Below are 71,664 nucleotides of genomic sequence, written 5' to 3'. Positions count from 1 at the left end.
CCTTTTGTTTTAGTGTAAGTAACTAGAAATCCATCTCGACCCAATCCAATCTGATTCAATTGAAACTAACATAACTTAAACCATCTTAGCTAGACTTTGCTACCTAATTTATGTTGAGCCAACTTCATTTCCATGTTGATGAAGCAAACAAAGAGAACATAGGAAATAAAGTTCAATTCTACTTTTTCCTTTTTTGAAAGAAATGCTGCGATTGATGTTTCAGTTCAATAAGTAATCCCAAAGTTGACTCAGGGATTGATTTGATAACAGGAATGATGCTAGGCCATTGTTTCATATTCATCTTCACCAGTAATATATGATTATCATAAATAGATCATAATGTCCATGCTTCACTGTGTTCTAATTTTCATTTTTTATTGAAGTATTGACTACATTAGGTGTCTTTGTAAAGAATTAAAATTATTTAACATTATGTATGAGTGCTAGGGAGGTTTTTTTGGAATGAAAATTGTATCCCCAGTTATTATTATTATAAAGAAAAAGAGAGGAGTGGAAAAGAAGGCTAACTAGTCTTAGGATATAAATATCTCAAAATATTAACATTTTTTGGATGCATTACATCCACAATTTCACATAATATGAATTTTATATGCATTATGGAGCAACCTTACCAGCTTGTCCCATCACCGTGTGGACATGTATAAAGCATAATTGTAAATGAGGTTCGACTGAAGTGAGGAAAAAAAAATTACATACAGTTGTCTACCCACATAAGAAATGTGCTGATGGGTCACTCTAAGTTGGCGGATGGTAGGCTACCTAATAGAACTACAGAAGTAAATAATCCAGTTGACTTTATATATCTTTGTGAAAGAAGAAATGATCAGAATGGTAATTAAGTTGAAGATGAACATCAATTATGAAAATAAAAATAACAACAATGTTAATAAAATATAGTCAGTCTACCATACTTTACTCCTATACTGCTGCTACTAAATATATATCATCCTTTATTGGTCTACTCCATTTCCAACACACTGAGAAATATAATATCCAAAATTTATAGCTATCTAGTGCATGGTCGTGGATCTTTCTCCGCCAAAAGTGTTTAGTCTAGCTTTTAAATAAAAGCTTCTTCAAGTTCTTTAGCCACATCCATTCAAGTAATCTTTTTCTTGCCTCTAGTATATGTATTTCTGTCCCTTTCCTTGCACAGAACATGTTTGATCTGCCTTTTTTATGACAGATCATGTCAATCCACTTTCGAAGCCTTTTGACTTTTGTTCTTTATCGGGATGTCTTTTAAACTTTATTGTAATTTAAGTACATTTTAATTGGTACTTTATCTTATAACCAGAATGCGTTTACAAAATAATAGACATAAACATAGACAAGAACTTGTATCAAGTCTATTTAAGGTTATCATGAGGCATTCTGACCATGAGAACTGACCTTTTAGTGCTATCTCTAACACGTAATTGATCTGCATGTACATGGATGCAACAATGGAAAGGTAACTTGATCAAACAATCCTTAAATAATACATTAATTCTTCGGTTATGGGCTTGTGTACCTTATTTTTTTACTGAATCTAGTATTCGGTTGATCAAACAGTTCAAATCACGCAATATGTGTAACTTGGCCTACCATATCTTTACCACTTGATTGGATGACTCACATACTGCAAATCAAAATCCTAGGTGATTAAAATTGGGGGTGCAAATTATTTCTCCTTATAAGGTTACCTGCTTCTTAACCTTGTATCTTTTTCAATATTTAAGGGAAAACATATAATTGCAGTTAAATTCAAAATCTATTGTTTGTTATAGGATAAGTTTCGATCCTTTTTACTTCTTAGGTTCTTTCTCCATGTTCTATGAGGTAAAATAGTTAAGTACATCTGATTACTGCAGGTTGTGCAATATTAAAGCTCTTCCAGGTGCTAATCGGCTAATTAAACATCTAAGGAATAAGGGGGTGCCAGTGGGTTTGGCTTCAAACTCTCCAAAATCAAACATAGAAGCCAAGATTTCTTATCATCATGGTATATTTCTTGTAGAAACTAAGAAAACATTGAATTATTAATCCTCCTTTGAAAAGTCAGTTCATTGTTTTTCTTTGAACATTCTTGTTAGATTATGCCATCTTTGAGCTTACCGGTTTGCTGTATTTTGACTTATAGGCTGGAAAGGCTCCTTTACTGCAATCGTTGGTGGTGACGAAGTGGTAATGGGGAAGCCATCTCCTGAAATGTGAGGCACTGCAAAAATTATTCGGTTAAATTTCATATATTTGTTATAATTCAGAAACTTAATATTTGTAAATGCAATTTTTTTTTTGGGGCCGATCTTGGAAGTTTCCTTGAGGCTGCTAGAAGAATGAATGCTGATCCTTCGAACTGCCTCGTGATTGAGGATTCATTGTAAGTTTTGCTAATCTTTATTATCATTCTCATTTTTGCTGTTATAGATCTTGTTTTTGGATATGAATTTTTGTAATTGTCATATATTGCATGGATGCTCCATGGCCAAAACATATTGGTCAGATGTGCATTTTGTTTTTTTTTTACAAAATAGCTTGATGAGTAGTTAAAGCAGTGCACTTAAATGGATAATGTTTTTACTAACATTGGTAACCAATGTTTCTCTTTCTATCAGCTATTAATTTGTTAATGCCATGCATCTAAATATTTATTGGTTTTGTCCTGATACGTAATTTTTTGGATACTTGCACTAGGCCTGGTGTTATGGCTGGCAAGGCTGCAGGAATGGTAGTGGTTGCTGTACCATCTTTACCAAAACAAGCTACTTCTTTCACTTCAGCTGATGAGGTGATCAATTCTTTGCTTGATCTGCGTCCTGAAAAGTGGGGTTTGCCACAATTTGAAGATTGTATGCTCCTCGACCTATCTGCTCATATATAACCATAATATTTCATGGCATTGTTCCAACTACCATTCATTTTTAATGAAGTTTCCATTATCAAATGACAGGGACAGAAGGTACTTTACCAATTGAACCATGGTATATTGGAGGACCTGTTATCAAAGGATTTGGCCGTGGCTCAAAGGTACTTGGAATACCAACAGGTGAGTCGCTATCTAATAAATTTATTGTTGCATTCTGCATCGGTGCTGATGGTGTTCAGAACATCATATGTCAATTATTACATTTCTTAAACATGCCTTGGGTCTTAACTTATGTATTTTTACAGGTAAATATTTTGAATTCACTGAAATCGTACTGTAATATTTAAAATCATTTTTAAAATATCAGCTAGGTGGTCTGCTTCATCTGCATAGTTTGACAATTCATCTGTCTCATTTTAGTCTGATTAGTTAGTATGGATGATATTAGCTAATATATTTTTAATTTTAGGAGTAAATTACTGAGAATGCCATTTGGGTTAATCCTATCATGTGAATCCAAGGTCATCCCACTATGCTTGCATGTGAGAGCACATTAATTTCATGGCATCATGTAAAGTTTAAATCATTGACATAATCAAAAAGCCTAAGTTTTACAACCAGCAAAATATTAAATTTGGGGCTTCTAATCTCAATCATCATCATAACCAAAAAGCTAAGTTCTATCCATTTTATCTTGACATCATCAATCTAAAATATCTTTTTGTTAAACAAAATAAAAGTACGACATTTTCAAAGAAACAATTAATCACATTTGTCAAATTCTCTAGATCTTTTTTGAAGTGTGTATTAGACAAGTTTGATTATTTATGAATTCTTGCATGTTTAATTCACATATTTTGTTTTTTATTATATTTACCATTATGCACATCCTATTTATCTCATTTGGATATACACAACCCACCATGAGAAACAAAAGTATCAGTTTTTGAGATGGATTTGGTATTTAACTCATAATTTATCAAATTACCAAGGGAAATTATAATTCAGTCAAATCTACTGAGGTAAATTTTACTTACATTCAAGACCTTTGTTCCTTTATTGAATGGAATTCATTTACCCTGTTCTTGTTTACTCCTATTTCCTTGCTTTCCTTTCTTCTAATAACTTTGAGGTGTATATATACATACTCCCAGTGATATAAACTTCCATCACTTGCTATCTCTTGAGAGCCTTTAGGCTTTTCTCTCCCTTCTTCTGACCACACTTTAGAAATTTGTTAAATCATATTTGGGGCACTTGAATTTGTATCCAGAATATCTGCATGCACTTGAGAAATTCTTGTTGCTACGCTTCTCTTATTCTTTTTCATATTCTTCGCTTCTTTTCCCCTCGTCCTTATTATTATTCTTCTCTCTTACCTCTCTTTTCGTCTCATATTTTTTCCATCTTCCCCTTATTCAGCTCTCTTACTGCCATACGTCATATCTGCATAATACCACTGCAGATATCCTTTCTCTTGATCTGAACATCAGATCCAAGTAATACCATGCAGATATCTTCTCTTTTTCAGTTTGGAGCTTCAAGTTGACTTTGTTTTAAATATTTGCTGAGTTAAAAGGGACAATTTTTGCCATAAATTTTAGATTGATCCATATCTGAAGCAATCAGCAGTTATTTATCACGTAACTGAGGCTACGTCAATGGTGGATGTTAAAATTTGTTTTCTGCCCTGAATTATACTGGTCATGCATATATCAAAACTTTCAGTGAGTTTAGTGGATCAGTGTTTGCTAACTTTATTTGATTATATTTATAAGGATTTCAATTTCGACTTATGCAGAACTTATTGCCACACTTGAAAACATGTTTCACCTTTCTTGCAGCTAATTTACCTGCAGAAAACTTTTCTGCATTGCTTTCGGAACATACTTCAGGAGTGTATTTTGGCTGGGCTGCACTAGCAACACGAGGTATCTATAAGATGGTCATGAGTATTGGTTGGAACCCCTACTTCGACAACACTGAAAAGACTATAGTGAGTGTACTTTGCTCATAAGTCCTGCGCAGTTGGTTATTTTTTCACCAAGTATCATTGCTTGCAGGAACCATGGCTGCTTCATGAATTCAATGAGGACTTTTATGGAGAGGAGCTACGCCTTGCTATAGTGGGCTATATAAGACCAGAGGTATTTGGGGAAAACACTACAAAATCCAGATATTGTTTCTCGAATATTTCTCGTTTGCAGTATCTTTATTGCTCAAATACACAGGCCAATTTTCCATCACTGGAGAGCTTGATAGCGAGGATTCACGAGGATGGGAGAATCGCGGAGAAAGCTCTAGATCTTCCTATATATGCCTGCTACAAGGATTCACCATACTTAAGAAACTCCTAGCAAGTGCCATTCATGAGGCAAGATGGTACTTACTTTTAAAAAAGTAGACACCCCTGTTGTGGGGCTCAGAAAAAAAAAAGAAATCTAGCATGTGAGATCTCCCGGTTTATCCATAGGAAACCTAAAATTCCTTATGGGAGTTTGGAACACCCCGTTCTTTGATCTCAATTGATTTGCAGAGAAAACCTTCTTAATAGGTAAGCTTTTCTTTGGCATTGCTCCACACTTGATGAACTAGTTATTCTTCTTGCGATCCATGTGCGCATGCTAGAAACATCATAAAATCTTAAACCATGCATATTTTATTCTTGAATTCCATTCGATGCAACGAAAGGGTTCTACATATTATCAACATAAGCAAGTTAGTAAAAACCCTTATATTTTTTTATATAAATTACGGATATTTGTACTTGATTAAATGTGAAGTTCCATGCTGTGATGCCATGATTCAAAATGGAGGGACAAAAGGAACAAAATTTATTAATGTTGGTTGTTGTTTTAAGTTGGGTGATCTTCCATCCCTAGGGTTTCTCTGGTAGCATTCTGTCACCATTGGAGATACAGGTTCATTTCAACCAGCTGGAAGTTGTAAAACGGTACCAGGTTTGCATGGGTCATAGTGATCAGAGGTAGATCTATTTCCCTGTTCCCTTTGCAGGCTTCTTGAAAAAAAACAAAACAATAATAACAGTAGGTAGAGACATGACTGGGATAAATTAGAATCAGCTTACATTCAGAATGAAACATGATCAAATGATTTCCAATTAGATACCAACTTTAGTTGTCACTGAAAACTTCTTGGATATGAGCCATTCCCATGTGGTGGTGACCACAGGCAAAGATCTGTCTCAATATTAGGGGGGGATACTTATATATTTCATTCACCGATGGCCTTTCAGCCAAAACTTCTGTACAGCCAAAGGCTTCCATATGCCACTGCAATGAATTCAAAGCTCAAATTGTTCTAACATCTCCAGTATTCCAGCTGCTGCTCCCTCCTCTACACCAATGTAGAGGTATGGGTTGTTCTCGACCGGCCGGAAGTTATCGAATGCAAACAGGTAGAAAGCTAGGCTTGCACCCTCCGCTGCCATGATCCCCCATTGATACTTATAACCGAGCAGGGAGCCAAATGCGGAGACCACCATCCTGGTGAAGTATAGGTAGGAGACTACCACCATATAGAACTGCTTGAAGAGGGTCAGCTTCTGTAGGTTCCGTGCCGCCTTTCGGTCAATCTTCGAAGCCTCCCGGAGGCTTCGAATGGACCATAAAATGGGGAAGAACACAGCACAGCAGCAGGCTGCATCCACCAGCAGAAAGATTTGGTTCCATGTAAACCACTCGACATTGGCAGGCATTGTCTCTCCGATCACCACTGATGTGATGTTCTCGATCACTTGCAATGGTATCACGATCATCACGACATTCTTCTCATGCTCCTGCAACAAGAAAAGGAGAAGATGATTCCTTCTACCTCAGAAGAAAAGAGAAAAGGGGGTAAAAAAAAGGAAAAGGTGTGTGAGAGAGAGGGAGAGAGACCAGGCCATTTTTATTTGTAAGTTGTTTTCGTTTCCACTTTTCCATGCATTTGATTTTGGTACTCTTGGGTAGATTGGTAATGCTCCTCTTACGGTCAATTTTCATAAGAAAAAATGGAAGCTAGAAAGTGTGTGAACAATGATCTCAATAATATGGTATAGATTTAGTGATCTACAAAATTGAACAATCAAAATCAGCCATATCCAGTTGGAGTAAACAAAATTTTTGAAAGGCAAAACTTTTCGAACAGATATTAGACGTTTACATAACTTTTCGGACAAATCTATCATATTTCAGGGGGTTTAATTAGTTTCCTAGAAAGGCTTGTTTGAGATCTGTAATTAATATTTCATGTCCCTCAACCAAAATCTAACGTGTTTGGATCGCAAAGTGGCAAAATGTTCATCTATAATCTAGCAATAATGTTTTCTGATATTTAGAAATTTAGTCATGTTCTCAACCTTTACTTAAATATAGAGTGTGAACTAAGTGTTGCCTTGTTGACCCTAGTGTGATTTTGATGTTTACAAAGCCATTGAGGTCATATTGTAGTACTAATGCATTTATCCTAAGTATGTCAAATGATCTAGTACATAAATATTCAAGGAAGAAAGAATTGATGCATTCTTGATACGCTTTGCTGATACAATTAAAACAACTTTCAAGAACTCATCTAAAGATAAATTTAATGAAAGAACTTGTGGAAAAACCTAAAATTCAGTTTGATAGACTTAACAGTCAAGTTTCCTTTATTGAAGTGTAATTCTATTCTTTTCATATTTAAAGAGATGAAACTTTCATGTGCCAAGCATCCTAAATGAAAATAAATGACTTGCAATATCTTTTATAAGTTATATATATGTGCAAATCTAATCTAAAGATGTGGAAAATCAGGGTTAGAGTCGATCCTAGAAAATTTGGAGCCGACCTCGGCACAATTGGCATATTTGGTACAGGTTTCGGGCCGACCTCGGCACGCCCAGAAAATTTGGCACAGAACTCGGATTGACCCCAACAGTCAAGACAGAAGCCTGTATTTTTTTGCACCCAAAACTCGAGTCGACCCAATCAAAATGCGGGTCGATCCCAACCAGCATCAACAGAAATGTGCTCTCTGAAACTTCTGTTAGAGCTGACTCCACCAAAATTTGAGTCGACCCCAGACCAACTTGAGTCGACCCCAACCAGCATCAACAGAAATTTGCTTTATGGAACTTCTGTCAGAGCCGACTCCATCAAAGTTCGAGTTGACCACTCGAGTCGACCCCAGATCTGCTTGGATCGATTCCAGCTCGACTGACAGTCTCATAGCTAGTTCTGCAGAAGTATTTTTTAAGGCTCCAACAGCTATAAACGGCTAGTTTCTTCAATCCAACGGCTAGAAACTAATATTTGGAGGTTGGAGAAGTATTTAAGAGCCACTATTCATTAGAAAAAACATCTTTGTGGGAATTTAAGTGAGCATTCAAAAAAAAGAGCATATTCAAAAGAGTTCAATTTATTGCTTCAGTTAAAATCCAAAAGAAATGTGTTGAGCAGAATTCAAGTGCCTTTAAGAGCTCAACCAACCCATTAAAGAGTGAAGCAATCTTAGCAAAGAAAAAAAAAAGCATCTTCAAAACGATAACAATTCTCTCTTTAGTGCATATTTGTTTTATTTGCTCATTAAAGAGCTTTAAATTTTGATTTACCTATTTTTCTTGTAAGGTTCTTGTTGGTGAGCTCGTAAGACCAACTATGTAGGTTTTTGTTAGTGAGCCCGTAAAACCAACTGTGTAGATTCATCTTAGTGAGGCTATAAAACCAACTGTGTAGGTTCTTGTTGATGAGCCCGTAAAACCAACTGTAAAGGTTTTTATTGGTGATCAGCCCGTAAAACCAACTGTGAGGATTTTTGGATTGTGAGCCCAGTAAAACAATCCAACTGTAATCCGAGGGATTATAATGAATTCCCAAAAGGATGCTTGGGGGGTAGACGTAGGTGCCTTGGAGTGCATCAAACCACTATACGTGCCTGTATTTGCATTGTGTTTCTTTGTACTTCTTGCTTTAGTTTTCTCATTACATTGTGTAGTTGCTCTAGCTTAATTTCTTAACTGACTTACTTGTAATTGCCTAGAGCTTAATTACTTTTGCTTCCACTGCATTTATACCTTTCACATAGGTTAAATTGTGCACTCATTTATAAATTAATTTGGGGTAATAATTCTTAGAAAACTCAATTCACCCCTCTTTTGGGTTGTCACCTCGGGCAACATGCCTAATGTTGTATTCTTGAGAATACTTATACAGCTTGAAAATGTTTAGAAAGACGGTTTTTGGTATTTAAGACCTATGAGAGTTTTCTTTTGGGGCGATGGATTAATTCTACAATTTTGCTTATTTTTTCTCCTCTTAAATCTCTCTTGCAACCTTTAATTTCTTCAATCTCTTTATTTTCTCTTCCCGAAAAATCTTTCGATTTCTACATTCGCTGTCACCACGTTACATAGTTGAAATTAATATTCGTATATTTTACTTTTATTCATCGATCGAAGCTCGAGAAATGGTCCGAAATGTAATAAAACGACACATAATTAATTGATCTCGATAATAGCTTTCACCATTAGAATAACATGCGGACTGCAACAAACGTACGGCAAAGCTGCACCATTTTTGATAGAAGATTTTATCTACCAAGTTCCAAATACAATCTTGAAAATTCTCAAAGGAAAAAAAAATCACGTAAATTACTGGAATACCTGCATCTATAGCTAGTTTTTGCATCATCTCTTCCAACATACATAAAATGCCATGGGTTAGGATGAAAAACCTGTAGATATGGCTTCAAGAAGGACCAACCAGGAGTCCCTATGAGGACGATCACAGCAAACCCTTAAAGAACCCGGACACGTAGAAGGCCACGTCCCACCCATGCGGCGTCCTGCTCTTCTTCACGCACCAACGCATCTTCCGCAGCGCACACCAGCTTGAGCTCCTCGAACAGCAGCAACGCCCCCATGACCTTGTGAATCTTGTCGACCGTCGCCCGGTGCTCGCTCGACGCAAGTGATCATCAAGACCCACACCATGAAGAACACCAATTAGTAGAGCGGGAGGAAGGTGAAGTATATTTTGTTAGCCTAGATGCACAAATATAATTGATAAATTAAATATCTTTAATATCCAAAAACAGTAAATAAGAAGAATAAACTAGCAAATAATTAATTTGACAATATAATAATAAAATGAAGAAAGAGAGAGAAGATGGCATGTGGATCGAAGCACGCTGATGCGCTGTCCCAGGAAAGTTTATGCTCCCCAAAGATTTTCTGGTGCTCCTGAACTAATTAACATAGAGTTAACCATATCCATTAAGATTCTATTCTTTCTCTCAGCTACTCCATTATATTGGGGTGAATAAGGAGCTGTCACTTCATGAATTATCCCATGTTCTTCACAAAACTAGGTCAGTTCAAATGAGGTATATTCACCTCCTCTATCAGACCTTAAGATTTTAATCTTTTTATCTAGTTGGTTTTCAGCCTCTGCTTTATAAACTTTGAATTTATTTAAGACCTCATTTTTAACTTTGATAAGATAGAGGTGACATATCTAGAAAGGTCATCTATGAAAATTACAAAATATTTGTTTCCACCCCTTGAGGTTCTCCCTGAGTCACATACATCACTATGTATGAGTTCAAGGAGATCAGAATCTCTACTTACAGAGTGAAAGGATCTTTTAGGTAATTTGGCCTCTACACATATATCACATTTATCATTACAGGTCCCAGCCTACTATGCCAAACAACAGGAGAGTCAATATGAAGAATAATAGAATTTTCATTCATAGATGGAATAATTACATTGAGTTTAAACAACCCATCACAAAGAAAACCTTTTCCGATTAAAGAGACACCATGGGTTACTACAACTTTATTTGATTCAAAAACAATTCAGTATCCTTGTTGGACAAGCAAGGATCTACTAACTAGATTTCTACGGATGTCTGGAACGTGGTGCACGTCTTGCAGAGTGAGGATCTTCCCAGAGGTAAGTGTCAGATCCACTCGTCCCACTCTAAGCACGCGCGCCACAGCATTATTACCCATGGTCACAGTTCCTCTACATGAGACCTGATAAGATGAAAACCAGGAGCGATCAGAACAAACATGTATACTAGCTCCGGTATCAATCCACCAGTCAAGTGCTAATTGCGTCATGTTAACTTCAGATATGAAGGAAACAGATCTGATAGCAGTCTCAGAGGAGTCAACCCAATAGGTTACCATGTTGGCCTGAGCGCCAGAAGTAGTAGGACCCTTACTTCTAGGTTGACGAGGAGTAGTGATCTTGTGGAAGCATTGGTTGGCCATATAGTTGGTCCGACCACAAACAAAACAGCAACGAACAGATTCTCCTTTCTCTTTCTTCTGGTTCTGAGAGAAGTTGGGTTTTCTGTTGTTGGGCTGAAAAGAGTTCCTATGGTTGAATGATTTCTTCTTGAAGGACTTGTTGTGGTTGGGACGGAAAGAACGATTCTGATTTTTGGATTTGGGCTTGGATACAACATTGTTGACTTTGGGCAAAGGATTGGAGGAGTGAGATTTTTCTCTAAAGCGATGCTGTTCTTCAATCCTAATAGAATTTAGGACTTGGGTTAGAGATAGATTACCTTGGGTGTGGCTCAAAGTCTTGGCAAAGTTTGACCACGTAGAGGGAAGTTTGTCTATAATACATGCAACTTGGAAAGACTTATCTAAGTGGGTTCCATTTGCCTGGAGTTGAAGAATCAAGGTTTCATATTCATGGATTTGATCATTCATAGGTTTGGAATCAACAAATTTAAACTTGCTAAAGTCAGAAGCTTTGAATCTCTTTACCCCGGTATCATCAAGTCCATATTTATTTTCTAGGGTATCCCAGAGATCCTTGGCACTCTTAGCTACATAATAAATATCATAAAGCCTATCAGAAAAGGCTCCTAAGATTCTATGAAGACAGTGGTAATTGGTTTCTTTTGGCGTCCTAGTGGAGGAGGCAGCATCAGTTTGAGAAGAGGAAGGAGCAGGGTTTGGGTTGTTGCGAGTAGCAGGTCGTGAAGCAGATGGGTTAGACCCACCAATGGCGGAGATCAAGCCTAGGGTGGTGAGCCAGAACCGCATTTGATTCTACCACATTTGAAAGTTTTGACCATCAAACTTTTCAGGTTTAGCACTAAGATTTTCAGATGTGTGGGAAGTCATTAATTTGTAGCTTAATACAGTTTTGACACCTGTGGAAATGAGAAGGTTTATATCAAATTATTGCACTAATATTTAATTTGAACTTTAGATGTCTAGTTGAAAAATCCAAAGAATAACAGCCAGATCAGCTCCAGATCGGTGGTGGAGCACTTGGCTCACTTAAGTACCATTTCTTAGGCACGTATGCCTTTTTGACAAGCTTTTCCTAAACACCATTATTCAATAGATAATTTTACTAGATATCATTCAATTTTATCCTAAGTGCAATATTAAGCTAGCTCCTATGAATTAACCAATTTCCGAATTTCCGTTTGAATGGAATCTGGAAATTACTCCAGGAGGAGTCCAAATGGAGGTATTAATAAACCTCTTGAAGGTTAGGCAATCTAATATTTTGTTTGAAAAATTAAGTACTAAAGTAAAGCTAGCATAAATGTGTAACAGTTAAAATATAACAATTTATAATTATGCAGCAAAATATATAATAAATGTTACAATTTAAAATCTAGTGCTAACAGTAAATAAACTTTTCTGGATTGTTAGCCTAGATGCACAAATATAATTGATAAATTAAATATTTCTAATATTCAAAAACAGTAAATAAGAAGAATAAACTAGCAAATAATTAACTTGACAATATAATAATAAAATGAAGAAAGAAAGAGAAGATGGCCTGTGGATCGAAGCACGCTGATGCGCTGTCCCAGGCAAGTTTATGCCCCCCATGCTTGGGTCTGCTGGTACAGATCTCATAGAGATACGACGATCCAATTCAGAACCACGTCTTTCCCGTCAGTGCGCCTCCAGGGAAGAAAGAAGAGCACGTTCACGTTTGCAGATAACTCAAAAGAAATTTAGAAAAATTATGAGGAGAAGAAAAATTTTCTTTATTTCTTTTCTCTCCAATGATCCCTAGAGCCCTTATCTAGACTCTTGGAATAGGGAGAAGAAAAATTTTTTTGATTGTCTTTGAAATGATCCCTAGAGCCCTTAATATAGGCTCAGGCACGTCAAAAGAAGAAGATTCCCCTCCCGCGGATTGATGACGTATCTTCTTGTGCTTCTTTGATTCTTCGGCTTATTGCATCTTGGCTGTTCATGCTTCCTTCCTTCTTCGAGGGGCCTTTCCATTCTTGCTCTTGCGCTGGATGCATGATACTTGTCATGGTTTGCTTTCTTTAGGAATTTTTCCATGTTTGCTCCCTTGCTTGTGCACGGATGCTTGCCACTTGGCCGTTGACTAATTTAGTTTTCAAAATTTTAAAATATTTAATTTAATTCAACAATTGGTGTGGCTGCTGGGATGATAAAACTCTCTCTGTAATCTCCAAATGAAAATCTTTAGAGGGAAGCACTAGTAACTGCATCTTATATCTTGAATAGAATTCTATTCAAACATAATGATAAAACTCCATATAAAATCTGGAAACATAGAAAACCTAACTTAAAATACTTAAAAGTGTGGGGGTGCTTAGCTAAAGTAAAAATTCCAAAAAATAAAAGAAAGAAAATTGGACCCAAAACAGTAGATGCAATATTTATAGGATATGCAATTGAGAGTAATGCTAATAGATTTTTAGTGTTTAATTCTCAAATAAATGAAATTAATAACAACACCATAATGGAAGCAAGAGATGCAATCTACTTTGAAAGTATATTTCTCTTTAAAACAAGGATAAATAATCAAATAAATACCAATAATAATTTAGAGACTAGTTCTAGCAAAACCAGATTTAGAGAAGAAGAAGAAGAAGAAACTAAACCTAGAAGAAGTAAAAAAAAAAACTAGAGTTGAAAAGAACTTTGGAGAAGACTACTACACATTCTTAATAGAAGACTCTTCTACTTCTTTAGAGGATGCCTTGAAATCTCTAGATGCCCCCTTCTGGAGAGAAGCAATAGATAATGAAATGCAATCCATAATCCAAAACCATACTTGGAAATTGGCAGACCTACCCTCCGGAAGTAAACTCATAGGGTGTAAATGGATCTTTAAGAAGAAACTTAGACCAGATGGAACTGTAGACAAATATAAGGCTAGGTTAGTAGCCAAAGGTTTTACTCAAAAATCTAGAATTGACTTCTTTGATGTTTATGCCGCTGTAGCTAGAATCACTACCATTAGGATTCTTGTTGCCTTGGCTTCCATTCATAAGCTGGTTATACATCAAATGGATGGTAAAACCGCTTTCTTGAATGGGGACCTAGATGAAGAGATCTACATGAAACAACCCGAACGTTTCATTGTCCCAGGTCAAGAGAAAAAGGTATGTAGGTTGATTAGATCTCTTTATGGTCTAAAACAAGCCCCCAAACAATGACACCTTAAATTTGATGAAATAATCCTAACTAATGCATTTAAAATTAATAACACAGATGAATGTGTATATTATAAAAAAAAGAATAACAAAATTATAATCTTATGTCTATATGTAAATGATATCCTAATTTTTGGAACAGACTTAGAAATTATTAATGAAGTAAAACAATTTTTATCACTAAAATTTGACATGAAAGATTTAGGAGAAGCAAACCTAATCCTTAATACTAAAATCATGAGGAATGAAGATGGAATAACTTTGTCCCAAAGCTACTATGTGGAGAAGATTCTTAAAAAGTTTCACTACTCTGATTGTCATCCTGTATCTACTCCCTATAATCCATCTCTTCATCTAAAGAAGAACTTAGGTGATCCAGTCAATCAAAGCTTGTATGCCCAGATCATTAGTTCTTTAGGATTTCTTGCAAATTATACTAGATCTGATATTGCATACTCTGTGAACCGACTGAGTAGATGTACTCATAATCCTAATAATGATCATTGGACTGCTCTAGAAAGAATTCTCAGATACCTTAAGGGTACCATATCTCTGGGATTAAACTATTGTGTTTATCCTGCTGTTCTAGAAGGCTATAGTGATGCCAACTGGATCAGTGATACAGTTAACACCAAATCCACCACTGGTTTTGTCTTCCTTTTAGGAGGTGCAGCTGCATCATGGAAGTCTATCAAACAAACTGTAGTGGCTAGGAGCATCATGAAATCTGAAATGATTGCCCTAGATACCACTAGCATTGAGGCCGAGTGGCTTGAAAATCTACTGATAGATTTGCCTCTTGAGACTTCACCATTACCTTTTATATCTATTCATTGTGACTGCAGATCTGCTATAGATAAATGCAATCAAGAAAATGCAAATGTGAAAATGAATAGGCACTTGAAAGTGCCCCATAAATTATTGAGATACAAATTAAAGAATAACTTGATTGTACTAAATTTCGTAAGATCCGAAAGGAATCTAGCTGATCAGCTTACCAAAGCATTGTCTAGAACAGTGGTTCTAGAGTTATCGAGGGTGATGGGGCTAAGCCCATAAGTAAAGTCACCACAGTGGTAACCCAACCTGAAAAGGTTCAATGGGTAGAAACAAGCTAGATAGGTGAACAATGAGGAGCACTATTTATTTTTCTCATCCCTAGGGCAACAATGCTCATAAAAAACAAGGGTTAGGTTGAGTTTTTACTCTTAATGAATCCGAGACCCATGAGGCAGAGTACCTACTTGCTCGTACCCTTTTTAGGATTCACCTATATGCGTGTAGTCGTGAGGCTGCGACTGTGGGAAGTGGGTTGTTTCCTAATAACACACATGAAGAGATACCTGCGCATGGCCATAAAGCGCAAACCCGCTTCGAGCATGTTCACGTTATATTATGTGTGATGTTGATGAAATCTGAGCCATGGACCAAGGTTCAAGGCATAGTCCACCTTGGCTCCACAGAGGTAATCAATTGTCACTAAGTGAAAGTTCAAACCGAAAGGTACCTACACCTATTACATAATATAAGATACTCAGCATTTTATTTTGATTTTTTTTTAATTTTATTTTGATTTTAAATTTTTTTAAATATTTAATTTATGTGGGGGATTGTTGAATTAAATTAAATATTTTAAAATTTTGAAAACTAAATTAGTCAACGGCGAAGTGGAAAGCATCCGTGCATAAGCAAGGGAGCAAACATATAAAAATTTCCAAAGAAAGCAAACCATGACAAGTGTCATGCATCCAGCGCAAGAGCAAGAATGGAAAGGCCCCTCGAAGAAGGAAGGAAGCATGAACGGCCATGATGCAATAAGCCGAAGAATCAAAGAAGCACAAGAAGACACGTCATCAATCCGCGGGAGGGGAATTTTCTTCTTTTGACATGCCTGAGCCTATATAAAGGGCTCTAGGGATCATTTCAAAGACAATAAAAAAAAATTTCTCTTCTCCCTATTCCAAGAGTCTAGATAAAAAGGGCTCTAGAGATCATTGGGGAGAAAAGAAATAAAGAAAATTTTTCTTCTCCTCATAATTTTTCTAAGTTTCTTTTGAGTTATCTACAAGCGTGAACGTGCTCTTCTTTCTTCTCTGGAGGCGCACTGATGGGGAAGACGCGGTTCTAAATTGGGTCGTCGTATCTCTAGGAGATTTGTGCCAGCAAACCCGTGCGTGGGGGCATAAACTTTTCTGGGACAGCGCATCATCGTGCTTCGATCCACAGGCCATCTTCTCTCTCTTTCTTCATTTTATTATTATATTGTCAAGTTAATTATTTCCTAGTTTATTCTTCTTATTTACTATTTTTGAACATTAGAAATATTTAATTTATCAATTATATTTGTGCATCTAGGCTAACATATTTTGGGCAGCTGCGTTGTCCCGCCGGCAGATAATCCTCGTCGCCACCTAGCTTCCATGGTTGTACATCTCGGTCCTCACGTCCATGGTCACCGCGACGTCGGGCTGGCAGTGGCAGAACAGCAGGCTGTACTCGTCTTGAATCATGGACCTCCACCGACCCGGTGCAGTTCGAGCCGGCGTCGAGGTCTTTGAATGCGAGGATCGGGACGATGAAGTGGGCAGAAGCGGTCGGCGTACAGCCATTCGTTCATGATGCCGGGGAAGAGCGTCTGGCGGATGAGGAAGAAGCCCATGAATGTGGGGTTGACGTCGGATTTTGGTTGTCAAGGTGGCGGCTTCCATGAGACGACTGCATGGCCGCCATGCAAGCAGCCAAATTGCTCGAAAAGGATTTGGTTCCTTCAGTCGACGACGATTTTGATGCTTTTGATCTCGGATTGGGCAAGGGGGAGGGTGGATAGGAGGAGGAGGAGGAGGTGGTGCAATGATGGTGCGTTGGGGTGGTGAGGTGATATCCATGAGATGGGGAGTATAAGATCAAGGGTGAATTTGAAGGAAAGAAAGGGTGAGAGATGATAGGGTGGTTATATTTCTTTTGAAATCAATTAGAGTGATATGGAGAAGGGATTTGAGTTTTGTTGGGGGCTGGGGCTGCCTTGTTTTGGTGAGGGAATGCCCAAAGGGAAGAGAGGAGGGGGGGTGGTAAAGCAGCAGAACCTCGCTTTGCATGGCGTGGTTTGGGGGAGGTCAGACCGAATGCCTCTGACTGTAAGTCGACATATCCATGTCATTTGATGGGTTATAAATTAAGAACTGCTGCTATGGAAATAAAACGGCCAGGATAACAGTTTTGTACCGTGTAAAGAAAGATGCTTAATATGTGCAACATATGTAATAAATGGTTATGATGATTTCGTTTTACGCAATATATATAGTTAGTACATATAGGAATATTTGATGGATGCCATATAAAGCCAAATGAATTTGTTTTAACTTGTAATATTCAGCTAGTATGCCTTAAAACCTTTAAACTACAAAAATAATAAAATAAACTAATGCTCGTAGAATATGTAGCATTTTTTAACATGTCATAACTGGTCTCCTTCAACCTTCGTACTTGTGGACCCAAGTTTAAGGAAGTGCTCAAGACCAACGCTAAATTGAGGAAGGTTTTTCAAATAAATAGGCCTTAACATGAAGAAAATTAGGAGAACTAATCAACATCAAAGTATTTAATTTTCACAGCAACGATCATTGTCCTTGTTTATTTTGCGATGCGTATATTTTTAATATGTATGCTATGATATGAAATCTTCATGCCAAGGTTTGCAGGTGTAATAAAGGGCAGAGCGAACTAAAAAACTCAAAAGAACAGGAATGTCAACAAACAATACGAAATCAACAAATGATTTTAATAGTTAATTTTGAAGATAATCATTAGCCGGACTGACAAATTTTAAAAGCAAATTCAGATTGCACTCCAACATATCGGCAGGCTTATTATGGCGTAGATATTCTAATCACATTTAACTATTGTTTATGTTAATGGAGTTGTTTTGTTGCCATCAATATTGCTAATTTTTTTTTCTATCCAGTACATATAAGATCAAAAGGTGCAGTTTCTTATACTGTATTAAGTAAGCTTTCAAATTTTAGTAGCACAATAATCATTCATCAATTGTTAAGGTCATGATATTTGTACATGTATATATATTCAAATCTAGAAACAAAAAAATAAAGTATAAGAATATAAATTAATTTCGTAAAAGAAAAATTACCACTATCTTAGTAGATTGGTCATCTTTAAGAATAGCATTTGCAAATATGCTAGAAAATTTTGTGTAGTGTAATCATTCCTACTCCCAAAAAACCTCCAAGGTAAATAGAAGTCCTAGCTCTGCTCTACCAAATATAAGATGGGTTCATATATGATGAAACCAGACTATGGGTGAGTCGACATAATTACCAAGAACTTTTTTCTTTTTTTTCAGAAAAAGTTTCACGCACACTATCGTTGTGAGAGTGATTCCTGTTGTCCCTCTTGGCACCACATAAAACATCAACAGATAATTCCATTATTGATTTATAAAAATGAATGCTTTTTTCCTTTTCAAAGCAACTAGACAAGAAGGAATGCTGCAGGAAAAAGATAAATAACAACTCAGATAAAAATCTATATTTATCCGGGGATTCATCTAAATTCAGTTCAGTTGGCAAGTGATCATGACTCAGCCTGACGGTTCCCTAAGTGAAATGGATTGATTCATTGTATTAGTTTAGAATCTTAGCAGCTAGCTGTTTTCTTCTAGAAGCAATGTCGCACTTGCCTTCCTATAGACCCCTCAAAAAGCACCTTTCCTCTTTGGCATTTGTTTAATATGGCGTATCCTACTGAACTATTGATTCAAAAAGAAGATGGTCCCCTCAGTTGTTCTTTAAGCAAACCATAAAAACTACACATGCAACTCATCTCAACTTGAAACCCTTGATAAAATCTCTAAAATTACTTTAAGAATAAGTGATGTAATGTTTATCCCTTAAAAGTAAGACATGATCAAATGCTACACTCTCTCGAGCTCCATAAAGAATCGGAGATTAGGCTCTTGACTTGGATGGTACATTGCCGAGCCACCGGGATAAGAGGCTCATGGCAATGGAATGTTACATTCACTTAATCCTTTCTATCATAATCAGAAACCTTCTCGTAGCGAACATCGATTATAATTTCATACCCTAATCCATACATCATCATGACCAGGTGTCGCCAAGGTGATGCGTCAAGGTCGTCTCGCCACACTTAAAGAATATAATAATGGTTATTTTATTTCATGCTTACTCAAAATGGAATCCAACAACCCACATTCTAGCCAATAAAATAAGATTATTAAAACCGAAAGCATGGCAAAAGGGTCCTTAGATGTAGCATGTGGTGAGATGCCATAGGTGAGCTCTATAAATCAAGGGAACAGCAGCCACCCACTACTGATCAATTTCTAGTGCATTCCTCTTCTTTTTTGCTCTTGCTGATTAGGTGGCTGTCCCCTGAAGGCTTACGCCTGTATAAAAGGTCCCAAGGTACGTGGATGTAGGGTAAGTGGTCCGTACTTATTTTTAAAATAAACAAGGATCCAAGACAATGTCATTAGGGCACGGCAAGGCCTTTTGATTTGATTCTTAGAATGGGTCATACTTATACTTCCAAAATTACCCTACTATGTGCTTGAAGCATTCAGCAATTGGTGCAGCACAACTAGGGTTTGTCTGGATGCTTCCATATGCTTCACAATTAGAATATGCACCATTAGGAACATCAATTTTTTTTCGATCAAGAATGCCCCACGTATATGGCATTTGGTGCGTAGATGCTTCCATCTGCAATGTGTCGGATCGTCAAATTTTTCGATTAAGAATGTACCGCTAGGTCGGTACTACGAAAAGTCTAGATGCTCCAATATGCTGCAAGTAGGACCATCAAAATTGCAACCAAGAAAGGTATGTTGATATTGGAAGTTAATAAGAGGAAAGGAGTTGGGCTATTTAACCCAAGCCAACTCATTATGAGTACTTAATAGGATGCAATGATGCACCAAAAAAACTTCCTTCGGATCCATATTTAAACATGAGTAACATAATATAAGATGCATCTTAAAGGATATAGGATGCATTCAGACCAACAATTTGCTGCTTCTATTAAATGTAGGTTTAGGTTTAGGCTTAGATTTATATAGGGTACTCTTCAAAATCCGAACTATGAGTTCTATATTGAGATCATGTTTTCATTATGCTTTTATCGATCTTTGCATCAATGAACCATTGCTATTTGTTTATTAGACATATATATACAATTTTCGCATTTCTTAACAAATATAATATACCATTTTCACCAATATATTTTGTATTGCTGTTAGATTAGTTATATTCTAGAAGATATGGCGCATGTTATGTAATAGGAACCAAGGGATAACGTCTGCATCGAGACCTACCTTACGGTCCGTAATTTGACCGAGACCTATCCCTAAAGCTTGCTTTTAATTAGGTCTAAGGGTATGGATCCGTTTTTTTTTCCCCACTAAATTCAACTGGATTGGCTGAGTTAATTATATCCTTCTAAGTGTCTATCTAAATATCCTATTTCGAATTTGCGAACATAGCCTAGCAAAAAGATGGCTTCTTAACTTTCCATTGATGTTACATGAGAAGCATGACTGGCTTTCCACTAACAAGATGAGTTCAAAACAGCTAATGTTGCATGCAAAATTCTCCCAGTCAAGATAAGACCACACGGAGCACCACAAAATTGACACCTAAATTCTTTATAAACGACTTGACCGTGATATGGCATCTTGGGTGCGCCAGAACCTGAGGGTCCGTGTGGGCCATGACGCTCTTGGTTTGAGATGGTTTGAATTGATATCTGCACTCTTGGGTTGACCCTTGGTCAACTAAGCCAACACGCTTTGGCGTGATTCAAATCTTGACCTGAAGGACCAACCCAAGGATAAGACGTTTAATGGCGATTAGTGTGCATAGCTGTGAAAAATTGACTCTTATGTTGATCCCGAGGATTCAAAAAAAAAAAAAAAAAGAAGATAAGTAGGACTAAACCACCAAGTATTCAACTAGATCTTTTCAGTTATGTAGTTAAAACACCAAACTGGGTACCGAAGACCAGCAATTATACATCCCTTTCATCTAGAATTTAGAGTATATATTAGTTTTAACAACCTCAACATTTTGATGATCTCAAGGTTTCTGTAATATTATTTTTGGCCAGGGACTGTTCACTGTGATTAAACATTGTACCTTGGTGCGAAACAGCTCATAACAGAGGGTGCTTGCTTGCTTTCCAGCTGCAACTGTTTAGCCAAGATAGTAGTTCAAGATCGTAGAGGACAAAGAGATCACACTATATGAATTAATAAGTCCTGGATAGTGGTAATTAACAGTAGTCGAAGCGCATGCATACACAGGCCGCGAGGTTAAAACGAAGAGGAGTTCGAGCACCAAAAGAGAATATTGTGAAAAGATCGTGACCATTTAAGTAAATTATCTCCTAATTACAAGTTAGTGGCAGTGAGATGCTTTTGATAGGGACATGGCACGGATGATTCAAAGTAGGGTATAAATAAGAAGCCACAAACCCCAACCATTGTCACACTAACAGGGCGACAGCCCATAAGAGTATAGTTCTTCTTAGCTAATTTGGTTGGGGCCATGGAGGGGCAATTCGGTTGGGGGACTCTAGTAGATGGATGGAGGAAAGGTCCATGGACTGCCCAGGAGGATGAGATCCTCATCGAGCACATCAACCAACATGGTGAAGGAAGATGGAACTCCATCTCCAAGCTAACAGGTACTCCACCAACTCCCTATGCCCCATGCAAACTAAAGCAACTAATAATTTTCTCGATGGACTTGGAACTCTATTATTCATATATATATATATAGCTTGTTGCATTATTGCTATGCCTTCATGATCTTAGCTTTAAATCAATTATATATATTCTTCTTGGTTTTGTGCTGTAGGGCTTAGACGAAGTGGCAAGAGCTGTAGGCTAAGGTGGGTGAACTACCTGAGGCCCGACCTCAAAAGAGGGAAGATTACTCCCCATGAGGAGAACATCATTCTCGAGCTTCATGCTATGTGGGGAAACAGGTGACGCTCCTCCAAGAAACTATTATTTCTTTCTTTTATTGCTTTCTTCAAAAAATGTTGGTCGAGTAGTGTTTCGTATACTACAGCCCCATGGTTAATTATCGCACTAGGTGGTCCACAATTGCTCGGAGCCTCCCCGGGAGGACCGACAACGAGATCAAGAACTACTGGAGGACCCATTTCAAGAAGAGCAAAAAGCCTTCGAAGAATGTCGAGAGGGCGAGAGCTCGGTTTTTGAGGCAGCAGCAGGAGCAGCACGAGCTAAAAGGAGAGCAGCACCAGGAGGAGGAGGAGGAGCAGCAGCAGCAAGGAGATATGAGAGGGATCATGACCCAAATAGAGGAAGCAGCGCTTGCGCAGGGCATGCAGGAGATGGAGGCCTGCATGTACCCCTTAACCTCTATGCTTCAATGGGGTGGTTGCGCGGGTGGCGGCGGCGTCAGCCGCTCTATGAGCGATGGCTCCAGCGAAGAAGAGGCGTGGGGAAGCCTGTGGAACCTCGATGACATACTTGATGTTGGAGAGGGGGCGTGTCGTGGCGGTTTCGCACTGCAAGACCAAGTACTTACTTTCTACTGAGGAAAATATCTAGTAGCTCTCATGAAAAGAGAGCGGCGTGTCGTGGCGGTTTAAAACAGCATGATCAAGTACTTACTTTCTACTAAGGAGAATATCTAGTAGCTCTCATGAAAGAGAGAGAGAGAGAGAGTGGAGGGTTAAATATGTTATGTTGGTGGATAAGGATGCAAGCAATCCACTTTGAGCACTCGTATATTATGATCTCTGATACTCCACTTTTGATGCCACGCTTTTCCTATCCTTCTTTTTGTGACTTTGTATGGTGAAAATATGAATATATTATATGTAAAAGAACCCATTTCCCTGAAGTCCTATTGGAACTTAAATGATTTGCATCTCCCTCTCTCTCTCTCTCTCTTATGCATGTTAATTCCACTAATAAGAATCTAATCATCTATGTTGCTTGGTTTTAAAGAAGGCTTACCAAAAGAAAATATTCTGTTGTGCATTATAGTAGTAGTAATCCCATGCCGGACAGGCATAGCATCTCAGAGCATAAAATCTCGAACTAGATAATAACTAGTACTAGTACAAAATACCTATATAGTTCTATAAAAGGAGGTAGGAAAAGATAATTATGTGATAGAAGTTAAAAATAGGAGGTGCTGACTCCTCTATGGGCAGCAAAGAGGTTGGCCGGTCTTAACTCTAATGTGTTTTATTCACTAAATTCGTTGATGAAACTATTCAAGTGAGAAAGCATAGTCTTGTGCAATCCAGGTAAGGTTAAAACTAGTGAAGTCAGGAACATTAGATTTTTGTTATTGCACTGCTATGAGAACTAGCGGTTCCAGAGGTGATACATCATAGTATACTCATGTTACTGCTGCTATGGTTATTAGGCTTTTTTTTTTTTTGACTCAAATAGTACTTTAGAGGCGATACATCATAGTATATTCGTGTTACTGCTGCGATGATCATTAGGCTTTTTTTTTTTTTGGACCCAAATAGTACTTCAAAAATATATGCCCTTAGTATATATGCTAGTTGGTACTAGTTAGTATAATCACAGTTCTATCTTTCGTGCGAAAGAAGGATTCATCTTCCTTCACCGCAGATCCACTATTTCATCCCTCACTACACAGGTCTCAAAGCATTTCAAACTCTGTTATTTATCTACTTGCATAAATTTCAAAGCGAGCAGTAGATGATCCAATGGTGAATTCGCATAAAAAAAAATAAATCATTTTTTTTGCATGAAAGATACAACTACAACCCAGTTGTTACATATATATTTTCATCCTCGCGGTTGTGCATAAAGCTGCTGCAAATGAACTAAGGTTTCATAATTAATAGGCCTACTTACTAAAAGCTTTACTGATCTCATTTAATCCAAAAACTAGCAAGATTTTGTCTATAACTTAGCTCAATGAGCCAAACCTAATAAGCTTTGGAATTCCACCAAAAAAAAAAGAAATTATACTTAGGTTGCATTTGATATTGTTTCTATGTTTCTTTTTAAAAAATTTGAAAACAGAAAATTTATTTTTATTTTTTTCAATTTTTTTACAATAGAAGATATGTTTGGTTCCCTCTCTCTCTTTTTTTAGTAATAAGGGCTCGTTCTTTGGTAATATTTGCTATATTATATATTATATAACTAGAAAAATCTACCTAAAATTATTACGACAATTATAAATTATAATTAGAATAGAGAAAAAATATTTCATTCATAATTTTTGGAATATTATTATAATTATTATAATATTATATAAAGGGATGCGACCTTAATTAGTGAATGATTGGTCCAATGGTGGCTCCGGTGGTCTTGGAGCATAACATAGAGATATGCCCAGTTGATCTTCGGCTTAAAAAGATCAAATTCTTTTTCATTTTTGGGGGCACCCCATCTTCTAAAATCTTCTCTCAAAATTGTTATTGTGGATGGCTTTTTCATCAGGTCAGCAGAGAAGCATTGCATGCTTGCTTGCAGTATCGTTGTTGTATTTTTTCTTCTTCTTTATCATACAATGGAAAACATTTTGTCCAGTGCTTAAGCTTCTTCTTCGAGGTTCGGTTCTACTTATGATATTTTTTTTACAAAAAAGGGAGGGAAGCTTTAATTATTATTATAATTGTTATAATTATATATTACATAATTATATTATATATATATATAATATTTTAAAATTAAAATTATAATATAATAATTATATTATTATAGTTATTATATTACAATATACTACACTACATATTATTATAATATTTATATAGCAATATATATGTAATTTTATTATAATAATATGCAGTATAGTATATTATAATATAATAACTTGCTATGATATTATATAATTATAACAATATAATATAATATATCAATTATAATAATATATCTTCTATAATTATGTAATAATTATTTATAATATTTATTATATTATAATATCTAAAAAGTATTATAAATTATTATATAATAATATATTATATATTATATATACTAAATAATATTATTATTATAATTAATGTTACATATAATATCATATATTTATTATGATTATATAATTATTAATATATCCAAACTATTATATATAATATATAATATATTATGATATTCTAGATAATATTATATATTATCATATGTGATAATATCTATTAAATAATTACCTTTTAAAATATATATTATATAATATTTTATAATATATTTATTTAAGAGATATTTTAATATATTATTAATATATTATATCCTATACAATATTATATATTATGATGTATTATAATATATATATTATATTATATACGGTGGAATGGAGTTGCTGAGATTGGGAGGTTGGGCAAGAAGGATGAGAGAGGGGTAAAACTCACTTTTGAAAAAAGTGAAAGTAAAAATTTTTTACTTCCAATTTTTTATTAATAATTAAAGTTATTTGAAAGAATAAGAAACTAGAACAGGATAACCAAACGAATTTTCTTACATTGGATTCCATATTTCTATTTTCTTTCAAAAAAATGATATCAAATGAGACCTTAGCTTGATAACTAAGCGCAAACAACGTCTTGTTCAATTTCGATTGTTAAGATCAGATATCCAATCGAGGCTAGGAAGTTTAGTGCTTGGTTTGGCTTAGCTCATCCGCATCCATAGCGTGGATAGAGGTCTCCATCACCTTTGGGGACAAAAATAAAATCAGAAAATATATGGCCACCTACCTTGAATTTTCTAGGCAAAATATCCTTATCATCATGAACATTAGACATGTCAGAGGTAAAAACAATATAATCAATCTCATGATCCTTTGTAACTTTAATGTACTTGATCTTAGACTAATAAATTTAACATGACTGTTCCCAAAAAAATCTGAGTTTTGATAAGGAGGAGAACCCATTGATGGATGAAGCAAAGCACTATAAATAAAATATTTCAGTTAGGTAATTCACCTAGAATAAGGACAGAATCAATTTTTTATTCCGATGGTCACACGCACGATCTAAGCCCCTAAAGCATAGTAGAAAGGGGTTGTAGAATCCTGGTCAACCTACTTTCTTATATCATTGGGCCAGTTGGTGAACGTTGGCATAGGTTAGCCAAGTTCAGGTCTAAAATGCGGCGTAGTTAGCCTTGTTAACATCGCAAAAAAAAAAAAAAAAAAAAAAAAAAAAAAAAAAAAAAAAAAAAAAAAAAAAACAGTTTCCCACAATTATTCGAGCTACATAATGATTCATGAATTTTTATTATTGATTCAAACAAGGTGAAAACGTTTCCATGTCCATGAAGGAGCCTTTGATGTTTAGTGGATTGAGCCTAGATGTTTCTCTGCATACAATTTCAACATTTGAATTTTGAATTTTTTTATACATGTCCACAGGCAAAAAAATTAAAAAAAAAAAAAATCATCTCCTGATCACAAAAAGAAGGGGTAAGAGAACCTCGTTTCTTTGTTTTTATTTTTTAATTTTTGAATAAGAATAAGAAGAAAATAGGTATGCTCATGGAAATTCATCGAGATCATAAATTGTGGTGAAGATGGGATTGAGTTGAATCTAGGTACCAGCCAACTAAATAAATTGGAACTCTCATAATAGAACCCAGTTTACATAGAGTTTTATTAATATACAAATGTTATAAACATCGCACATATAGATATATACAACTACATAAATATTTATTTCAAGATAGGTGATTTCTTTTTTCTTTTTCTTTTTTTTTGAGTGTTTGACATGAATAATTTTTTATATTATTTGTTTGAAATGATTCATGGTACCCTGGACACTATTTTCAATTCAAAAATTGCAAGATTGTGTAATAAATTTAAATAGCTAAATTTGCATGCTTCATGAGTAATATAATGATTCGCATCGAAGAATGAATAATGTATTAATTTCTTTTGAACATTCAAAGGGATAGGGTGTTGGCCTAAAATGAATAATGCATTAGATTGATCATATGTTGCGACAACTATTTTTCTGATTGATAAAGCAAGTTTAGCTCAAATCATCATCATTTTCATCATGCATCACACATCGAGGAAGTCACATAAGTTGTAGCAACTACAAATTAATTTCCTTTGTGACTGGAGGATGCATGAGTGCCTCATATTGAATGCTTCAGACTGATGTTGGAGATTAGGCTAAGTTTTACCCTTAGGTAAGTCCAATCGTCCCTAAAACTCTACCGTCCAAATTAGCCTGCCCTTTCTATATTCTTACTAATTACATAATGCCAGAAGTAAAATTTGCTCCTCCCTTGCCCCTTCCCTTCCATGTGTTCTTCTTGTTTTGAGCAAACGAGATGGCGATATGCTTTATTGATGATGAGAACAATATTAGGGTCAGATAGTGGAAGTGCAATTGGAGTGGATTGGCTTAGGAATTAGCCTAGACAAATACAAAAACAATTAAAATATCCAATTTGAATCCATCTAGCATTAGATGTGAACATCCATATCTTTAAAATTTTCAAGTTAAGCACATTGAGAACAGCTAGTTTGTATAGGTTGATTCAATCTAAAACTCTACTATAAAAATGTTGCCTAGCTAGGCATAAGGTGGTAGCCCTCTATTGAAAGTTCAATCACCTTTGATTCATGCTAAACTTGAGTTTAATTATATATTCAATACAAACCATCTATATAGGTGGATACTTCAAATCAATGGTAGGCAATGAAATATAATAAGACCAAATATATGTTGTACATCGGTCCATTATTTGTTAAATTACCCACCATCAAGCGATGGGATCCATTATATGAATGAATATTAGAGTGAAAAGCCGGTGCATTGAACTTTCCAATGTATCCAACTTTTACAAGAAATATAAAATCTAACTAAGGACAACAATATACAAAAACTGAACACATATATGATCCAACTCAACATTGGGTTAAGATCTCTAGACCCATACTTATCCACAGGTCATTTAAATCGGGTTACCCATTTAACTCTAACGTAGTCTCTCTTGTAAGACTCAATCTTTAGTAAACTTGACTAAACCTTATGAAATCTAATCTTTGCAGTCTTTGCCAAGTATTTTCTTTAAAATGATTTAAACAACTAGTGTTTTAGAAAATGAATTAGTCAACGTAAATTGAGTCAAGTCAAAACATTGACCCTTATCCCACCCAAAAGAAATAGATTAAAATGAATTTGAACCCAACTTTAATTAAGAAACCTTCAATCCAAACCCGATCCAAGTAACATTGGGTTGGGCTGAACTTTTGGATCAGGCTACATTTTGCTTTACTCTCCTTGCTTAGTTTCAACTTAGATACACAAGCACTTAGAAACTACCAAACCTCAAACCAAGTAAAAGCCCTACTCTATTGAGATCCTGCAAGAAAGTGTGATGACAGTGACTTGGGTATTTTTTAAAAGAACTAAAAAAATGCACGCATGAGTATCGAATTCTATTTAATTTATTCCATTACAATCAATCATATAAGATCGCTAGATGCTACAATATGGATCGTTGCTTTCGATTTGATCTCGATAGATTTGCCATGGTGTCCATCAGACCAAAAGATGGATAAGGACTTACCTTTATGCATTTAAGAAATAAATTCTCTAAAATCTCTTTACATGCACCAAAGAATATCTAGCCAGAGGAAGAGTGCAAATACATCTCCACAAGAAACAGACATATAATCTGCCACCAGAAAACACAACAACCATGAAAAGGGACCAAAAACCACCACAACTGCCGACGAGTACATGCATGCATGAAAGCCCATACTCGGCAGCCCAGTGTACAAGACTCACACCTCATGCTCATCTCAACGGATAACTTTCGCCGCCCCTTATAACCACGGTCCCAACACCACCTGGTGACCTAACCGCCGATGAAAACAAGAAACGCCACGAGGAGACCAGAAGCGGCGCGCTTCGGGAAAGTAATACCCCGACCGACACGTTTCCAACCACCTGTAAGCATGCCATGCAACCCAACAGCTTAAATGCTTGGAGCTCTAAACGGTCGTGCCCACACGTGTCGCCCTCATGCCAATCCTCCCTCCCTTTATATCCTCCCCTTGATGAAGAAAAGGTGATAGAGAAAGAAGGGATAGCTAAGGTCTCCCTTGAACACTTTATTTTGGAAGTCTCATCCATCTTCTTTCCCTTTATATTTGCAAGTTTTTGTAGCTTGTTCCAAGAGGAGTACATAGCTAGCTTGTTATATAGTTGTTGAGTTGGTTTTAGTGGTGTTGGGATGGCTCAAACAGTGGGGAGGAACATAGCAGCACCGCTGCTGTTTCTGAACCTCATAATGTATATAATAGTGGTGGGTTTTGCGAGCTGGAACCTGAACCACTTCATTAATGGCCAGACTAACTACCCTGGTATGTTTACTTTTCTTTGCTGTTCCCCTTTGTAGTTCGTTATTCCTTCTTCTACTTCTGCAGGGAGATATTAGACAAAAAAAAAAAAAGATGTAAAAAGGATCTTAGGTACGTTTTCTTGTACTAGGCTAGCTTTTATGAGCGAGAATAATTAAGGTTGATGGAAGGGAAATATTGTAAAGAACCAACTAAAGATTTCACCTGGCTAGATATTCTTTTGCTGTCATTATGACAGAAGAAATTAATGGGGAAAATTTTTCTAATTTGATAAGCACCTGGCTAGAAATACTATCTAATGAAGAGGGCCATCTTGCTTGAACTATCTGAGGCAGGAGTGGCGGGCAATGGCGCCACCTTCTACTTCCTGGTATTTGCGATACTTGCCGGCGTGCTCGGTGTTGCGTCGAAGCTAGCCGGTGCCAACCACGTTAGAGCTTGGAGGAATGATAGCCTCGCGGCGGCCGCCTCGTCCGCAGTCGTTGCATGGGCCATTACTGCCTTGGCCTTTGGGTATAATCCTCGATCGATCTCGATCTCGATCTCGATCTCGTTATGATCGAAGACGGGCTAAACATGATTGGATTTGTAAGTGAAGGTATTTTGATGCAGGTTGGCATGCAAGGAGATCAACGTTGGAGGTCACAGGGGATGGAGACTGAGGACTCTGGAGGCCTTCGTTATCATATTAACCTTCACGCAGCTTCTCTACGTGTTGATGCTGCATGCTGGGATGTTCAGTAGCAAGTATGGGCCCGGGTACAGAGATCCGGATTATGGGCTGGGTGGTGGGCCGGCAGCTGAACCGGCCCAGAAGGGAACCAGGGTTTAATTGGTGACTTGTATCTAGATACTCCAGAAGTGAGGAGTAGACAAAATGGCTTCTCTAACCCTTTTTTTTTTCTTTTTTGTTGCTGGTGTTGGAGCTTTAGTCTCCTCGTTTTAATTATTTAGAATTTACGCATGATGTTGTACATACTGGTGTAGTACTTGTACCTTATGTTATCGCTCTCTTGGATATCATATTAGTAGTGTAAATTAAAGGTGTCTACCTCCTCCTCTATCATTGTTCCTGTTACAGGCTTGATGGTATAAGTTTATTTATATGAAAAATTTGATGCTCAAATATATGTAAGTTAAACAAATAATATAATTAAAGTGTGTACATGGAATCAGAGGACAAATGATACTTAGATGATAGGCAAGCATTTTTGACTATGGAATTCGCAAAAGAAACAAGTTTCTTGTTTTTAATTATAGAAATTTGATGATCTTGATCAGTTACTAATTAGTAGGAAAACTATATATGATTCTATATTTAAAGCAGCTAAAATATTGAACTCAAATGCTATACGATTCCAACAGTAGAAAAACTGAAACGAATTAATTAGTTCTCTATCATAATATTCTGAAAAAGTTTTTCTAAGTTGAGTGGGAGAAATAAAAAGATCCTCATATCGCATCTACTTGTGACTGTCTATCTCGATCCCAGTGGATCAACCCCGACCCATCGATATCACACGCAGGTGAAGAATGTCGACATACACGTCGCAGCTTTCTTCTCAGCCTCACAATCCTATTGCCATAGTTTGGAGCATGTAAGCATTAGGTGGCTGCAAAGATTCTCCAAGCCTCACAGGATAGTGGAATACGACACCTCAACCTTCTAGGACTAGCAGTGAGTTCAGTATATCGTGGATGACTTGGAACCACGACGCCTGAAAATGATTGAGACAATGACTTATTTTTCTGTAGATCACTTATTTCAGTACTTACTTGGAGCAAAGTACACATCTCTCTTTTTTTTCTTATTTTGTTCGTGTAATTGGTTTGCAACCGGATCCTCTACATTTTGCTATGTAGCATATCTGAATCTATAATTGTTTTGTTCGATGAATATAGATATGAATATAGATATTGGCTAGATGTAAGAATTTTTATCCATATTTATTTTAAACGGTTATAGATACAAATCGGATAATTAAACTTTATGACCACAGAATCAAAAATATTACTAAGTATATGATAAATCAAATTAATAGCATGTTAATGTGATCATTTATTTGTCTTTAAAAGTTTATAAGTATCATATAAAATTAAATAGGATTATAAATGAAATCAGATATCCAAATGCAGATAGGATAGTTGTCTATCTATATCCAGAGCCATTTTTCTTTGATGAATATGAATACGAATACGAATACGGATATTAGTTGGATGCTTAAATTTCTATCTATATTTGGAAGGATTCAGATACGAAAATGGATTCGAACGGATATTATCCGATCTACTCACCCCAAAAGTTTCAGGATAGTATAGGACTCTGCGGTGCAAAAGTTTCACTGTTAAGGATCCAAGCTCGATTGGTTAACCGGTTATAGAGCTCTATTTCAATGAATTCATCTTCGATGTTCTATTTTATAAATGTAAAAGCTCAGTGTCTAACACAGAAGGCCAAAACAAAAACAGTAGTGCTAGAAGTCACCTATCTTCTTATCTATTGTCCTATTCGTGGTCTGATGTAGGCTTGAATTAGTGCAATGCACGGTGTTAGTCCAGGCCTTGGGTATATTCAGCCAATCCCTGACGAGATCTGTGAACAAGCAGTAATACTGGCAAGAAGTCCCTGGCATTTTTCAAGACTAGGGAACCAGTGATGCTAGATTTTATCTCCATAGGGTGCCCGCCATAACAAAGTTTACTCCTTTTTTTTTTGGAAAAAGCAGGGCAAAAGCCTGCCCCCAGTTTATTAAGTAGATAAAACTATTGCAGAACAAGGTGCGGGATGAAAATTTGGAAAGGAGAAGAAATGAGAAGAATAGCTACAAAAGCAGATTACATTTCATTAGAGTAAGGATGCAGGATAATATTATATATATATAGATGAAGCTTTATTCTTCCCATATCAAGGCTGGCCAAGTGGTTGAGCAATTATAGTCAAGTGATCATTTTCATAATATCATAACATTATAATATTGTATTGTATTGTATCATATAATGGATATCTAAAGTGGTCATTTTATGTAATAATAGAGGGGATGAGGGAGGGGTTTAAACCAAGTCATAAACATCATGCATCGATCGGATCATAGTCCCTTAGGTCCAAAATTTTACCACTTTAATGGTTTCAGAGCTACGTTGATCGAATAACTGAGCTAACCTATGTTGGTCGACAACTCTAACGGGTGTTATTCTTGGGATTAATGGGGATAAGCCCCACATATCCATGATCCCAAAGGTGGCTATATTCTTGGGATTTAGCATCCTTGAAGTATATTCAACATTATCATTTTTTTATCAAACGTACACAACCCTTCTTTATGTCAACAACCCATGTGAAGTCCCATATGTTCATGGTATTTTCAAACACAATCATTTTATTAGTTTAATGGTCAATATTCTTTATCTTAGTTTAATGAATGATGTGGCAATCCTGATAGCTCTCTTTTCTTTTTCTTTCTTTTCTTTTTTTTCACTATAACCAGGTGTAAGAGTGGAAAAATTATGACTGTTATAAGTATTAATTTTTATAGTGTTCTGTGGGTGCTCAGGTGTGTCTATATCTGGGGACCATATGTAAAGTATTATCTCTAACACTTTCATTTACTCGAATTATTACATCTTTTGAACCCAATTTTGTCATATTGATAAAATAAAATACCACCTCAAAGCTCTTACAATTTTGATATTTGCTATATTTGTTCTACTAGAGAACTCGTTCGATACATGGTCATTTATATTAAAACAATTCTCCGAATTGTGTTCTCCATACAATTTTAACATTTGATTAACACTGATGTAGTGATGTTCGATTTTTAGAAAATCTCAGGCTGTTTGGCTTGGTAAGACCCACCATAACTACTACAACAGTTTTGACTGATCTCATTAGGTTGGGGGGAAGGAAAGGCTCTGTTTTAAAAAGCTAACCTCTTCATGTTTTACTCTAATCAATAGAACTATATCTTTGTGCCTTTGCATGCACTAACCACAGTATTGGTATCAGCATTCATTTCCCTCGAAAGGTCTCTGCGAAGGCCTCCAATTTGCAACAGAGTTGAAATATAAAAATTATTGTACATAATAATATTATTGGGACCATGACTCAAGCACAGTGTTTTATGAACAAATTCTTGCATTTGTGCATACAAACTTGAAATATCCAAATGTTCTTATTAAAGCTTTTAACATCAAAGTTTCTAGGACTCCTAATTGGTATTTAGGAGTTTATTTTGTGCTTCATCAAGCACTTATGCCTGCAATAAACAACAAAGAGTAAATTATGAAATGTTTTTCTTGAAAAGATTTAGACTCAGATTTGTTATGGATTTGCACATAAATACTGATTACTGAAGTACAAGATCTGCTGACATATTAAAAGACTGTTTCAAAGTCATTAAAAGAAGACATCAACCAAGTTAAGACGAATGCATATATAGAACATTAATTATTACACATTCTACTTGGATGGAATTATTATTCTTTTTGTACAAGAATGTTTGATTTGTCGATGACTTGTAGGAAACAAGATTCATTAAGAAACTAGAGTGGTAAGAAGTCATTAAAAGAGAAGGGAAAAATCTTGATGCCAATAAACAGGTACAGCAACATTATTCTTGTTGAATTGTCTAAGATTCTCACATAAAATCCAAAAAAGGCATCTAACTATTCCTAATCCCCAAGTGCTTTGAAGATGGAGAAGGTCGGTGAACTTTGGCAGTGGATTTCGCTGTCCACAGCAACAGTTAATGGAGAAATGGTTCCTTTAACCTTTTGGAATGGAGCTATTCCACCTTCTTCCCTTCTTAGAAGAGTCTTCCTCACAGGATTCTCTTCCCATTTTGAAGGGACCAATGCCTTTGTACGTTATGGACACAATGCAAATTGGGCCTACGTAGCCTTTCAAGCATCAGAAGGTACCAAGAATGTCCAAATAGAAGATACAAGATCATGGTACGCACCGAAGCATCACTTCAGCAGTACAAGCATATCCAACTTCCATCATAAAACAATAATAATAATAAAAATCCAAATAGTATCTACCATTAGACATTCTCTTCTGCATAAGTTGCATAACAAAAGGATTATCCCTCACAAGCAAGTGAAAAAGAATAGAATCAAGTGTTGGATAAACTATACAGAAGGAATATGGTATCAGCAAAAGGACTGTTTATTCGGCATTTGGAATAGCCTCTGCATATGCTTCTAGGGGAACTTCATTTATTGGTCCCTTCACTGGATAAGGCTAAGCCGACTTTGGCCTCTTGCCCTTCGGGACCTAAAGAGAACAAGCTGAGACTGAGACTGCATCACCTTCTATGAAACTCGGCAAAATTTTGATGATCAAGTGTTGTCCATTTCAATTAATTGTCCTGGAAGTATGAGGCAAAAGGAATATCTGCATGCAATCATGCGCCCAAAAGCATATTGTTGTTGCATGCAATCTTTTCATTCTCTCATGAAATGTGTCGAGGGGCCTAGCCAAAAAAACAAGAAGAAAAACTTAAATTTTTTTACGTTATACTAAGGGATCACTGATTGGGCGTTCTATGCTAAAATCTTTTTCCTTTATTATTATGGAGGCTGAGGTTTTGGTGCAGTAGGGTTGCAGCATTGGGCAAAGGATAACAAGAAACCTGATATTTGAATTTTAATTATACGTTACTGGGAGGATACAAAGTACGGATGGACATACAATCCACCAATGCATTGTTTCCTCGAATCATCACCTCCATTCATAAGATAGCATTCTCCATGCTGACTTCTCTAAACTAATTAGAATTTGACTTGTAAAGCGACTATGTAAATTTAAATTGGCTTGTGAGCCAATAAAACCTTTCGCTTGGCACATTTTGTCTTGAACAGCATTCTTGCCCAAACCTCCCAAAATATTAGCTTATATTTATATTGGGAAAATTTTCCCCTCTTTCACGATTGCAGAATGCAAAAAAAATATCAATTCTCATAATTTATGTAATACTTGGTAAAGTCCAAGATACAATCTCACCTTCTTGAAAATTTTCTGTAATCCCTTTTTCATTCATTTGAATTTTAGGCTGGGTTATTAGGTGGTGGCAAGCAAAGGGTTAAAATCTAATCAAATGCAATCAGAAATCCAAGATCGGCTCATATTTAGCCCTAAGTGGGCCTATATTGTAATGTCTCTTGGTTCATATGATCTCTAGATCAGGTTTGGCTTGGTATCGTTGATAACCATTCAGAACCTTATCTAAAAAAATTACTCATAAGGTATTGTTTAGATCCTTAGTTCTGTATAGATATCCAAGATCTTACCGCCACGTAGCCGATATGGCGCTAAACATGTATACTTACACAAGTTCTCAAGTTAAGTGTATTTACTTTTAATGTTAAAAGTCTTAATAATGGTTGAAAAGTAAGCTATTTGGTTTACAGGTTTTAGTAGAAAAGGATTATAGAAAACCCAAAATGAATAGGTTTTATAAAAATATTATTTGATTATCTTTTAAATAAAAACCAAGTTTGCCCAAATTACCCAGCCATAAAACCTAAAATGTGAGTTTTATGGAAAAACAAATTTTTCGTATCCTTCATAAAACATGTTTCACAGAAATCATATTATTATATATAATTTATTTTAGTGAAGGCATTCGATATCAACACCTTTGTCTTAGTTATTTTTGCTTGCCATAATTCTAGAATCCATACAGCACTGTTTGAAATACATTAGGTTGGATCTTACTTAACCTATCCTAGCACGAATGATCCGATGAACCTAGAATATTTTTCATAAACCCGATCCGATTAGCTGATAGATTGGATTCACATTCAAAGTCATGATCTTAAAGTCAGGTAAAGACCATATCCAAGTCCCGGTCCGGACCCTACCCCCTCTTTTTTTTTGGTACAATGGCGGTTCACACACTGCAGGTGTGAATGCGACCAATAAAATCAGAAAATAAAACACTATCTAATGACCCTGAAACAGACCCACTCCCAACCCAAACAAAACCACCATAGTGGTAGGCTGTATAGGAGGCCACCCAGTCGGCCGCCCCGTTAGCCTTCCTGAACACGTGTGAAGCCTGGTGGGAGTCGCACTCCTCCATCAACCCACGAATGTCAAGAATTAGCGGCTGATCCTCAGCAGTGCGTCCCCGTCCTCGGATTCACTCAACCACTGTGACCGAGTCGTCCTCAAGAATAATACGGTCCCACCCAGTATCTGCCTTGCATAGAAGATGCTCTCATAGGCTGCTCTGAGCTCGGCACACACCACTGACGAGTCAAAAGTCTGCCGGCTTGCTGCTGCAACTAATCTGGCGTCGTGATCTCGGATAGCGAATCCCACACCACTACATCTTCCCTCATCATCCACACTGCCATCAAAGTTCACCTTGAGAAAACTAGAGGGTGGGGGCACCTAGGAGACGAGTACTATCCTGAACGCTGTATAAGCAAAATGGGAGCCCCAGATGTCCCTAACCAACTCAGGTGATACCTTTGTAATGCCGGTGATCTCAGCCGCCCGCATAAAGACTCTAGCCGCTATTACCCTCGGGTGAGGACTGACTCCCTCAAAGACTCGGACATTCCTATCCAGCCAATACTGGTAGGCCAGATAGGCGGCACGTGTCCCCCTCTCCTCAAACACAAATCCCTGTGCCGAGTCCTTCAGGAATCGTAGAAACTCCTCGATAGACAACCACCTCTGCCACTGATCTGGCTGGCCCGAAGCATAGCACCATATCTGTCTAGCCCACAGGCAGTCTATGAGGATATGGAAAATGGTCTCATCCACCTTCAGACAAGTTATACAATCTACAGTGACCCTCATACCCCGCCTTCTCAATACAGCTCTAGTGGGCAAGCATCCCTATGCCATCTTTCAGATGAATAAAGCGATCTGAAGATAAATGCGCAACCTCTAGATCTATATACTCTCCATCTGTCGGGTTGAGGGACCTACCTTTTTTGCTGGCTTATTATTGTGAAGAAAGCATTCCATATAAATATTTGTCTCGCTTCCACTTCCTCCATCTGGTGCCGTTGAAGGACGGCCAGAACAAAAACAAAAGGCACCGACGTTCAAAAAAGCCGCTCGGTCGCCATCCGTTCTCTTCCCCGAGTGATCCAGAAAAGACTTCACCTCCGTCCTCCCGGGGGAAACGCCAAACCAAGCCACGCCATGGCACTTCCTTTTTCCACCACGTACAAACGAGACCTAGTTTAAGAGCACACCACATTCTTTGACCTCATGTAAAGGCTATCCAACACGTGGATTCTTTTTATCACCTTCTCATGAGTGGGGTTCATGTTGTGGACTCTTCATGGGATGATGCATGCTTTTGGCATGGATGCCATGTGTGCTGTGTCTGCGTGCGTGTTTAACAAGCTTACTTGGTGTTAAGAGGCTTCATTCTAAGCTTCCGCATCACCATCAAAGTATCATCTAATTCTTCCCTTCAAATGAAAGGAGGCATCAACTTGATGCTACTTACATCACTCCACATGTTTAGCTTAGTTTAATCACCCTAAAGCTTTGCTTCATGCCTTCATCTTACCATCTCATCCCAATTAAGGAGCCCAAATATGGGAAGTTAAAAAGAACACGTCTTAAACTAATAATATAAAAGATGGGTCACTAGCTAGGGCTCCCTTCATAAAGAAGAGATGAGCAAGCACCGTACCAACAACAAACATGCTCTTTATAGTCACATACCATCTCTTAATGGTCAGCAGTTAATTGATACCAGTCGTCTCTTATGTCATCACCACCAGCTTACTTTCCCGCAGCAAAACGAAATTAATTTTGCATGCAGTCCGAAATTTAACTCCCGCACGTAAGCCAGATCTATGTTATCATATTTTTCTGTCTTTTTAGAAACATCTAATTTTGTTTCTTTGTTCAGCAAAAGAAGGAAAGAAAATAACAAAGTAGATGAAGATATTTATGCCGTGTATTGATCATTTTTTTGGCATTGCTCCTCAACTTCTTAGTTCAACGAAACATGAAAAGCATTTTAAATTTTTGTTTTTATTAGTTATCATTATTTTTTAAATTTTGTCAATAATTATACATGGCCTCGTTCACATATATTATCTTCTTTTGTAGAATTAGCATATGTAACTAAATAGACAAAAATTTTAGCAATGTTCAATCAAGAAATAGAGGAGACATTGCAAGGTACATGGATGGAACGCATTTCAGGGATAACATTTCATCCATATTGCAATGAGCATCCTAATACAAATTCAACCATCTGAACTAGCAAAAAATGCGGGAATAATGCTTATTGGCGGATAACTTTTTTAGAACTTAGGAAAGAAAAAACCATCCTCAAGTAAAATGTTGCAGTAGTTTAGTTACAAAGGCCTAAGTTCGATATCTCAGCTTAAAAGTTAGTGAATTGGATAATATCCATCCAGATCTATTTTTGTATCTAAATCTATCCGGACATAGATTAAAATCTGAGCATCCAGCTAATATCTAAATCCATATCTGTTAGAGAAAAATAAATATGAATATGGCTAGACCACTATTTGATCTGTATTCATATATCTGATTTTATTTATAATTCTATTTAATATTATATAGTACTTGATCTGTATTTGTTTGATTTATCTTCCACTTTGTAATATCTTTAATTTTATAATCATAAAATTTATTTATCTGACTTATATCTATATTTATATCCATATTTTTACTATCTAGTTTGTATCAGTATTTATTTAAAATAAATATAAATATAAATAGTCGTATCCAACTAATATTTATACTCATATCTATATCTATTAAATAATATAAATATGAATATTTTAGTATTCGATCAGGATCTAACTTGCTCCCGGCCACTTGATCAAAAAGTCACCCAAGCTCCACCACATGAGAAAAAGCATTACACTCGGATCCATCACATCATACTTAACTTTTTCCAGTAATGTACTCCTCGCCCTCGGTAAAGCAGCATGAGCATCCCGGGCATCATCAAACACCTGCAATATTCCAAACTCTAATTCTAGAAATAATACACCTGTAATAAATTCCTTATGTTCTCCATCAACCCCACATAAGCTATCAGAATCTTATTCAATCCCCTGCAATATTCCCCCCCAACCATGGTCCCAGCCATCCTCCTATGTTTGCACGCAAAATTACAGGGCAGACATCCACACCCTCATAAATAACCCCATGCACTGCCACACTTACCCATGAAAACAAATCAACCTAAGATCGAGCACACCCCACCCCATCCTCTTTCCAGCATTACAACCGAAAAGCTCCGCAAAGCCGCCTCAGTCCCCACCACCACAGCTTCATTGAATGCATTCCCGGCAGGACCATATCACAGCACCTCCACTTCTGTTCCCAATCTATAGGGTGGCGTAACAACAGCATTCCACCAGTTTAGATACAAGAAAAATACAGAGAGAGAGAGAGAGAGAGAGAGGAGGGCGTAGATTTAGCTCCATACACCATTGCCTCTTCTCTGCCTTTCCTCTCCCACCCTCTCTCTATCTTTCTTTCTCTCTTTCTTACTCTTCTTCCGAGGAAGCTCTCTCTTCCTCCTCTTCTGTTCTAGAGCAGGGCGCCATTGCAACGGAAAGGAGGAGAAGAGGAGAAAGAGAGAAATCCAATTCTAAGGCAGCCAGGTCGGTAAAGCTTGGATCTTTTTGGGTTTTTTGTTGAATTTTCTCTTGTCTCGTTGCGAAAAATTGCATCTTTTTGATAGATAAAGAAGAACTCCCTTTTGTTCCATCTCCATTGGGTGCATAAGACGACATTCGTCGCACGTTCTCTCCTGAAGCCTGCCATCGTCTTTTGTTCTTCCTTTATAGACTCAGCTCCTTGATGGTGAGATGCCCGTAGCTGAATTCTCTCGCCCCATTCCATCGAAATCCACTCCCAAAATCCAATCTTTTCGATCCCTTCTTCTCGCTGGAGAATGGGTTCCTTCTCCTTCCTCAGCTCTTTCCGGGACCTCCCATTGCCGGAGCAGGTGGCGGCCGCCACCCACGCGGCGCTGGTCGTCTTCTTCCTGTTCTATGCCTCTGCTCGCCCGGTTTTCACCTGCGCCCTCCGGCGTTTCCCGGCGTTCAAGGATGAGAACGGGAACCCAGTCCCTGTGCCGGATTCCGATGGCGATCGGTCGGTGGTGATTGGGTATTGGTTCAAGATCTTGGTTTCCTGCTGCTTCTATGTTCTCTTCCTTCAAGCTCTAGTCTTGGGGTATGAAACAGTACGCTTTGTTAGGACAGAGGTGGACTCAGATGATTATTCTGTGTTTTACCTGCCTTCTGTTCAAGCATTGTCTTGGCTTGTCTTAGGCTTATCGGCGTTCCATTGTAAATTTAAGGCATTGGTGAAATTCCCTTTCTTGCTTAGGCTATGGTGGTTCCTATCATTCATCCTCTGTCTTTACATTGCTTATGTCGATACGAAAGGGTTGGTAGGCGAATTCTTTAGCCTAAATTCACACATGATTGCAAATTATGCCGCTTTTCCTGCTCTTGCATTCCTTTGCCTTGTCTCGATTCGTGGTGTTACGGGTGTAGAATTGCATAGAGACCGTCAGGACCTTAGCGAGCCATTGCTTGCAGAGGAAGAGGAAGCAGGCTCCCTTAAGGTCACTCCTTACAGCGAGGCAGGGATTTTTAGCCTTGTAACCATATCCTGGATCAGTCCTCTCTTGTCAATTGGTGTGAAAAGGCCCCTTGAGCTAAGGGACATACCTCTGTTAGCCCCGAAAGATCGTGCAAAGACTTGTTATAAGATCTTGAATTCAAATTGGGAGAGGTTGAAAGCTGAGAACCCCACGAAACAGCCCTCGTTGTCATTAGCAATTTTCCAGTCATTTTGGAAAGAAGCTGCTTTGAATGCTGTCTTTGCTGGGTTGAACACTCTGGTTTCTTATGTGGGTCCCTATTTGATCAGTTATTTCGTTGATTACTTGAGCGGCAATATGACTTTTCCTCATGAGGGTTACATTCTGGCATCCATTTTTTTTGCTTCTAAGTTGATAGAGACTCTTACTACTCGGCAGTGGTATTTAGGAGTAGATATATTGGGCATGCATGTTAGATCAGCCTTAACAGCAATGGTGTATAGGAAAGGGCTCAGGCTATCCAGCGTAGCCCGACAGAGTCATACAAGCGGTGAGATAGTGAATTACATGGCAGTCGATGTGCAGAGGGTGGGTGATTATTCATGGTACCTCCATGATATTTGGATGCTTCCTTTACAAATCATTCTTGCTTTGGCTATCCTGTATAAGAATGTGGGTATTGCAACTATAGCAACATTAATTGCTACTATCATTTCCATTGTTGTTACCATTCCTCTGGCAAAGGTGCAAGAGGGATACCAGGATAACCTAATGGCTGCCAAGGATGAGCGTATGAGGAAAACCTCTGAATGTTTGAAAAACATGAGAATCCTGAAATTGCAGGCCTGGGAAGATCGATACCGATTAATGTTGGAGGAAATGAGGAGTGTGGAAATGAAGTGGCTCGGGAAAGCCCTCTATTCTCAGGCTGTGATAACATTTATCTTTTGGGGTTCCCCTATTTTTGTGGCAGTCATAACTTTTGCTACTTCTATATTGTTGGGTGATCAGCTTACAGCTGGTAGTGTCCTTTCAGCTTTAGCCACTTTCAGAATTCTTCAAGAGCCTCTTAGAAATTTTCCAGATTTAGTATCTATGATGGCTCAGACAAAAGTTTCTCTGGACCGGATATCCGGGTTCTTACAAGAGGAAGAGTTGCATGAAGATGCCACCACAGTTGTTCCCCAAGGCCTTACGAACAATGCTATTGAAATTAAAGATGGAGAGTTTTGTTGGGACCCTTCTTCTTCAAGACCTACACTCTCAGACATCGAGCTAAAAGTGGAAAGGGGCATGCGTGTAGCAGTCTGTGGTGTGGTTGGATCTGGCAAGTCTAGCTTTCTATCTTCCATACTAGGGGAGATACCAAAAATTTCTGGTGAAGTAAGTAATACATGTACAATGAAATATCTATATGCAGTCTATTACATTACCCAAGTCTTGTTTCTTTTTTCAGGTTAAGATAAGTGGCTCTGCAGCTTATGTCCCTCAGTCAGCTTGGATACAATCTGGAAATATAGAGGAAAACATTCTTTTTGGCAGCCCAATAGATAAGCAAAGGTACAAGAATGTTCTCCATGCATGCTCACTGAAAAAGGATTTGGAATTGTTATTGCATGGGGATCAAACCATCATTGGTGATAGAGGTATTAATTTGAGTGGTGGTCAGAAGCAAAGGGTGCAGCTCGCTAGAGCACTCTATCAAGATGCTGATATTTATTTACTCGATGATCCCTTCAGTGCGGTTGATGCCCATACAGGAAGTGAACTATTTAAGGTTAGAGTGTTCTAATTGTTCCCTCATTCTAACTGACTGATCAATTTATCTCCTGAAGTTATTTCTAGTTGAAATAAGTTTCTGATATGGTGTTGCAGGAATACATACTGACTGCGCTAGCTAGCAAGACTGTGATTTATGTCACTCATCAAGTTGAATTTCTACCAGCTGCTAACAAAATACTGGTACATAAGCTTCTTTCTTTATCAAAGCTATGCCTTTTCTTGATGCTAATACATTTCAACATCCACATATACATGAATTCTATCTTGTGCTTTTATTTGGGTCTGCATTGACATAAAGTGCTGTTTGTATTCTCTCACATATCTTCTTTTAACTAATATTTGCATTCCAATTGTATGTTCGGAGAAAATTGTTCATACTAAGAAATGATCTAAGAATGAGTTATCTAATTGTATTAATGACTCCAGAAGTTTTAGTTCTAATTGTTGTTCTATTACACATAAAATCGATCTGCCTAGTGTTCTCTTTATACCGAAAAAAATATTTTAAAACAATGATGTCAATATGTGCCATAAATCACCACTGCAATTAGTTGAGCATCGATCATGTCCGGTTGGTCACTTGTTCTTCAATCTATCCTTGAAGTATACACATTACATGTGGAATTAGAATAGAATGTTCTTTTAAGGCATTGATGATGCCCATTAGTTGAGCATAGATACTGGAATGCAGGTGATGTATCATTGGCCATTAGCTGGATCCATATCCTATCTTCAATTGACAAGTTCTCCATAAGCAAACTCTATGAAAGTTATCCATATGACAAACCCATGGCAAAATGGGTTAACATTCTTTATATGTAGCTGGTGAATTGTCAGATTGGAGATTTATATTAAGGATTATGCAAAGAGAAAGGTAACCGAGTGGATTGTCATTTTGGGAATTTGTGTGAAGGATTATGTAAAGCAAGTTTGTCGTCTTGGTACCAAAACTCGTATCGATACCATCCTATTATAGGGTCAGTATGTGGTATGATACGAGACGGCGAGGCGTACTAAGTATCGATACGATATAAGATTGCATATTGGTTCGGTACTGCTATGGTATGGTATGCCCGGTATGATATGGCACTAGTCGGTACGACAAACTTTGATGCAAAGAAAAGTGTAGTTGACCCAAATGCACATAATATTTTGGCTACACTTATTTTATATAATGGATCATATCTCATGCTTTACCCAATGCTTTATAAAAAGGCCACCTAGATGGGGCCATGTAGGTGCCTTCCTTAATGTTTCAAATCATGCTTGAGTATCTGGATTAGACCAATTTACAAATTAGTACCAAAGTTTTGCTAACACAATATTTTTCCATTTACTTGTTACATCTTACTTGGTATGTTTTGTTTCACTTTTGGTATTTCTCTAAGATTTCTCCTTGTATTTATTATTTTTTTAATTAATTATTTGTCACCTTGACTTCCGGATGCCCACCTACCACCTAGAGCCTTGTAAAACATCATTTTTATCAAAGTTTCTTTTTTAAAATATCTATTTTTGTTACTGATGCTTATCTTGACGGGCTAAAGAAATATTCCCTCTAGAACTTACTGCATGCAACTCCACCCTTGAAATGATGTTGTGGTTCTGCAATGATCTCCACTCGCTTTCGACATTTATTAATGCAGGTCCTTAAGGAGGGTCGTATTATACAGGCTGGAAAATATGAAGATCTTTTGCAAGCTGGAACTGACTTCAATGCTCTGGTTTCAGCTCACCGTGAAGCAATTGAAACAATGGATATTTTGGAAGATTCGGCTGGAACTGTTCGGGCTGGTGTTTCCTCTATGTTGCAGACATCATGTGCGAGTAATGTTGATAATATGAAAACTGAAACACCAGAAAATGAACCTCCATGTGAAAGAAAAGCAATAAAAGAAAAAAAGAAAGCAAAACGAACAAGAAAAAAACAGCTTGCTCAAGAAGAGGAGAGGGAGAGGGGAAAAGTTAGCTTGAAAGTATACTTGTCATATATGGCTGCAGCATATAAGGGAGTACTGATACCATTAATCATCCTGGCCCAGACAGCATTTCAGGTTCTCCAAATAGCAGGCAATTGGTGGATGGCATGGGCAAATCCTCAAACTAGTGGAGACAAACCAAAGACAAGTAGCATGATTCTTCTAGTTGTTTATATGATCCTTGCATTTGGCAGTTCATGGTTTGTGTTTGTTAGAGCTGTTCTCGTAGCTACATTTGGATTAGCAGCTGCACAAAAGCTGTTTCTTAGTATGCTTAGAACTGTTTTTAGAGCACCAATGTCATTCTTTGATTCTACTCCAGCTGGCCGGATCTTGAATCGAGTGAGTGTTCATCCTTTTGTGCTGTTTTTTTTTAATTATTTAACAGTAAAGAAATGCTATGTTTTTTTTATTGTAAATTATCTATGAATTATCAGGTGTCTGTAGATCAAAGTGTTGTGGATCTTGATATACCTTTCAGACTTGGTGGGTTTGCAGCAACAACAATACAACTTCTTGGGATAGTTGGTGTGATGGCAAAGGTCACTTGGCAAGTTCTGCTTCTGTTTGTCCCCATGGCTGTTGCTTGCTTATGGATGCAGGTAAATGACTTGTCTTATTCATAGCTTCTAATTTTCTGGTTTGTAATCTGAATTGATTTTCACCCATGGGTTTGAGATTAAGATGTAATAATGCAGTATTGCTGTTATTCTTATTAAGCTTCAAATTTTACTTGTTTTCGGAACATGATCTTCAGGTTCTCATTGCCATGCTCATCGTCTTTTTGCAAGCTTCGCTTTAAGGGCTATAAGAGGAACATATTGCATATATTGGTAAAATTTATAAAAAGCATTGTTTCTTTTCTAAATTGGTTCTAATGGAAGCTTTAAAGGCCAGCTAGTTGAGTTCTTAAAATTTAAAAGAGCCATATACATGAATGCCCTCGCATTGCAGTTAGCTTTGCTAATTAGAAACTTATTTCAAAATATGTAAGGAAGAAAGAAGGAAAGCAGCAATGCTCGTTTTTGTCACAGATGGCATCTTTATCACAAGCTTATATGCACCATGAGATCTGAAACTTGGTGATTCTAGTTTTTACCTTCTCAAAATGTTTTCTTCTCTCTTTTTTTTTTTTTTTTTGCTTTTCTTGGATAACTTACTACGGTTATGCTCAACTTCATGCTTGATAAAATGAAACAATAGTTTCATATAGCTTATTGATAAATGTGATATACTCTTATCATATTCATTTCTAGACTATTTTTAATATATATCTATATACTGAGATTTCTTGATAACTATAACCCACCATCCCCGATAAATTTGAATTGGGATTATTGAATTTTTCTTAGTTTGTGTTTGATCATTTTTCAGGTAATTCAGATTATTACTTCTAATGACAGATGCTTACAGTTGCATTTGAAAATATCATAGATTTCTAGAGACAATGCAGAATAATTTTGGATTTTATAGTTGGTTTAAGATTTAGTTGTTTATAAGCAAATATAAAAAATGGTAATCTATTTATAAATTTATATAATATTTGGATGTTATATGTGAAATTTTTAATATTAGCACCGGTTTTGTGATGAAAAACTGAGAGGTCTATTGACAACTCAAAGTTGAGGGGCTATATGATGTCATAATATATTATTAAAGGAAGGGTTCCTTTTATATTTTTATATTCTATATTGTGTTTTGTTTTTCTGGTGGGATGATATGGTGGGCAAGGTGGGCTTGGTGGTGATGATTGAACAACCTACTTTGCAAATTTTTGAGCATTTGCATCATGTACAAGTAAAGGTGGTCATTTACTGTCAATCAAGGTTTGCCATGCCGTACCGAACCGGACAGTATGGGACATACGATATCGTACTGATTTGGTATCGGTATACGATACAAGAGGTGTACCGACACTCGGTACGCTGAATCAGCCCTGTACCGTAACGTACCGACACAATGATAGTTGGCACGATATGGAGTCTGGTGCCAAGACAGCGTACCTTGCTACCAACTTTGTGACATGTTCCGATTATTTTGCAATGTTGTATGAAAAATCTTTATGTTGAACACATGTTGATACACTTGATTGGATGAATATTGAGAATTACATATTTCGGAAAAAATATCTGGATTCACTTATTGAACCTTAAAGACCTTATTTGGAGAGTCATACTTTATCTGTAGCATATTGACCTTACAAAACAAAGCAAGATCCGCTGAAGTTTGAGAACTCTTTATGATTAGCTTTCAACCTGAAGTTAACACAAGTTTATTATGCATGCTTTCTATTTTCCTTGTGTTATATTTTCCTTTTTTGTTTCATTTAATTTATACTACTTGAACTTTCAACCAGCTTATGCATAATATTTATCTTTATGCATTTATGAGTTATAATATATGTACTACACATTATTATTTATTGTATGCAATTGTGGTGCATATAAGCTAACAGGTTAGCAGATTTGGTGGCAAACTACAATAGAATCCTTGGATTGTGGGATAACACTGAGCCATGGTTTGTTCAAGACAAGGATTTAGGTCTCAGTTGGTACTAGTCCGCTACATGCATCCTTGATTGGAAGGGTGTCTGACTGGGCCCTAGGATAGGTCTGAGAGCCTGAAACCTCAAGATCAGGTGGTTGCAGTCCTATTCTGCTTGCTACTTATTGGTACCAAACTAGACAACTACCAAAACCGGCTGATTTGCCACAAGGCCGTCTCGGAGACAGTTAAAAGACCCTTGGCTACCAGTTTTTCTTCTTTGTGTTGCATCTGAGGGTGGAAAGGAGGAAAGAAGAGGCATAGAGTGAGAAAGATGTGGAAATATTGGAAATTGGTGTTGTGACTGTAATGGGCACCATAAACCTCAATAATGGGCTCAAAAACATTACCTAACCCTAAACAAATATATAACAAACCTAGAAAAATAACGAGCATCAAACAAATGAAAAAAGGGGGGGTGGGCAAGAGGGGGTGATGAGGACATCAGAGTCATTCGTCCAGACGATCGCGCCATCAGAGCCACTTGATCGCGTTCGCACCAGAAATTGACTTCATTGTGGCTGGGAGATGATCTTGAGCCACCAATTTAAGTCTGTTTTATTTTTATTTTTGCATTTAAGTCGATTTGGTCATTTGCTTTTGTTTAGTCAAGTTAATTGGGTTAGCTGTTAAGTCGCGTAATTGGGTCGAGTGATTGGATTGATTTTGGTGTATAATCAATCGGTTGACTTAGTCAGTTGATTGAGGATCTATGTTTGGTATGTCATCAATTGTTTGACCTGATGTAAGGCCTATATAAAGGCCACCCCTCTTATGAATTAGGGTATTGAAGAATTGAATAAAATCTAGCCTTCTTTTCTCCTTCTTCCTCTTTTCTTCTCCTTTCTCCTCCTCTTTTCTTCTTCCTTTTCCTTCTCTCTTCTCCCTGCAATGGTCCTCCATCGGGGGGGGAGGGGGGGGGGGGGGGGGTTGAGGAAAAATTGAGTCCTGGTATGTTATTGAGATGCAGAGCATAACATGTGTCGATACATGGGTGTCTTGGTGTCCTACCGACTTGGTGTCCAACTAGTATATGGACCAGAATCGGGAATTAAATCCTTGGTTCAAAATGTTTCACCATAAGGTTTTTGATAGCATAGGATATTGCCATATGGCCTTCAACAACAACAACAACTGCTACTATATTTAATATAACATTATTCTTCAGGGATTTCATATATTTAATTAATTAGTAAATTTAGTTTTTATTTCTTTGATATTAGAGGGTGGTAGACATAAATACTTACTATAAAAGAAGAGGTTTTCTTTTATATATTTCACATCAGCTTATTTGAGCCATATTAATCATTTCATCTCTATCTCTCTCTCTCTCATTGTATCAGAAGTTATCATCTTCACACTTTATCTAGACTCTTTCCAAATCTAGGGGAATAATGAAGTTATCTCGCATTTTCTTAAATGATGGGCAATATGTTAGATATCTGTACCTGTCAACTGGGCTTGTAGATACGATTGTAAGCCCTCTTGCGCACATTTCTCTTAGCCGGGAATTTGGCACCAATTTCTATGGGGTTGATGTTAGTTTGACATCCTAACATAAAATCTACTAGATCCCTTCACGGAGTCTTCTCAACTTAGAGTTGTTCTTTATCCATGTTTAATCAAAAAATGCTTGGATGATGATGATGATTATGTAGTTTACATGTATATTCTAATATTGAGTAGTCATATTTATGTAGCTGGTACTACATCCTTGTACTTAGATAATTATGTAAATACATTTTCCTTAGATTTGTACTTCTGCTTGTCATCTTTTATGTATTTTAGCAACAGCTGCCAATAACCTTCCAGGTAGGTATTGCCCATTCAATCACATGCTGGTCACATCTGGAATAAGTTCATCCAAAGATTGTATCTTTGGGGCAGCAACTTGATTGTATGTGATAATAATTAATTGAAAAATTAATGGTAAGAGGTGCATAATTCACATTCATTATATGAAATAATCATTTGTTTATACATGTACTCTTTTCTGGTTATTTGCTTCAAAGATATATTGTTTATCTAGATTGCTAATCTAACAAGACATGGAACTGAATTTTGTATGTGTATCCTTTGACTAAATTTTATGCCACAGACTTTGCCAGAGCCAACTTATTAATTTCTCTTTGTACAGTTTTCTTCAAATAGTGTTATCAACTTAGCTATTGCTTCGTCAGACTCATGAAAGCTGCAGAGATGAGCTTCCTGAATAATAATTATGAACAAGTGTACGTTGATGGGCTCTTTCAGATTAACTAGACCATTAGCAGAAGTGTTGAAATTGCAGGAAGGCCTCTTATTAATTGGAACTAGGAATGTGGGTTTCACCATGGATTCCCTAAGTGAAATATGATGATCATTAGTGTTTTCTAGCAGTAGTTTTAAAAGTAGCAGGAGGTTTTCTGAAGCTTTCTGACTACTAAGCATCCTTTAGTCTTTCACCTGTTCAGGCCAGTAAAAAAAAATTAATGGTAGTAGCACAATTAGTAGTAAGCAGTGGAACCTTGAATGTTATTCCTGGCTTCATATGTTCAGGGTGGCTATAAGTATACCTTGCATGGTATGATATACTCTATTCACTATGAATATCAATTTCAAGGCATACAAATTAGTCTTCCCGTTTAACACTCTTGGTATATATAGAGCAAATTTATCTGAACTTTGATGGCAACAGAATTGGAGGATATTGAGGGACAATCTTAATTTCAGTAACAAGTTTAACATATTTGGATTATTTTCAGAGATGCAACAGTTATTCACTTGATGTGGATTATGAACTGTATCACTGTATGTCTTTATCTATGTATCAGCAGATGCAATTAGGCACTGCACAATTTTGGAACTTTTGTGTTCCTCATCACATAAATTCTAGGTTCATGTTCTTAAGGGATACTTCATATTTTGCAGAAATACTATATAGCTTCGTCAAGGGAGCTTGTTCGGATTGTCAGCATTCAGAAATCTCCAGTAATCCATCTTTTTGGGGAGACAATTGCTGGAGCTGCTACTATTAGAGGCTTTGGTCAAGAAAAACGATTTATGAAAAGAAACCTTTATCTGCTTGATTGCTTTGCTCGGCCATTCTTCTGCAGTATTGCAGCAATTGAATGGCTCTGTTTGCGGATGGAATTGCTCTCAACTTTTGTATTTGCCTTCTGCATGGTTCTCCTTGTAAGCTTCCCACATGGAACTATTGATCCAAGTACGTATCCTGTGACTTCTAGAAGCAACCCATAGTAATTGTCTTCCTTCTTTATCGTCATTTCCATTAAAAAAATAAGGGAAACTTTCTTCATTTTGTACTATTGACATCAGTTTTTGATGAAGTCATGTCATGCTGATTGAACTTATTCATCAGAGTTATATCTTATCATTGTGAATTCTTTCATGTGACGAAGGATGATGACATGCTTATAAATTATAATGTTGAACTAACTCTTTAGAAAATAATTGTTTTTTATTTTTTTAATAACCAAACTTGCTTCAATGTCATAGGTATGGCGGGCCTTGCTGTTACATATGGACTTAACTTGAATGCTCGCTTATCACGGTGGATATTGAGCTTTTGTAAACTGGAAAATAAAATTATTTCAATCGAGCGCATTCATCAGTATTGCCAAATCCCTAGTGAAGCACCACCTATCATTGATAATTGTCGCCCTCCATCTTTATGGCCAGAAACTGGCAAGATTGAAATAATTGATCTTAAGGTGACCATTTACTTCTGATTGTTCTTTTTTTGTTAATACTCTAATGCAAAAAATATTGTTAAATTGTAAATTCGTCATTATAAACTAGTATTTTGAGTTTCTTTTTTTTTTTTGATGGTTGAAGGTTTAGCTTTTAGTCCAATTTATTATGCTGTTTGCTGGCTGCTTCTATTTATTGGTCCGAATCAATTCTAGGTTGTATTTGACCCAACAACAGTTGTTAACCCAAAGTAATATGACTGATAATGACTGGTTGAGAAGCGGCGATAGCTCGATAAGTACCCTATTGATATGCTCTTGAGCCACTGTTTATGAATATCTGGAACTTAAATGAAGCGGTTTGAGTTTCCACAATTTCATTTACTTGGAGTTTGGAGGAGGAATTCATATGGAACAGTTCATTCGCATTATCTTACTTTAAATGGCAATAATTCGATAAAATATTGACCTTTCTCCTGAAAAGACCAGAGAGGTGTTTGTCCAGTTGGTTATCTTTAACAATTTCTTGATGTTTTTCGTTTTGACACTTCTGGTTGAAGGAAGATCATTATGAAACTAATGACCCGTGGTTTTCAATGCTAGGTTTCTTTTCCAAGGGTATATACAATAAGGCAGGTTTAGAGTAACTTCCCTTGACAATTCAACATTCTCCCAAGTTCTGCATGCTGAACGAGTGGCACATTCATATAAAGGTACTAGGAAGGACGATAAAAGACATTATATTATCCTTTGGAAAATAAAGATCAAAATCGATAACATGAAAGAAAATGCATGGAAAATTTCTTTGTTGGATACCACAAATATGTGAAGAATAGATTGGAGGAAAAGTTATGAGGAAAGCCACAATTGTTTTTGCAATCAAAGTACAAACTGCTTTTCTATCTCGCATTTTATAGTGTCTTTGCAGGTAGAAACAATATTCTGCAACCTTGGTTGCCAAGTAATGTTCTATTAGAGTAATTCTACAATACAATTGAGGTTCTATCATATTTTTAGTGATGTCTCGCCTACTTCAATTTAATAAAGTGTTTTTGTTTCACATGGAAGGAACCTTATCAGAGCAGAGACATTCTTGATCATCTCATCTACTTGCAAACCTTGTTCTGATCTACTCATAATCAATGCTGTAGCTTTAGGCAAATTCACTTTATTTAATATCCTTGGTAAAGCCATATTTCTTTGCTTTAAATGTTTGCTTACTTTAATTGTTGCCTACTAGTTCCTAATTCTTTTGTCAATATAGTTCTCTTTATGTGGAGCATATCTATCATTTTTAACTTCTATATTTTCTCTATAGTAGGATACACTAGAACCTTTTTTCTCTTATTCTGAATATTTTAAAAAAATAATTGGGATGCTAAGTTCAGTAATGACATTTTTTTTTTTTTTGTTGGAGTAATCTATGGCAGAAAATTTTGAGGGATAAGTGCTAAAAGCAATTTGAAAGGATTAAAGTAAAGAACAAATTACAATTTTAAAAGAGGCCTGACATTTAAATTAATGTTGGAGAGATATCTAAAGTGCTTATTATCATCATTTAATATGTTATATGAAAAAAGGGATTATAAATATAAATATATCATATACAATCAGTCGGATGCATAAAGTGGGGATGCGCTCCTAAAGTATGCAATCGCTTCATGAATATGAATAAAGTGGGGATAGAATTTTGACAGTTGGGATGCGCTTGGCTAGGTTCAAATAAAGAATATTAGTGCACTGTTGTGTTTGGTGATTAAATGAAATTTGATTGGGATTGAGGAAAGAATACTAAAATTTTCATAATGGATAGTTGTGATCTTATAAAGAAAAAAAGCCTAGTGAAGTTGTTAGTAAAAGATTGTCCTAAATCAAATTAAATTAGGAAAATGCAGCACTTCTCTCCTTAATTGATATACATTAGTGCAAGATCAGATGAGCTGTGATATATGAGGAAACACGATGGGGCTTTCTCTTTAACTCCTACATATTACAAAAGAACAAAATGTGAGATTTTTCTTGTTTATAGACACAAGGAATCTCTCTCTGTGTCTAATTGGGAGGTGCGAGGGAGACTAATGACCCTTGTTTCCTTCTCTCCCATTCACATTGGGACTAACACAGGCACACCACCCACCCTGTTGTCCACAGAAAGAGAAATATGAGAGGGGTAATTTGGCAACAAAAGGCTATCTTGTTTAAATAGTAAGAGCGTGCATTTGTATTTGCATTATTTTCTAGTATAATTTTTTCCAATGTTTGAAGAACTGATTGTAATGCGATATGTACCATCATGTACCAGTACGTACCATGTGCTATAGTGCCTCCATGTCAGCAAACCATGTGTAGATATAGTGCAGTACTTCAAAACTTGATTTGGTCTTAAACATGGTCCAATGTGGTCATTAGTGATCGATGACTGCTCTAGGGCGTTTTGGTCAATACAAAAACATGGGTGCGCAGCCATCTATCATTACCATGTTTGCCATCTCTCTTTCTTCTTTTCTTTCATTCTTCTCTCCTGTTTCCTCTCCCCTTCTCTATATGCTCCTTGAAAGAGCAGCTTATTAATTTATGTCCTTCTCATTTGTTATTCTGCCTTGAAGGGATGGTCTTCACCTGTTTTGGCAGCAACTCTATGCATCATCTTTCTCTACCTTAAGGGTTCTGTTCCATCCAAAACATAGCACAAGTCTTACCAGAAATTAACTAGAATATTTTGCATTTTGCCATACCATGTTAAGTACTTGGATGCACCAAACAATTGACATTAATTTATTATAATAATGTCAATTGTCAAAGGTATGTTAGCATAATGTAGTAACCTTAAATTTTCCATTTAAGAAAATAAAATATTGTGTTACAAGCTATTTTTAAGTGTTTGTATGGTCTAGAATGTTACTTTTGAACGTCAAAATAACTTGCTTGACGTTCATAAACAGATCATATAATGATATAACTTTTTTGTAATGTAGGCATACTAGTGCTGGTGAATGCTTACCTTGATTCACTTTAAACTTTTCAAAACACTGGATATTTATCATCCTGTTCAATAGAACAGTGCTTGGCTAAAGAGTGCCCCATTATATTCCCAAGAAGTTCTTATAATTTCTTGTAGCACCCTCAAAAAGCTTGTCTTCATCCTAAAGGTAGGTAGCTTTTTGATATCTGAAACTCTTAAAATTCCATTGTCATCCTAGAGTTCATTTAGGACATCAGGGTACTTTATGATATCTGAACACCTTTCAAGAAATAATATTTAATTTTGCAAGCATCATCCCAAGCACATGGCGAAAACCAAGCAAACAGTTAAATGTACAAAGACTTAAGAGTAAAAACTTTCTGAAAAACAGTAATATTTGTGGTTGTTGGATATAGTATGAAGAAAAGTATTAATCATCACAGAAGAGAAAACCTTATGAAACCTATCTAGTTTCATTCATATTGAACTGTTGTGAAAATCCAAAATAGGAAGACTATCTACAGTTCACCTTCATTACAAAGTCACAAATATGAGACACATACCACAGGTCTGGAAGTGTAGCAATTGCTATAAATCTAACAACTTCCATATAACTAATCCCTGCATTTTTAATTTTTTACCAGAGATTTCTATGGACACATAGTGATCTTTGAATCGTGAGATTTCAATCTTCTTGGTGAGTGACCGATATTGGGATGAACTAAGATCTTGGTTTATGCCGTCGGAGATAGAAGGTGGAGAGATTTTAGAAAGAACCAATTTATTCTGAGATATCTGCTGATATATAGAAACTAGAAACCAGGATATCAATATCCCAGTAGATATAGTAAAGCCCTGATTAACAACCATTTTTAGGTTTTGATTTTAAGTGTCATTAAAAGATTCGAAAATAAGATAGCAACAGAAAGTCGCCAATACTTTGTTGTTGTATTGACTGATATATCAGTTCATACCAGCTGAGACAATAAGGTCAAACATTTTCGATATATTGTATTGGTGGGTGCTTGATACTGATTCAAACCGATATCCCTGCTGAGATAAAAATAACGAGTCTAATGGGTGCAAGTTGACTATTAAATGTTGTTACAAAGTTTCTCTTGATCTGTGTGCTGAATTTTTCTTGATCTGCACAAACTTATAAATATATTACTTGGTTTCCTAATCTTTTTACTCGCTGTTAAGGTTCGATACAAGGAGACCTTACCTATGGTCCTCCATGGCATAACCTGCACATTTTCTGGTGGGAAAAAGATCGGGATCGTTGGGCGCACTGGAAGTGGTAAATCTACACTTATACAGGCACTTTTCCGCCTTATTGAACCTGCAGAAGGGAAAATCATTATTGATAACATAGACATTACCACTATTGGTCTTCATGATCTTCGTGCTCGGCTCAGCATCATACCACAAGATCCCACCTTGTTCGAAGGTACAATCAGAATCAATCTTGACCCTCTTGAAGAGCACTCTGATCACGAAGTCTGGCAGGTAAAGCCGATTCATAAGCTGACCGAACAAATTATATTTGCTATTGAGTTCTTTTAACATGTTTGATGGCTGACCTTTCTTAGGCACTTGACAAGTGTCAACTTGGGGAGGTGATCCGCCAGAAGGTGCAAAAGCTTGACACTCCAGGTTTGTTGCATATTGCATGCTACAAGGCTGTTGTCCATCTCTTCTTATGCACATTACTGATACAAAAGTAATTTTCCGTTCTTTTTTTTTTTTACTTATCTTGTACCCTTATCTTTATCTTTAATGAAGTTCAGGTGGGGCTCTCTATATATATATATATGTATGTATATATATATATATATATGTGTATATATATATATATATATATATATATATATATATATATATCAGACATGAGGCATATGCTCTTTGGCATCTTCCTCAAAAATTGTGACATTATTAGTATGTTTTCTCAGTCGATATTTTTGTCAAACAAAATTTCTTCGGTATATCCTCAGTTTGAAACAGTTATTATACGAGGGAAAGAAACAATTTGAGGGGAAAAAGGCTGCTTTTTTTATTTCTATTGTGTAATGTGTATTTTGCTTGACAATTTTTGGATAATGTATGGAGGGAAAAATAAAAATCCTTGACAAGTTTTGCAAAATTCGTGCCCCTCTATCATGTTCCAGATATACATCCCAGACAGCATGGTATATGTTTGCTTCTTTTGCATTATCTTGACAAATCGATTACTTCTGGCCTTGCAGTCTTGGAGAATGGAGACAATTGGAGTGTTGGACAGCGCCAACTTGTTTCCTTAGGTAGGGCATTGCTAAAGCAGGCAAAAATTCTGGTGCTTGATGAGGCAACAGCCTCTGTTGACACGGCCACAGATAATCTTATTCAGAAGATCATTCGAAGTGAATTTAAAGGCTGCACAGTCTGCACCATAGCACACCGCATTCCAACTGTAATTGACAGTGACCTGGTTCTGGTTCTTAGTGATGGTGAGCTGATCATTAAGCCACTCTCCTGATTATTCCTGGTTCTGGTTCTTAGTGATGTTGACCTATTTTTAGAAGCTATTACTGAGAAGTCGCAAATTATATCATAATACATTATCATATAAAATTCAATTTACTTTCATCTTTTGACCAAACATTTTGTCAGAGAAAATATGCTTTCCAATTATTACTATTTTTTTGGAGGTTCTTCATTTCAGCTTCTCTTATTTTAATTGGGACTCTGATAATTTTTTTGAGAAACTTGTTTAATGTAATTTTCAAATAGCCATTTCATGAAGTTTAAATTAACATTTAGCAGGAAAAGGAAGATATCCGTAGACATTATCAAAATACATCATGAACGAGTTCTTGTGCGCCTTAATTTCATTTTAATCATTTTCCTTGAGCTACTGCAACATGTGGCGGTTCAACGCTGCATGTTTGTATGGTACTCTGGGAAGCCCAAGATTTCTGGTGTAGCTGCAGCAGAAGTGATACACATAACTTTTCCTCTCCAGCTCATCTGGACCATTCCTTTGTCACTCTTTAATGGACCATACTAAGTCATATGGCTGGCTGAACTGGTCTTTTGGTTGGTCGATCCTTGCCCAGAACTTAGACCGAAACCAGGCAACTGATCGGGCTATATTGGCACTGGTTACCTGTTAAATGAGCTTCTGCACAAGAATTCTTGAAGCTAACTTTTAAGTAAAACTGTAATGTGTTTTCCAATTTAGTCCAGTTTCTTACCATGCTGTTTTTCTTCCTCGTACATTTCAGGTAGAGTTGCAGAATTTGACAGTCCACAACGGTTGCTGGAGGATAAGTCATCGATGTTTCTGAAGCTAGTATCGGAGTACTCTGCAAGGTCTAACAGTATGCCTGATGCTTGAAATGATCCCCAAAAGAAGCGGCGAGGTACAGTCTAAAGACACAAAGTAGGCTAGGACACGTAATCTTCCAGCAGATGACTCTGCCTTACTGCTTAGAAGCAAAGCAGAGGAAGGGAAGAAAACATGTAGGCCTCAGGTTGGCTAACCAGCAAATAGAGGAAGAGGAAAACGATGAGAAGATCATCGCAGACAGCGACTCACTTTCTATTATTAGGGAAAAGCTGGAGCACAGTTTGAGTAGATCTTGTATAAATATGTACGAATTCTATCGAGTGTTGATGCAAAATAATGAAACAGCCAGATGCATGGGCCGCAGTTCTATTTGAGGTGCAATAATAAGGCATTTTTGATACAAAACTGGAACTATTTGCCTTAATTATCTTCCTCAAATATGAGTAGGATGGTATCCTTTGTCTCTGTTTGCCCTGATCAGATTGAAAGCTCTTATAATGAAAAATGATAATATTCATCAGTGATTCTCCTGTTTGTGTAGATTTGTTTGTGAATCTTTTTTTTTTATTCTCCTTGAAAAATGGCTACATTTTGGCAGTTATCTTTTGTTCTCTCCATAACACCCTCATGCAAACTGACCTGTTAAGCTCGATACAGATTGTCAATCCATTTCATAACATCTTAAAATTTGCCAAGGTTGCTGTTGGTCATAAATTTTAGATCACCAATTTTACATGGAATAGGTGATTCAAGTACTGGCTTATATGCATCTATGACTTTAGCAAAAGAAGGCATCTCTATTATTGGAGGTAAATATTAATAAAATAGAAAAAGTAAGAATCTGCATGACAAAATAATCATGCAAAAAATCTAGAAAGCAACAATTTATCAGTGAGAAATGAAAAAATAGGGAAAATTGGATCCAAGACATGTCAGGCATTGCTCTATGAAAATTTTCTCCTCTCTCGTGCTCGTCTGGATTAAATCATTCCACATGCATACAGCCAGCCTAGCCTCGAAAACCCATGTATCCAACTAAAGCCCTCTAGTTGCACGAAATTTAAATGCAAAGAAATATTAATGCAACTTTAGTTGCATTAATTTTTCTAATATAGGACAAGGATTTATTGAACTATTTATGAAGTAAATATTTTAATGGTTGAACTTTTCAACCAAACTTCTTTTTTTCAAAAAAATGAATAGTTAAATATTATCTAATATCTATTAGCTCTTTTAGAAAACCATTTTTTCAGTCATGCCTTCTGATCTATTTGCTGCATCAGTGCTTAGTACCAAACCCGAATTATCAATAATGCCCGCAAAATTTGCTTAAATACACATGCCAAACTCTAGTATTATCCATGTCTAGGGCATTAGGTTATTGGATGTAGCTTTTATTTGCAAAAAAGTTATATAGAATTTGATTTAAAAAAATTTGTTTGGTTATAAAAAAATTATTATTTTTTTAAAAAATGAAAATACCTATTAGGCAGGGTATATTTATGAAGAGGCTAATATAGCTACGGATTTGATGACCTCATATATGGCCGAGTGAGAGGCTATGTGGGTTAGGAAAGAAAGTTGCCTAGGGCATTTCGAGATATGTTATTTTTGAATTTTTTTTTGTGTATCTACGGTGAAATGGTACAAGTCTGTAAAAAAAATTTAGACTTCTATATTTTTTTTAAAAAAAAAGGTTTTATCTCTTCTCGACTCGCCGACGGACCCTAACGACCTCTTCGCCCTCCGCGATCACCGCTACTTCTCCGGTTGGCAGGAGACCCCCTTTGGCGACTCGATCCTCAAGTCCGCCGACGTCGACTGGCTCCGCTCCGCCTCTTGCCTTGACAACGTCTTCAATCACCGCCCTCTGCCGGGTCCAGGCACTTGGTCTCTTTTGCGAGGCCTTCCTCTTCATCGTCAACCTTCAGTTCCTCTTCATCGGTTGCGAGTGCCAATCCGCGGTCTTCTACTTCGCCGCCAAGGACCCCGCCCCCTCAGACTCCCTCTTCTACCGCTTCATCCACGGCGACGATGCCGTCCGCACCAATCGCTTCAAGATTGTCAACCGGATCGTCCGGGGCCCTGGATTGTGAAGGCCGCTGTAAGGAAGTATGCCGCTTGCCTCCTGGGGAAGACAGCCGGAGTTCCGATAATTTTTAATATTTAAACAACTTCTTCGTATTGTATTGTGGTAATTTTTAATAGTCATTGGCACATTTTTATATTAACATTACCCTAACTTCTATATATTTAAGTAATTTTTAATAATATATTTTCAATAGTTTAAAATTAACTATTAAAAATAGCTAAGAAGATTATGATGACTATTTTTGGTAAAAAATACTATAATTTATAGCCCATAAAAAGTAACTTTTTTCATGTCCAGTATAAATTTATTTTTTATGAATTGTGAAAAACTTATTTTTATTAAAAAGTTATTTTTCTTTTTTTTTTGAAACTTCCAACTAAATATGAGATTTTTTTTTTTCAGTAACTTTTTTTTCCCGCAAACTAAACGGGTTCTTTGTTCTATTTCTTTCTCCCTCCCCTCTTTCTTGTTACTTTTCTGAACTTTAGAGCCAGCCTCTTATTTCTTTTTTAATCTTTTCTGCCATTGTTCCTGTCAAAAGTATTGTTTCCCCTTTTTTTTTTTTTTTTTCTTCTCTTCTTTTGGTTGCTTGTTTGTTTTTCTTTTTCTTTCTTTCTTTCTTTCTTTCTTTTCTTTGCTTGATGCAATGGGGCTACCATGGTGCTACTAGGCATAGCTAGCTGCTGCTGCTTCTTATCCATCCTTGTCCTCTTGCTTTCCAACTTCCGATTTGGCTACCATACTATATAGTAAGGTATTACCAAGGTTCGATTCGATAGGAGTCAAACCAATCCATATTGATTCGAACCAACCAAGTAGAACCATCCAAAATTATAGTGCATACTATATCGTACCGACTCATATCATTCTGTTTTGAATGGTACTATAATAGAAAGTGGAAAGAAAAAGCTCTCAGTACTATGCCATATTAAAGTACTATGCCATATTAATCATATAATTTGGAACCGATATAATACATAGTATCGAGATTATGAATCTTGCTTCTGCTGCTCTTATTTTTCTTCTTTACTGGGTTGAACTGATGGGTGCATCCCTGCAGCCAGCAGGCTATTCTCTCTCTCTCTCTCTCTCTCTCTCTCTCTCTCTCTCTCTATATATATATATATATATATATATATATATATATATATATATATAAGCATAAACTAATTGTAGCCTATAAGCCTTTCCCCTCAAGGCAGCCAACTAGGAGCCTAGGCGTCCACCTAGACTATAGAGAGGGTCCACCTGGCTTTTTCACAACCTTGCACATATCTATTCCATTGATATATACCTTTCTCGGATTCTTTGTGCTAGATGCAAGATCCTTTATTTTGAAAAGCTTTGATTCCATTACCATTATAATACAAGTACATTAAATTATAACTTTTGGCCTGATAGAGATCAACAATTTCTTGCTGTTACATGTCCAGTCTACAGATTGGGCCTTCAAATTATCAAAAAAAAAAAAAGGGTAAAGCTTGGCATCATTTTAGACACAACCGGTGCATTCCAAAATAACTCCAAAGATTTTATCGAAATTGTTACTTTCAAAACATATTTAATAGGGACATGGCTATTTTTGATGCATGGTGGGGCATGGGTGTCATCACTAATTCAAGATCATAGTCCAGCTATACACCATTAGGTAACAATATATATTGTTTCTGTTCACTTCAATATACTCGCTCTCTATGCTGCATTATTCATCTGGTCTCTGTTGACTTCAATGCAATCATCGCTCAACCATGAGCATCACTAAGACCTAAAATTTAGGTTGATAATAATCATGTGAGATGTAAACCAACTGAAACATGCCTTCTCTTATGCAACAATATTATCCTTTTGATCAATTAATACATGCCAAGATATAAGATGAGATTAGAATATCCTTCAAAAGTTGTATTTTTGGTATATAGATATTTTGGTATTTTAAATAGCTGTATTATCTCAATATCAAGTTCAAAAACTTGGAAACTAAAGAAAACAAGACGATAATTAAAGATGTAATACAAAAAATCTCATATGGATTTCCATGGATAACATAACACCATTAGGAGAGTCTCATGAGCCAATTTTTCTCATTAAAGCTGCAGAAACGAACGACCCTGCTGACATATATAGTAATAAGATCGTAGAGTGCCAAAATGCACACCAGTATATTCATATTACATCTGAATGGATGCAATACAAGGAGCATACAAAGGAAGGAACTACAGAGAGGGACTCGAGAACCAGCCACCTTAAGCATCCTCCTATTCTCCTTGAGCTACCCTCAGCAAACTCGCTGCGACTCCAGTGGAAGTACATCTATTATATTTACAACAAAACGTGCCATTAAATGACAGAGCTAATTACCTTCTTCAGTTCCAATTGGCAAAAGAATGATTGCAGCAGACTTTCACTGGAAGCACATAACAATAGTAAATGGAACAGATGAAGAAGAACAGATCTGGAGAAGGGAACGCTAGCATCTCTCGTCACCTTCCCAATTATCCTTTTCCTTTGGTCCTGTTGGTCCTTCTTCTCCATATAACTCCATCGGAAGGCTGTCAAATATATTCTCCACCGTGAACCTGAGATTAAATGGTAGAAAACGAAGTATCCTATCTAACTCTGTCTTCGAATTGTAAATGATGGTTGGACCCCACTCTCTCATGTACTGCAACCAGTTAGGTTCGGACACAGCATCTCCAAGATATTCTGCTGCAACAATCTGATACTTGACGCTGGAATCCACCAATAGATTGCTTTGTGCAGCATCATTCCTTACACCTATTCCAAGCTTTTCAGAACCCTGCAGGTAAGTTCCAGCATGCGGAAAACTCGCATGCCCACTCTTAGAAGAATAAACTACAGCTTTGTTACCTTCGATAAACTCTAAGCCAGAAGCATCCACCCACTCTCCTCCACTATGCTGTGAAAAGAAGATACTCCAAAGCTCACCTGTGAAATTGCTTATTCTAAGTGTGAAATGTTCCCAATCTCCAACATGCCTCCCAATCTTGCTGAGAGAGAAACTGGCCACCCCAATTTTTATTGTAGCCGGGCCATTGAAGGGACAAAATACCCATATGGAAAGATCGGTGAATGTGCCTCCTAGTGCTGGTTTCACATGAACATAGAGTTTGCAGCTATCTATGCTCCCCTGCTTGACATCGTCAGCCCTTTCATCCTGAGGAAGATCCATCCAGTATTCTCCATCATTTTCACCACCAACAGGTAGGTTTGAACCTTCGGCACTTATATCCTCTCCCACTTTTATGCCTCTTGTATATAAAGTAGCTCCATTCTCGAAAAACCATGGAACCGATGAAGGCAAATAAATTTCTTTTGGATGGAAGAAAACAGTAGGACCATAATGCTTCATGAGTGCATGGATCTGCTCTAAATTTGGCATTGCTTGTAGAGAATAATCGAGGTTCTTTAAGCAAGAGATCCTCGGCTCATCTTCAAAGATAGAGTTAGTACTGCAGAAGAACGTTCCAACAGATAGACCTTTTTCCCACATCCCCCGAAGGGAAGGCCTCACTTTCCAAATTTGGCAGGGGAACTCCGGAAACATGGGTTCCATATCAACTATCAAATCATAAGCCTCGCAAGTCTCTGTTAGATCACATCGGACGCATCTAACTTCTTCAAGGGAGGGCTTGTTGGGTCCTTTGGTGACCAAATAACCCAGAGATTTATAACCCTCTGGAGGTGATGGAAGCCAGAAGTAACCACAGCCATCATGGTCATTTTCTGTCCAGTCAGATGAACTCCAAACAAGGGTATAATCTAGGGGTTTCTGCAGAGCTGGCAGATCAGCTGTTGCTTCGGAATCAGCAAGCTCTCTCACCACAAGAACAAAACCATGTAACGGCTGGTCATTTGGTTGGCCATAGTGACCAAGGCTAATGAAACCATCTGGTATTTCTGAAGGTTGATAGAATGTAGCTCCTTTAGCACCATCCTTAGATGAAAAGCAGCTCCAAATGCTCTGGAACTTGGTCACTTTTACAACTTCCAGTTCTCCAATGCATATTTTTCCCTTAGCAAACCCTTCACCTGAGAAGATAATTCTAAAAAGTATAGACAATTTGCTGGTGGATATTAAAATTATCTAGAATCAGGTATTAAGAGTGGACACGAGGATAACATGTAATTCTTTTCTCATCCTTTTCAATTTGGTCAAACATAGAAACATAGGGAAAACACTGATACAGCTACCGGAGAACACAAACTTATATAAGCCAGAAGAGGAAAACAATAACTGCAATGTAAATAGACCTCATACAGTGCAATTTCTTATATATTTTTGTGGAGTTATAGAGCAAACACTCCTACTAACAGGTGGTCCCAGATACAAAGGAAGTATAGATACCAACAACACTTCTATTAAATGACTGGAGATATTTCTTCATCCATTTGACTTGCAACGACACAGGTATCAGTATGTAGGAAACAAAATATTTGATGGCATAATAGTAACTAGATTTCTGATATGAAGGTTCCTTACAAAATCTTTTTAATAAAGATAACAGAAGCTAATGATGGAGGAAAAGCCAAATTGGGTCATCAAATAAACCAAGCAACCACCATGACAAAAAAATTAATACACATCAGACCTATTATGTAACAAAGAACACGACACATGATCTCTAGATCATTTAATACCGCAAGAAGAGTAGAAACCAATATTTAGTTTGGGATTTCATACCCCAACCATGCATCCATAAACTACTGATACTCATCACACACCAGCAGGCATGCTCCCAAGCGCTCAACAAAGGGGGAAAAGGAAAAACATACAACAGACAGGTAGCTGCATATAAACAATTCCAAAGCAATCAAATTTCCTACAAATTTACCTCATCAAATAATAAAACAAATAGCACAGGCATAGGGCAAGAAACTAGATTTCAAACAAGATCCAAGAACAGAAATTGGCAAACGATTCAGAAAACCCAAATAACAAATCGAGCAATTCTTGTCGGAAAAACACAAACTTTGACCTTGAATTCCTCAAAAGGCACAATAAATTAAAGAACCAGAAGGCAGCCAACATAAAGAAACAATTTTTTTGCAAATGGAAGACAAATCGGATACAATTCCAAGAATTTTTCTTTTTCAAAAAAATCCCACCTTGTGGCCATTCGGGGATGGGCGAGGGAAGGGAGAAGAACTCCGGCTCGCGATGGACGAAATTGGCGGCGTTTCCTCGGTGCCAACACCACCACTTCCACCCATCCATCTCCTCCTCCTAAAGTCCCAAATCCCCGCAGCACAATTCGACCCCTCCCCGATCAAAGAATCTCACCGGCCGGTCCAACTCGAACTCTTCGAACACCATAATTGGACAAAGCAACCACCCCCTTGATTAAGACGTCGGTGACGAGGATGCTTGACTTCTCCTCCTCGAATTAGGGTTAGCATTTGGGTTAAAGAATCTAGGGTTAGGGTTTACAAAGTTTAAACGTTTCTCTTTGTCCCCTTCTTTCTCTCTTTCCGATGGCGACAGGAAGAGAAAAAAAGGAAACAGAAAAAAAAGAAGGTGGGGGTTCGCTTGGCTTTGGGATCGCAGGGGGGAAGAAAGTATCTGCCTGCGGATTAATCTAAGCTTACTCATTCCCGAATTAATAATAATAATAATATGAGATTTTTAACGACCGATTAGTACTTATTACGTCGTTTAGGGAGGAAAGTAAAGAGCATTAATTGCTCTGCGGAGTATTTTAACTGGAAATAAGTGAGGACGTGAAGAGGCCGTTGAGGTTGGCAGGATAGAGATGGCAAAAGAAAGGATTTTGCCGCGAACTTTACAAGCGGGGCCCACGGCCCAACGTGCGTTACCAAAAAGAAAACAAGAGAAAAAAAAGAGAGAAAAGATTGATGCAGTACATGAATTTGGTACAAGATATGATGGTGTGTGGTACCAAGCACCAGATGTTTGTTTAGGTCGATAATGATCAGAAAACAAAGTTTTCACTTAAACTCCTCTACCCTCCGTTTGGATTTAAAGATTTGGAAACTTGTTTTGTTGAGAGGTTTTAGTAAATAATGTTCTTATAAAAAATTCAAATTAAATGAATTTTACTGGTAAATAATGTTTTTATTGGTTTCTGCTAATACATTACACAAGAACAGCTGATTCCCATAAGATAAAGCCTGTTAATTTACAGATGTGTTGATATTCTGGCAAGTGTTTTTATTCTGAAGTTGTAACCTTTAACTTTGACCTCGATTTCCTGTACATATAAGAATCTTGGTGTTACAACATCAAAAAAAAAAAAAAAAAGGAAGGAAGGAAAGGCCTGTGTGACATCTTGGAAGTTAAAGCATCCATGGAAAATTTAATTTAAAAAAGGGAGAAAAACATAGAACATAAAGCATAAGATGATGCAAAGGAGGCATGGAAAAGGTTTGGCAATGGCTTTTGAAGGAAGAAAAAGATATGATTTAACTTCAATAAAAATAAAACCAATAAAAAAAGGAAGAAAATAAAAAATCTTCATAAATCCCTAATATTACTTTCTCCATCAAGAAACTAATTTGACTAAACTACTTGAGATTTTTTTCTTTTAAAAAAAAGTCATGATACAGGATTCTTACTAAACATAACCAACATAACAATTTTTCGTTCTGTTCTAATCATCAGAACCAGAGAGAGGGTTTCTGCTTTGGAATATTTAGGCAATGGTGAGCAATGTGGTGGTCTTTCAGGCTAAGTATAGGCTCAGAAAGGCCAACGCGGCTATGGACTGAGTGGCTTTTTATGTGGTCTGCCTCTCTAGAGTACTCTGTAGGCTGGAGAGGAAGAGTTGCTCAGGACATTCCAAGACTTGTGGTTTTCTGATTTTATTGAGTGCACTCGTACTTCTAATATATGAAACGCCCGTTTTAGTATAATAATAATAATAATAAGAGAGAGAGAGAGAGAGAGAGAGAGAGAGAGTTGGAGTGGAGGTGGAGGAACCTAGAAAGGGAATGAAGTGATCGGGTTGAGGTGTGTGGGAAAGAGAGCCATCAGCCATGGATCCATCCATCCATCACTTCTATTCCTTCAAGACCACCCTGATCGTGCGGCCCATTTGACCCATGGGCTGGATTTAGCTGCTGCTGCCAATTTCTGGAACACTTAGAGTTGGGCTGGGCTTGGCTGTGAATTTATTTGTCTCCGTTTTTTCTGTGCTAAATAATGATATCTCATGATCTTTCAATATTATTTTAGTTACGGATTTTTATTGCACCGAATATTTAGTTGTCATATGGTAGCTCGTGGAACATTTCTGATCATGAAACAAAATTTTTCTACTTTGATTTTCCTTTCCTCTTGCTTTCCATGCGATGTTCAAGTCGAACTATTTGAATTCACATCTTCATACCTCCAATATTTCTATTTTTCTGCACTTTCTCTTAAAACAACCAAGCACTTTTACATAGATATTAATTTTAAAATTTTAATATTTCAACATGGAAGAATTATGTGTCAGCTTTGTTGCCAATCAAAGAATTAAGTTCCCGTGGCTGCAATTGGTCTAAGCATTGTTAGAACTTTGTGACATTGGATGAAGCAATTATTTTTTAAGATTAAAAAAAGGGGACAAGCTTGCTCATATTATAATTATCCGGATCCAAATACTTGAGGATTCATCATTCAAAATTTGAATCCAGAATCTCTATCTGCTATTTATATCATGCCCCAAATTCAGAGCATAATTTGTCGCGGCCTAAATCCGAAATATGACATGGCCATGCTACTGAGGGGTAATGCCCATGATAACACGAACTCGAAAGTTTCATTTAGCTTTCAAATCCATCTCAAATATAATAGAATAAATAGACATCCAGTTCCATTATTCATTAAATCAAAGTTAATATTGGTTCAGAGCTTCTAAATCCAAATATAAATACCAAGCCCAAAATCCTTAATATTCAAAAAATCATTAACTACAAATTCATAGCCAATTTAAAATACTAATTTTTTTTACAAAATTGCCAAACTTGCTAGCACGAACTCCACGCCTAAACCATCTTCCGTCCCTACTGATCCTATTCGCCTAGAGAGAGAAAAATTAAAATAAAGGTATATAAGCGACACAGCTCAGTAAGTAAATCTTTCACTACCTTACCGGATCACGCATAAGTTTTTCATACCAATGCATTATTTAAGAAAAATAACAGGTATTCCAAAATAAAGCATTTCATAGTACAATATATTAAAACAAGTCATAAAGCCAATCATACACGCATAAATCATTCATATTTCATAAACATGGTTCCAGGTGTATAGCATAAATAAAATCATAAATCATTTATTATTGATCAAATTACTTCTCTCAGACTAAATGCTAAGATTACTATTATACCCGTGATAGGGTCATAATCGACAAACATCAACTACTATTATCCGTTGGTAGGGTCATATGCCAACTACTATTACCTACTGGCATGGTCATATGACAACTACTATTATCCGCTCGCAGGGTCGTATGCCAACTGTTGTTATCTACTGGCAAGGTCATATGCCAACTACTATTATCCGCCGGCAAGATCGTATACCAACTACTATTACCTGTCGGCAGGATCGTATAAAACTAAATGTCGATCTACCCTACTTTTAGGGGCCATAGTTATTAAGACAATTTTCTTAAGTCATATTTTTTTAATCATATTTTCTTAAATCATACATGAATAAAACACTAAGTAGCTTTATAGAGTTCATAACCCATAAATAAGTAATTAACAATAGAATAATCATAAAATTATTTTTTCCATAACAAAAATATTATTTCATAAATATGGAGTTCATAGTTCATAAATAGTGCTTAACGGTAAAACAAACATAAATCCATTAATTCGTAATAAATCATAAGCTTCATAATATTGAATGCTTGATCCTTAATTTTAAGAAAACATGATACCATCAATATTTAACACTATGTTTATATTTTTGTAATACCAAAAAATAAGTGAAAATTTGAAAATTAGCAAACAGTATAAGGCTTACTTACCTTTTTCATCTTAGACCGTCAAACTCCACTAAGCGATTCAGTTAACCCTATTAAAAACATAAAAAGCGAGATTAATTTCCATTCAAATAAGAAATAAAACGGTTGGTCGGATGACAATATTCAGCGTCTCCAGGCAGATTAGGTCTAGATGATTTGCTCAATGAATCGGACTCAATTAGGCCAAGATCAATCAACAAAATTCATCAATAGGAGTTTCAAGGACATTCAACAGAGCCAAGGTGATCGGTTCAATAGGTAGCCAAGGCATCAAGGCGAATCAAGATCTTTACGGGTCAACTTGAGTTCGTAGATTAGATCGACAAGACCCAATTATAGGTTTCATAGATCTTCTAGAGAGAGAAAGTGGTGAGAGGAGAGAGAAAGTGGAGAGAGGAACGAGAAGAAGAGAAAGGAAACAAGAGAGAGAAAGAGAGGGGTGGTTCTCTCTATCCTCCTCTTCTTTTTTTCTTTCTTTCTTCTTCCTCGCTAAAGTAGAAGAGAGAAAGGACGGCTGGTGGCTGTGGTCGTGTGCTCCGGTGAGGTGGCGGCCGGAGACGGTGGAGGAAAGTGTTGGGCAGCCAGGGGAGGTGGTCGGCCGACTGAAATCAACCCAAAATAGGGCTAAACAAGAAAGATTTTGGGCTTATTTGTCCTCAGATTCCCAGCTCGCTAGCCGGCGGCTGGGATCTCGCTCCGGCTCGGGGCTGATGCAAGGAAGGGCTAAGGCCCTCGGCGACGAACGCCAGTGACGGTGGCATTCGGAAGAAGGAAGAACAACTCAACCAAAATAGCGAAAATAAAATAAGATCTTCTTTTGATCGATTTTCAGTTGATTCCTCAGCTAACGGCTATGATGTCGAGTCGTGGGAAGAAGAGGAAGAAACGGAAAAGATAGATAGGGTGCTACCTCGGCTCCGACAGCGTCTGACGGCCTTTTTTGGATCGAACCATATCTAATAGGGTTCGATTTCTCTTTCTGATACACCATTATACTATGGTGTACCAGGAGGAGTCCATTGGGAAAGAATTCCATTCTCTCCTAGATATGTCAAAAACTCATTGGAAAGGTATTTGCCTCCTCGATATAATCGAAGAGTTTTAATATTCTTTCCAGTTTGTTTTTCTACTTCATTACGATACAATTTGAACATTTCAAATGCTTTAGATTTATGTCTCATTAAATAAACATAACCATACCTTGAAAGGTGGTCTGGAAAAGTAATGAAATATGCATATCCGCCTCTAGCATTTGTACTTATTGGGCCACATACATCAGAATGTACTAGGGTCAATAAGTCATTGGCTCGTTCACCTTTTTCAGTAAAAGGTGACTTAGTCATCTTACCAAGAAGGCATGATTCACGGGTTGTTAAGGATTCACAATCATTAACATTGAGGATTCCCCCTTTATTTAACCTGCTCATCATGTTCTTGTTAATATGACCTAGTCTATGATGCCAAAGGTAGACATCCGTGACATTATCTATTCTAGGGCATTTATTGAACTTGTACATTACATGAACAGGCTGTGACAAAATGTAAATGCCATTACTCAGAATTTCATTCATTACAGCAACACCATTCCAAATGATATTGCAATAATCCCTTTTTATTGATATTTGATAATCATTTTTGGCCAAAAGGCCTACAGAAATGACATTCAATAAAAAATTTGGACAATAGTAACAATCACTAAGGACATTTACATGATATCTGAATACAAGTTTAAGAATTTCTAAAGCTAGAATTGGAACATATCTTCCATCTCCAACATTCAGAAATCTTTCTCCTTCTTCAAACCTCTCACTGACTTGCAGTCCCTGCAACGAATTGCAAATGTTGAAAGGACTACCGGTATCCAATATCCAAGTCGAATTATCATAAATAGAAAAATTACAAGGCGTTATCATATAAGTATCTTGATTTGCAACAGATTGCACATTTCTCCTAGACCTGTTTGGGTCAAGTGTAGCAATGTATTGAGGACAATTTCTCTTCCAATGCCCCTGCTTCCTACAATAGAAGCATTCTGCCTGAGTCTAGTCAGCATTAATCTTTTTGGTCTGACTTTGCTGAGTTTTCAGCTTTCTAAGCCAGCTATTAAAATTGGGTCCTGTCAGCTTATCACTATCCAATAGCGATCGGTTAGTAGCCATTTCTGCATAAAGAAAAATCGGCTTATTAGTGTATAAATTAACTAAACCCTAAAGACTTGGACTTTAGTCTAAAAGTCCTCCCACTATTTTATATAAATTTGTAACCTCTACTTCAAATTCGAAGAATTACACTTAAATCTTTAGCGAGCACTAGAACCCAATTGATCGCATATGGGCCCGAGTGTGGCTCGGCCAACCTTATGCACCTATTGGTAAGTTCTGAACCAATTGTTTTACCAAATAATTTCTAGTGATAATTTTGCCCCAGTCATTTCGGCCGGCGTGTGGCACCTCCACCGAAGATCCTGGTTAGGCCCAACCATTAAATGATAGGGTTCCGTATAATCAACTAATAGATGACCAAGCTCGAGTGTGGCTCGGCCCATCTGACCACCTATTGAAGGTACACTCGACTCATCATATATCAAATGATAATTCCAATGCCCGATAAGCACCAGGCGTAAGGCGCCTCCAATGATTATCAAAACATTGGACTCATTATCATCTAACTTAATGGGAGGCTATGACCTTTATCCCTATAACTATTTCATTTTAGGGACCTAATAATTTTAGAGGATTTAATTAGGATAGATAAGAAGATCAGGTTAACCTAAATTCTTCCACTGACTTCACCAAGTCAGATTATAAAGAATTAGATTCAAACCGGTTAAGGAGGCATCTAAATCAGTCAAACTGATTTTCCTTACAAGCATGGGTTAGGTCGAATCATTAAATGATCCAATCAAAAATGATTGACCAAATCGGCCAGGTAAGTGAGATCGGTAGAAGGGATATGTCATTAACTCGACAAAGACGCATCAGTGCGAGTAGCTCCCAATTAAAAACCACCGGTCGAGTCTGCCAAACTTATCT

The 71,664-nt window shown here is 36.9% G+C and overlaps 5 protein-coding genes and 1 pseudogene across 9 annotated transcripts in view; 4 read left to right on the top strand and 2 right to left on the bottom strand.

Annotated features, from left to right (window-relative positions):
* Positions 1-5,449, top strand: part of LOC103722147 (bifunctional riboflavin kinase/FMN phosphatase-like) — a 7,621-nt gene extending 2,172 nt beyond the window's left edge. The window contains exons 4-11 of the mRNA XM_008812592.6: positions 1,875-2,005; positions 2,144-2,213; positions 2,318-2,383; positions 2,698-2,852; positions 2,954-3,049; positions 4,714-4,865; positions 4,933-5,016; positions 5,101-5,449. Of these exons, the coding sequence (XP_008810814.1) occupies positions 1,875-2,005; positions 2,144-2,213; positions 2,318-2,383; positions 2,698-2,852; positions 2,954-3,049; positions 4,714-4,865; positions 4,933-5,016; positions 5,101-5,226 (880 nt within the window). The 3' untranslated portion in view covers positions 5,227-5,449. The remainder of the gene's footprint in view (positions 1-1,874; positions 2,006-2,143; positions 2,214-2,317; positions 2,384-2,697; positions 2,853-2,953; positions 3,050-4,713; positions 4,866-4,932; positions 5,017-5,100) is intronic.
* A 148-nt stretch (positions 5,450-5,597) lies between these two features.
* On the bottom strand, positions 5,598-17,260 carry LOC103722151 (protein CANDIDATE G PROTEIN-COUPLED RECEPTOR 7 pseudogene; annotated as a pseudogene).
* A 4,551-nt stretch (positions 17,261-21,811) lies between these two features.
* MYB79 (myb domain protein 79) lies at positions 21,812-23,240 on the top strand. The gene is made up of 3 exons (XM_008812597.5): positions 21,812-22,032; positions 22,206-22,335; positions 22,446-23,240. The coding sequence occupies exons 1-3, from the start codon at positions 21,894-21,896 to the stop codon at positions 22,912-22,914; spliced, it is 738 nt and encodes a 245-aa protein (XP_008810819.2). The 5' UTR covers positions 21,812-21,893; the 3' UTR covers positions 22,915-23,240.
* Positions 23,241-29,372: 6,132 nt separating this feature from the next.
* On the top strand, positions 29,373-31,362 carry LOC120104407 (AWPM-19-like family protein). 2 transcript variants are annotated; one of them, XM_088718343.2, is made up of 3 exons: positions 29,373-29,681; positions 29,954-30,191; positions 30,291-31,362. In XM_088718343.2, exons 2-3 carry the CDS (start codon positions 29,977-29,979, stop codon positions 30,508-30,510), a joined length of 435 nt encoding a protein of 144 aa, XP_088574469.1. In that variant the 5' UTR covers positions 29,373-29,681; positions 29,954-29,976; the 3' UTR covers positions 30,511-31,362. The 2 variants fall into 2 exon arrangements, with proteins under 2 accessions (XP_088574469.1, XP_038971408.1); XM_039115480.3 differs by having other exon boundaries at positions 29,376-29,681; positions 30,014-30,191.
* Positions 31,363-39,720: 8,358 nt separating this feature from the next.
* Positions 39,721-58,071, top strand: LOC103697840 (ABC transporter C family member 5-like). 3 transcript variants are annotated; one of them, XM_089929648.1, is made up of 12 exons: positions 39,724-40,307; positions 40,388-42,643; positions 42,717-43,037; positions 43,136-43,222; positions 44,689-45,363; positions 45,459-45,623; positions 50,476-50,770; positions 51,064-51,278; positions 55,423-55,728; positions 55,812-55,875; positions 56,466-56,705; positions 57,483-58,071. In XM_089929648.1, exons 2-12 carry the CDS (start codon positions 40,601-40,603, stop codon positions 57,593-57,595), a joined length of 4,524 nt encoding a protein of 1,507 aa, XP_089785774.1. In that variant the 5' UTR covers positions 39,724-40,307; positions 40,388-40,600; the 3' UTR covers positions 57,596-58,071. The 3 variants fall into 3 exon arrangements, with proteins under 3 accessions (XP_008778003.2, XP_089785774.1, XP_008778002.2); XM_008779781.5 differs by having other exon boundaries at positions 39,721-42,643; positions 56,466-56,519; XM_008779780.5 differs by having other exon boundaries at positions 39,724-42,643.
* Positions 58,072-61,706: 3,635 nt separating this feature from the next.
* Positions 61,707-65,365, bottom strand: LOC120109361 (hypothetical protein At1g04090-like). Of its 2 annotated transcripts, XM_039123119.3 has the most exons (3): positions 64,767-65,023; positions 64,342-64,446; positions 61,707-63,689 (listed from the first exon to the last, which is right to left on the bottom strand). In XM_039123119.3, exons 1-3 carry the CDS (start codon positions 64,873-64,875, stop codon positions 62,107-62,109), a joined length of 1,797 nt encoding a protein of 598 aa, XP_038979047.2. In that variant the 5' UTR covers positions 64,876-65,023; the 3' UTR covers positions 61,707-62,106. The 2 variants fall into 2 exon arrangements, with proteins under 2 accessions (XP_038979047.2, XP_038979049.2); XM_039123121.3 differs by lacking the exon at positions 64,342-64,446 and having other exon boundaries at positions 64,767-65,365.
* Positions 65,366-71,664: the final 6,299 nt, after the last annotated feature.

Source organism: Phoenix dactylifera, chromosome 3 (assembly GCF_051530095.1).
Source record: "Phoenix dactylifera cultivar Ajwa chromosome 3, Ajwa_hap1_PhDact_Kaust_v1.1, whole genome shotgun sequence".
Taxonomy (NCBI): Eukaryota; Viridiplantae; Streptophyta; class Magnoliopsida; order Arecales; family Arecaceae; genus Phoenix; species Phoenix dactylifera.
This window is presented reverse-complemented; position numbering and strand designations above follow the sequence as displayed.

Bases quoted from the DNA above. Each gene is read 5' to 3' on its own strand.
- MYB79 (XM_008812597.5), top strand. From the start codon at position 21,894: ATGGAGGGGCAATTCGGTTGGGGGACTCTAGTAGATGGATGGAGGAAA. The intron at 22,033-22,205 runs GTACTCCACCAA...TTTGTGCTGTAG, and splicing joins CTCCATCTCCAAGCTAACAG to GGCTTAGACGAAGTGGCAAG. The intron at 22,336-22,445 runs GTGACGCTCCTC...TTATCGCACTAG, and splicing joins CATGCTATGTGGGGAAACAG to GTGGTCCACAATTGCTCGGA.
- LOC120104407 (XM_039115480.3), top strand. From the start codon at position 29,552: ATGGCTCAAACAGTGGGGAGGAACATAGCAGCACCGCTGCTGTTTCTG. The intron at 29,682-30,013 runs GTATGTTTACTT...TATCTGAGGCAG, and splicing joins TGGCCAGACTAACTACCCTG to GAGTGGCGGGCAATGGCGCC. The intron at 30,192-30,290 runs GTATAATCCTCG...ATTTTGATGCAG, and splicing joins ATTACTGCCTTGGCCTTTGG to GTTGGCATGCAAGGAGATCA.
- LOC103697840 (XM_089929648.1), top strand. From the start codon at position 40,601: ATGGGTTCCTTCTCCTTCCTCAGCTCTTTCCGGGACCTCCCATTGCCG. The intron at 43,038-43,135 runs GTTAGAGTGTTC...ATGGTGTTGCAG, and splicing joins CAGGAAGTGAACTATTTAAG to GAATACATACTGACTGCGCT. The intron at 55,876-56,465 runs GTTTGTTGCATA...CTGGCCTTGCAG, and splicing joins GCAAAAGCTTGACACTCCAG to TCTTGGAGAATGGAGACAAT.
- LOC120109361 (XM_039123119.3), bottom strand. From the start codon at position 64,875: ATGGATGGGTGGAAGTGGTGGTGTTGGCACCGAGGAAACGCCGCCAAT. The intron at 64,447-64,766 runs GTGGGATTTTTT...GTTTATATGCAG, and splicing joins CATCCCCGAATGGCCACAAG to CTACCTGTCTGTTGTATGTT. The intron at 63,690-64,341 runs GTATGAAATCCC...TTATCTTCTCAG, and splicing joins TTTATGGATGCATGGTTGGG to GTGAAGGGTTTGCTAAGGGA.